This window comes from Carya illinoinensis, chromosome 2 (assembly GCF_018687715.1).
Source record: "Carya illinoinensis cultivar Pawnee chromosome 2, C.illinoinensisPawnee_v1, whole genome shotgun sequence".
Lineage (NCBI taxonomy): Eukaryota > Viridiplantae > Streptophyta > Magnoliopsida > Fagales > Juglandaceae > Carya > Carya illinoinensis.
Window position 1 is genome coordinate 28681259 of NC_056753.1, and position 63809 is coordinate 28745067.

Sequence of the window (63809 nt, forward strand, 5' to 3'; positions counted from 1 at the left end):
CCACCTTCACCTCCCCATCTTCCTCCCTGCTGATCCCCTTGAAACTGCTTTTGAGAGTCTGAACCACCATATTTGTGGTTGTCAAAGATATTTGTGTTCTTGGGATGAGCTCTGAGCCAGGCTTCATATTGCTGCACTGTTTGTTCTTCACCTTGATGCTCAAACCGTGGTCTCGAGCAGCTCTTTCCTCTGTGATATAGCACTCCACAGTGGAAGCAAAAATTCTGGAGTCTTTCATATTTGAAAGAGATCCAGTGTTTCTGCTTATCGAACATTAACCACTTCCCTCTCAACAGTGGTTTATGAAGGTTCAAAGCCACCCTAACACGCATACACCTTCCCCATGCTAGTCCTTCCGAGTCTGATTCCACTCTGATCACATGACCCACTGATGATGCAAATTGGGTCCTGAAGTCTTCAGTCATTGCTGCAAGTGGCAAGTTGTGTAGTTGCACCCAGAATGGTTCGAATTCAAAACGTAGAGCATTGATCGAGACAGATTCGTCAACCTCCAGTAGGGTCAGTAAGCTTCGATCGTAGAACCATGGCCTCCCACTCAAGACCTTTTCTTTATCTTTTATGCATTGAAACTCAATCAAAAAGCATTGGTCACCCAATTCCTTGAACCTTACCCATCCCTGTAGCCTCCAGATTTGGGACATAGTTACTCTGAAGCCTTCACTATTGACTAACTTTTCAGTTAGAGCTCTTCCAATGATGCTATGCTTTCCACGCCTGCCTCCCTCCACATCTTCTTCTGGTTTAACATGAAAGAAAGAACTTTCCTCTTTTGAGAGCTGTAGTCTCTCCCATCTATTAGCAAGTTCATCTACCTCCATTCTGGTTAGCTCCCACGTTGTAACTGACTCACACAAAGTGAGACTCAAGCTTTTGCCCAAGGCAGAAGTACTAGAACCTCACTCTAACTCCCGAGAGTAGAGAAGGCACTCCAAAAACTCGCCGGGTACATATAAATGAGTGCCACATATCCCTCCTATATAATTGAAAAAGAAATGGTATAGTTTCTTAGTCAGATTGAGTTGTCTTTTTCTGATCATTACTTAATATAATTGGATTTAAACTCCAATTTGTGGATTGGTATCCTATTTAATTATGGTTTTTGATTGTAGACCCGTGGACTCATTCACGAAGAATGATGAATTGGAATTCGGAGCGGCCGTAAAGGTTAAAAGCAATCTTAATTCATTTAATCTAATTATTATAATTTTTTAAAAATTTTTAAATAAAATAGAATAAATAATTTAATTTTTTAAATTAAAAAATATTAAAAAATTATATTTAAATAATATTTGATTCATATTTCAACTCATCTTATCATATCTGTAAATTTAATCCTACATGTATTTAAAGAAAATAAAAAGAAAAAAAATCTGTAAGAGCATGATGTCTATAGTACTACTATAAATATAATGGCTTTTATTTATTATTATTTTTTTTTCACTTTTACGTCGTATATTTATTACTAAATATAATGGCTTTTATTTTTATTTTTTTATTTTTGTGTGATACGACTATTACTTATCATAATTTTCTCTACTGCATCTGATTATGCCTTCCCTTATTGGTTCATGCTTCTGTACAATTATTAAGTCTGTGGAACTGTCGCATCTTAGCTCATGCATGTGTTACCTCACTGTCTAATGCTTTGAGTTGTTAATATGTGTGATTGTTGATGACTCATACGTTTCTACTCTCCTTATTCGAGGATCCAAGACTATAAAATTTGTGGAATCCAATGGGCAAGCTGAGAAATCTGCAAAGAGAAAGAGGAAGAATCATCCAGTTAGGAATGATATAATACCTGTGTTTTCCTTCATAATTATGTGAAGTTGGATCACTGCTCATGTCCTTCATAATTGTTTGCTAAACTGCTAATTCATTTTATAAGCTTTTTATTTGATAATCCACTTTCTGCAATTATTTCCTTCACCAATACTTGTTATAGAAATGATAACTTGAGTTTTCCTGAAACTATTCTTTGGTTTTTTCAGGAAGTTGTGCAGATTTTATGGTATGTAGGCTGTATTAATTTTAAAGCAGGGAAATTCTTCTCCCACCGCTCATGTCGCCTACTAATTGAAGAAAAAAATAAAATCTTGGTGGATCTTTTGGGTCTGGAAGGTGCTACATGCAACTAGTTCCCCTTGGATGATAATATCAGTATCTCAAATTATTTGAAAATGATAATAAATATATTATTAAATAAGAATTTGAAAAAATTGAATTGTTTATTATATTTTGTGTAAAAATTTAATAAAATTATAATGATGAAATAAGATAAATTGAGATGAGGTGAAATCATCTCCCAATCCAAACGAGGTGAGATCACCTCACCCACGAAAAATGATGAATTGGAATTTCGAAAGGCCGTAAAGATTAACAGCAATCTTAATTTATTTTATCTAAATCATTATAAATTTTTTAAATTTTAAATAAAATATAGTAAATAATTTTATTTTTTAAAAATTTTAAAAAAATAAAAAATATATTTAATTAATATTTTATTTAATTTTTAACTCATTTCTTCTTAAAATCAAACTAGTACTAAATTTAAACCTACATGTGTGACACCCCCAAATTCCGTTTGAGATCGAACGGATATTTGAAGCGTTGAGACATGCAACACAAGGTTACCTGCCCCCGTTCATGACATATAAGATGCAATGTTCCTAACATGCATCTAACAATATGCAATATTCGCAGCGGATAATTTTTTTTTTCTTTAGTAATACTATGCACCAAATTGAAAATATCTCAAATGCTTAAAACATACTTCATACATAAAAACCTATTGAACAACTAAGATCACAACACTAGTCCAAAATAGTTATGATCCAAAAGTACTGGAGATGCAACTCCATCATACAAGTAGTAATTTAACTACTATATTAACATTAACGACGCACCATCGTTCAGTCGACTGTGTCTAGTTGGTCAGCTTCTGATCTTCCTTCAGGTCCTGTAACAAGATCTACCATTCAGGGGGAATGGTAGTTGGGACTACCACAGTGAGATTTGATTACAAATCTTAGCAAGTTAACAAAAAAACTTTCACACATGCTAATGATGCATGGATGACAGTAAAAGTATAAATGCATAATCAAATTCATAAATAATTAAAGCATAACTTAGCGTACAACATAGCATAATTGACATAACTTAAATTGAAACATGAACTGAACTTAACTTGACATGAACTTGATCTAAAACTTGACTTAACATGAAAAATACATACTCCACAGTTGTTGTGGCCCCATCTATTCTACGTGTAAATACATACTCCACAGTTGTTGTGGCCCCATGTATTCTTCGCAAACTTGACTTAACATGAAAAATACATACTCCACAGTTGTTGTGGCCCCATGTATTCTACACATCACAATGCAGTTAAATACATACTCCACAGTTGTTGTGGCCCCATGTATTGTACACAAACTGAATGTACTCAAGATGAAACGTGACTGGAATATGAAAGGACTGGAGCCCTGACGTAACATAACGTGATTTGAACATAACTTGAAATACATGACCAACTTGAGATAGAAACATTTCGTAACATGACATAACATATAATAGACAACATATTTGACATGACATACTTGTAATGTACAGTAATACATGACAGAATATATTATGTAACAGATAAAAATTGATGACAGAATAAATTCTGTATAATAGACAATTTCGTGATAACTTGGCATGGCATGACATATATGATAACATACATACATACACTGTAGTTCTTTTACTTAGCACACATACACAGTAGACTGCTAGTAAGTTAAAAGCTAATTTACCTCGATCTCTGCGTTTCTTATAAAATTTCAAGTGCGATCACAAGGAACTGTAATTAGTGATTCTAAAAGTTAGAATTAAATCACTAACAATTTGAAATATGGAAAATACTAACTTAAAGAGTAAAATTTTCATTTTACTCTCTACATATAGAAAAATGACCGTTTTACCCATAACTTAAGGATTTTGCATACTAACTCCAAAAGTTTCCAAAATTTACATTCCTCATGTAAATTTTGTCCTAAACTTAAATATCAACTCAGAAAAATTTAAAACAAAACACAACTATGGAAAACACACTATAGCCGAAACATCCATAGGCCATTTCCCTTAATTTTTGTTGCAATTCCTTTCAACTTCAAAACTCATGCTTAAACCAAAATTTTGCAACAAACATCTTCGAATCCTAAGTTCAAAACCATACTTAAAACATCCATTTAGAAAAAGCTAATAATCAACACCAAACTTTTTTGTAAAAAGATCCAAGCACTTGAATCACAAGTTTTGACCTTAAATCAAAACATCTCCAAGAATTTCAAAAATCAAATCTTACTTCTAACATATTCATAATATCATCCTAACATCAACCATGCTTTGAATCATCAAACTAAAGTCACCAAAATCACAAAATAACATTTGGAGTTTTTGGTTTTACACTTAGTCCAAAAACAGAAACTTTTTCCTCAACTAGTTTTGATAAATCTCTTGATCTATGACTTATAAATATATGATCTTCAAACCAAACCATTTCATGGTTTAAAAAGATGTCCTAAAACATATATAAGCTTCTAATTCAAGATCACATGGTTAGAAATTAACCAAAACATAAATTTAGCCAAGAATATCCACACTTTAGCTTATCTGAATATCTCTTTGCATAAAATTTCATATCTTTGAAACTAACATCAAATATCTTCAAAATAATAATATAACATGTATATAAGATGCTTAGGATCATCCAATAAAATTATCAAAGTCATTAGAATAGGTTTAGATCACCAAAGAGTTAAACTTTCTCAAAACAAAAACTGTTTTTCCTCTTCCAGTTTCTAAGTTTCTAAATCTAAGAAAATCTTTCATTAAAACCTTTAATCATGCAAAAATCCTCAACCAATAGTCATATATACATGTTAACAATACTCCATAAAAATTTCGGACCAATATCTATCCATTAGCTTGGTCAAAAACTCCAAACTATAACATACTCTCCAGATTCACGCCCAGAATGACCTTTTCATGGTTAAAAATACTTTTGACTGACCAAATGACTATGGAATGATACGAAAAATACATCTAGGGAAACTAGACTCAAAGAAAAACAACTTATATGAAGGGGACTTTATGATAAGACACTTACAAAAGCTTCGAAATGGGTGTGCAAAAGAACTCCTAAAAGTTATCCGAGAGAGAGTGTTTGGTATTCTTTCAATGGAAAGCGTAAATGAAGATAATTTCGTGGGAAGGGGTGGCTGGAGATACTTGTGGATGAGATATGGAAGAGATGAGGCTGGAGTGAGAGTTAAGTGTAGGACTCTCTTACCCGAAGTGAGAGTTAAGTGTAGGACTCTCTTACCGGAGTGAGAGTGGAGTGTAGGACTCTCTTACCTAATAATATCTACAAAAATCAACTCAAGATATTTTTACCCAATAATATCTACGAAATTAGCTTAAAATATTTTTATCCAATAATATCTACAAAATTAGCTTAAGATATTTTTATCCATTAATATCTACAGTTTTGAACAGACGTTTCGCCTGAAATTATGAAAAAAAGTTATTGCGTCATAAGACCTTAAATAACCCTCCGAGTCTAATGGCACAAACCATAATACATTTTGACACTTCTAATTATCTCCAATAATCAAAACACTTCTGATATCATAATGAGTAATAACACTAACTATGCAGTTAGTCTAAAACCTATATGATTAATGGATTCGTGAAAACTTATAGACTATTCACGAGGTTCCTAAAGTTAATAGAAATTTCACAATTGAATTTCTAGCGGGCTGTTACAACTACTATTGTACTCTGCTGGTCCTTGTCTATTCCTTCTCCATTCACAGATATATAAGAGTAAGATCCATATGCGTTCATACCCCTACAACAAAAACACCTAAAAAAGCTATAAAAACAAGTTATGAAATTCATTAATGTTTCACAACACCTTTGTTAATTGATTCATTAAATTGGGAAAGAGAACCACACCCACAATTTTCTCTAAACAAAACAGAAGACTTGAGAAAAAGATAAAAATAATAAGGGGTGAGTGAGGGAAACTAACTTGCTCAATGTCTCGCTCATTTTTCCCATGGCTAGCAGGATTTGCCATTCCATCTGAAAATACTGTAAGGAATGCGACGAGGACGGAGCTCAAGCAATAACTGGATAATGCGGCAGCGACTCGTGCCCCAGTCTTCATAGATGCATATGCTGTCTTCTCCTGCTTTGGCCTCTCATCAAAATTACCCACTACCCTCAAAATCAAGGTTGTGAAATCAGGAAAAATCAGAAAATAGAAATCACCAGTAGAGATTCAAATATCAAAGATCACTGACAAATTCAAACGGAATATCTGTTGATATGTAAAATATGTATGACACATGCATTATTTTTTTTTAACAATTTAGCAACTATACGAAGAACGCTTTTAATTTTTTTGAAGGATCCAAATTTAATTTATTTTCCAATTTTATTCACAAAAATATATAGAAGGTATATATATATATAAACCATCTTATTCATCAATTAAATAGTTGTATCCTTACATGTCCTAAAATACTTATGTCTCAAACACGGATGACCATGAGGCCGGACCGGTATCAATTGATCATCTAAGCCTAACCAACCCATCCAATCGGTGACTCATGATGATGAAATTCTTCCAACTACTGTACTGTCCTAGACGGCCGGGTACGTATAAATGAGTGCCACATATCCCTCCTATATAATTGAAAAAGAAATGGTATAGTTTCTTAGTCAGATTGGGTTGTCTTTTTCTGATCATTACTTAATATAATTGGATTTAGACTCGAATTTGTGGATTGGTATCCTATTTAATTATGGTTTTTGATTGGAGACCCATGGACTCATTCACGAAGAATGATGAATTGGAATTCGGAGCGGCCGTAAAGATTAAAAGCAATCTTAATTCATTTAATTTAATTATTATAATTTTTTAAAAATTTTTAAATAAAATAGGATAAATAATTTAATTTTTTAAATTAAAAAATATTAAAAAAATTATATTTAAATAATATTTTATTCATATTTCAACTCATCTTATCCTATCTGTAAATTTAATCCTACATGTATTTAAAGAAAATAAAAGTTAAAAAGAAAAAAATCTGTACGAGCATGATGTCTATGGTACTACTATAAATATAATGGCTTTTATTTTATTTTATTTTTTTTCACTTTTAGGTCGTATATTTATTACTAAATATAATGGCTTTTTTTTATTTTTTTATTTTTGTGTGATACGACTATTACTTATCATAATTTTCTCTACTGCATCTGATTATGCCTTCCCTCATTGGTTCATGCTTCTGTACAATCATTAAGTCTGTGGAACTGTCGCATGTTAGCTCATGCATGTGTTACCTCACTGTCTAATGCTTTGAGTAGCTAATATGTGTGATTGTTGATGACTCATACGTTTCTACTCTCCTTATTCGAGGATCCAAGACTATAAAATTTGTGGAATCCAATGGGCAAGCTGAGAAATCTGCAAAGAGAAAGAGGAAGAATCAGTATCGGGGAATTCGGCAGCATCCAGTTAGGAATGTTATAACAGCTTTGCTACGTACAGTCGCCACATGCAGTCGACGTGCAGTCGGCTGTATAGAATGAATAAAAAAAAATTTTATTCAAGGGAACCTACATGAATTATAAAAAGTTATAAAAATAATTTTTTCTTTCATGTAGGTCCCGTATTAATTTTTTTTTTACATCTGACTGCATGCCGACTGCATCTCTCAACTGTAAAAAGTATTTCTCATGTTATAATACCTGTGTTTTCCTTCATAATTATGTGAAGTTGGATCATTACTGATCTCCTTCATAATTGGTTGCTAAACTGCTAATTCATTTCATAAGCTTTTTATTTGATAATCCACTTTCTGCAATTATTCCCTTCACCAATACTTGTTATAGAAATGATAACTTGAGTCTTCCTGAAACTATTCTTTAGTTTTTTCAAGAAGTTGTGCATATTTTAGGGTATGTAGGCTGTATTAATTTTAAACCAGGGAAATTCTTCTCTCACTGCTCATGTCGTCTACTAATTGAAAAAATAAAATAAAATCTTAGTGGATCTTTTGGGTCTGGAAGGTGCTACATGCAACTAATCCTCTTGAATGCTAATATCAGTATCTCAAATTATTTGTAAACGATAATAAATATATTATCAAATAAGGAAAATACTATTATGCTCTCTTTACTTATCACTTCAAAGTGACCGCTAAGTCATAAATTTTTTTTATTTTTAATTTAATAATTAAGAAAGTAATTTTAAGTGTATTAGTATATTTTTTAATTTTTAAAAATATTTAAATATATTAAAAAATGTAAAAAAAAATATAATATGCGGTAACCGGCAGGATCTTATGAATAATAATAAAATATTTTAAAAATAACTAAAAACAGTCCTCAAACATGGATGCCCATAAGGCCGGACCCGTATCAACTTATCATCTGAGCCTAATCGGCCCATCCAATTGATGAATCGTGATTATGAAATCTTCCAACCACTGTACTGTTGTAGACCGTGTACGTATAAATGAGTACCACATATCCTATCTAATTGAAAAAAAATACATTGTGAGATGAAATAAGATAATTTTAAATAAAAGATAAAAATTAAATAAAATATTATTATTATTATTATTTTAGAATTTGAAAAAATTAAATTAAAATTTAAAAAAATTAAATTATTTATTATATTTTATATAAAAATTTAATAAAATTATAATGATAAAATAAGATGAATTGAGATGAGATGAGATCATATTCCAATCCAAACGAGGTGAGATCACCTCACCCACGAAGAATGATGAATTGGAATTTCGAAAGGCCGTAAAGATTAACAGCAATCTTAATTTATTTTATCTAAATCATTATAAATTTTTAAAATTTTAAATAAAATATAGTAAATAATTTTATTTTTCAAAATTTTAAAAAAATAAAAAATATATTTAATTAATATTTTATTTAATTTTAACTCATTTCTTCTTAAAATCAAACTAGTACTAAATTTAAACGTACATGTATCCATAGAAAATAAAAGTTAAAAATAAAAAAATATGTACGAGTATGATGTCTGTAGTTCTACTATAAATATAATGACTTTTATTTTCTTTTATTTTCATCGCTTTTAGGTCGTATATTAATTAAGAAATTGTACTAATTTAGAGGCAAATGATAATTGGTCCAAGACATTACGTGTATGATGCGACGGTTGCCATTACTTTCAAGTTTCAAGACACGGAGACGACTTGACTTTAAAGGGAAATGCCATTCCCACGGAAATTTCTCACCTGAGAAATTTCTTACCGAGGACTTGACTAATTTAAACATGAGAAAAGTTTGTATGCCGCCATGTTGACTGGTTACCGCTGGTCCTTTTTTTTTTTTTTTTTTTTTTAATTTTTTTATTTAGTGATTAAGAAAATAATTTTAAATATATCAATATATTTTTTTTATTTTTTAAAAATATTTAAATATATTAAAAATGTAAAAAAAAATAAAAAATAAAAAGTAACTATCAATCAAATGGAGCGATGCTACTCAAACGGCAGAGTAGCCCACTCCTATAAACATATGGTCCCTGTCAACTCATTGTAGACTAATTTAAATTCAGTACTCGTTAAGTGAATGAAATTATCTAAAATTCCTTTACTCTATTTCAATTTTCGGTTTGACTAATAAGATTTTTTGTCTTAAATATAAAATTCTTATCTCATTATTACAATTTTTTCAAATCTACATATAAAATATAATAAATAATTTAACTTTTTCAAATCTCAAAAAAATAATAATATGCTAAACACTTGATGTGCTAAACCTAATTCCGCTTATCTCCAAACGTTCTAGGATTTATAAGTGCTTAAAACGTCATTTAGGGTCACTGACTCGAGCCATTAAGGCTGCTGTCCATTACTACACTTGATCAGGCTCATGTGCAGGAATGTAATTTCTAGCAAGCATGCACTTGTGTTCTTGGTGACTTCTAGGACTCCTTAATCTGTGGTTTGTGTGTGCTAATCTTTGTTGATGACTCATAAGCTGCCAATTGTTAACTTTTTATTTGATAATCCACTTTATGCAATTATTCCCTTCACCAATACTTATAATAGAAATAATAACTTGAGTTTCCTGAAATTATTCTTGGTTTTTTCAAGAAGTTGTATATATTTTATGGTATGTAGACTGTATTAATTTTAAAAAAGTAGGGAAATTCTTCTCCCACTACTCATGTTGCCTATTGATTGAAGAAAAAAATTAAAATCTATGTAGATCTCTGGGGTCTTCTCTGTTATTTTTGGCTTTACACGGATTAAATAATCTCATACCTATTACCCATCCAAAAGAAAAAAAAAATAAAAAATAAAAAATCTCAAAAAAATCTCATACATATCTTAACTTCTGGTGTAGGTGTGTGGGGGGCGAACAAGCTGGGGTAGGTGTGTGGTCGTACAGTACTTATATTACAAAAAAAGTTAATAAGGTAGTGTGATTGTATGGTTGATTCATTATTGAATATATTTTGTAATGACAACTTTTTTCATCTTGTTCTTAGATGCTATTAGGTATGACTATTTCCTAAGAGATAAATATCTTAAGTTGATATTTAGAGACAAATGATGATTGGCAAAAACATTATATAATTTAAGGGACGCTGACTATTACTTTTACAAGCATTTAATGCCACATAAACGACTTAATATAGGAAAGTAAAGTTTTTTAACTCTTTATAAACATATATCGGAGAAAAGCAAGAATATGTGAACAAGATAGTGAAAAATAATATCAGTATCTCGTATTATTTATAAATGATAATAAGTATATTATGAATAATAATAAAATCTTTTAAAAATAACTAAAAACAGTCCTCAAACATGGATGCCCATAAGGCCGGACCGGTATCAACAAATCATCTAAGCCTAACCGGCCCATCCAATTGATGAATCATGATGATGATCAAATTCTTCCAACCACTGTACCGTTGTAGACTGCTACGCGGTATAAATGAGTGCAACATATCCTAGCTATTGAAAAAGAAATGGTATAGTTTCTTAGTCAGATTGAGTTGTCATTACTTAATATAATTGGATTTAGACTCCAATTTGTGGATTGGTATCCTATTTAATTATGGTTTTTGATTGTAGACCCATGGACTCATACACGAAGAATCATGAATTGGAATTTGGAGTGGCCTTAAAGATTAAGAGCAATCTTAATTTATTTTATTTAATCATTATAATTTTTTAAAATTTTTTAAATAAAATAAAATAAAAAATTTAATTTTTTTAAAATAAAAAAATAAAAAATATAATTAAATAATATTTTATTTAATTTTCAACTCATCTCATCTCTAAAACTAAACTATTACTAAATTTAATCCAACATGTATCCATAGAAAATAAAAGTTAAAAAAAATCTCTACGGGCATGTTGTCTGTAGTACTACTATAAATATAATGGTTTTTTTATTTTATTTTATTTTCTTTGCTTTTAGGTCTTATATTTATTAAGAAATAGTAAGAGGTAAATCATAATTGGTCAAGACATTACGTGTTGGAAAAATCTTGTTTGATGCAACGGTGGCCATTACTTTTCAAGCCTTCAATGACAGACGACTTAACTTGAAAAATGAGATTTTTGAACTGGACAATATAAGGAAGACTCTTAAATGTGCACGTTAAATATATAAATTAGTATAAAAGAGGATTTTATTTTTTTAAAATATTTTTTAAACATTGAAAAAAATAAATTTAATAATAGTCACACCCTTAATTATTAAAATAAATAAATTTAATAATAATCACATCTTTAATTATTAAAAAAAAATTATAAGAGGCACATTTAATAGGTATATTTAATTTTTCCTCTTGGACTATTCTTTTTCTCCAGCGAATTGAGGCGTACGTCGAGAGTCAGTTATTGGTCCCATCAATTTTGTAAGCTTATGAGACGACTTGACTTGAAACAAATGGCCCTTAATTTGCTAACTGGAAGCCGCGGGCTACAGTCACTTTTGTGTGTGGGATAAGCATTTCCCAATTGGAAAACACTAATCCCACCGGTCCCAATAATTTCTACCAATTTTCATATTTTCCCAATCACTAATAGACACCCCTACAACAAAAGAGTGATGCTAATGTGTCGTCCAATTTTGACCATTGGGAGTGCTTATTCACATTTTATTTTTTTGTTCTTTTTTACATTTTTTAAACATTTTTAAATATTTATAAAAATAAAAATATATACCAATACATGCGCATTAGAAGCTGATAACATTAACATATAGCATCTCTTAATTGTCAGCTATTTTTTAAGGGTTTTAAAAACTTATTGCTAAATGTTTGGTACCAATAATGGATTATTTCTTATTTTGGGAGAAAAGAACTTGAAATAATATCATAAAGTTAAGAGTTTAGTAAACCATAGAGATTGCATGATGTTTTGAATATAAGGAGAAATTTTTTAGATTTATAAGGTTTACAAAAAAAAAAAAAAATCTAATTATAATATCAAGTAGCACTTTTCTTTTTGTTGTAATTGTGAATCTATATGTGACTAAGAGCTTTTTTAATTAATTCGTCATATTTCTTAAGAGATAAATATCTTAAGTTGTTAATAAGAGGCAAATGATTATTGGCCAAAACATCATGTGGTTCATGCGATGCCGACCATTACTTTCACAAGCCTTCAATGCCACGGAAACGACTTGACTTTTGAAAGCACGTGAGCAATATAAGATGATAAATTTGAGAGTTGTTACATACATATTATCTATTAATATATATTGTAAGCTAGCTTAGCATGTGCACCAGACAACGACTTGACTAATTTAAACATATGGCCCCCTGCCAACTCATCCAAGACTAATTTAAATACATCATGTACTTGTTGAGCGAATGAAGTCATCTAAAATTTCATAATGACAGTCCCCTACAAGAGGGTCGAGACATTGGCATGCATTAACCAACTGAACAAATTTCTTTTTAAAAGAAATCATGTTAAATATGTGTTATATATTAACGGAGTAGTGTTGATTTAGATGCAACTTCTCGTAATATTACTGTAGTGCTAAATGTAATTATAATTTTATGTATAAAATTTATTTTTATCAATTTCTATTTAAATTTCATAATGTTCAATATATCAACAATCATTACTTTCACAAGCTTTCAATGCCACATAAATGAAGTGAGAATATGTATGACGACGACTTGTCTAATTTAAACAAATGGTCCCTTACCAATTCATCTAAGACTAATTTAAAAACAATATGTACATACTCGTTGAATGACTGAAATCATCTAAAATTCATTCCCTCCATTTCTTTCCTGATCTCTTGTTCTTTCCCCAGCTCCAATATTTTAGATAATAGGTTTATTGTGCACTTTCTTGTTTTATTGTCAATGTTTATCTTAAGAGTTCAAAATTTTGCATGCAATTCATAATTTCAAAAAAGTATTGTTAGTTAGTTAATATCGCATTGTTTGGTTACATACATCATGAGATAAGATGAGATTAGATAAAAGTTAAAAATTGATTTAAATATTATTAGAATATTATTTTTATTTTGAGATTTGAAAATATTGAATTGTTTATTATATTTTGTATGAAAATTTGAAAAAATTATAATGATTATATGAGATAAAATAATATGAGTACCTTTTATGAGTGCACGTGTGACACATGTTAGCAAATCAATTAATAGAGCCGACGACTTGACTAATTTAAACATATGGTCCCCTGCCAACTCATCCAAGACTAATTTAAGTACATCACGTACTCGTTGAGTAAATCATCTAAAATTCATTTACTCCATTTATTTTGATCTGATTCTCTTGATCTCTCCCCAACTCCAATATTTTAGACAATGGGTTTATCCTTTCCTCTCATCTTGATCGTGCGCTTTCTTGTTTCATTGATGATGTTTTATCTTATACTTGCTGCCTCTTCTTCTGGTGTGCAGCCCCTGTGCCATGATGATGAGAGATTTGCCTTGTTGCAATTCAAGGAAAGTTTCATCATCAATCAGTCTGCATCCAGAGATCCCTCTGCTTATCCAAAGGTTTCATCGTGGAAGCCTGATCAAATCAGTGATTGCTGCAAGTGGGACGGTGTAGAGTGCAATAAGGACACCGGTCATGTCATCGCCCTTGATCTCAGTAGCAGCTGTCTTAAAGGTTTTCTCAACTCCAATAGCAGCCTCTTCCGCCTTGCTCACCTCCAAAACCTCAATCTGGACGACAATGACTTTAACTCTTCTCCAATCCCAACTAGTTTTAGACGGCTTTCAAGGCTAACAGAGCTCAGCCTCTCTTACTCTGTATTTTCTGGCCAAATCCCTTCAGAAATCTTAGAGCTCTCCAAGTTAGTTTTGCTAGATCTCTCATATAATCCGTTGTTGAAGCTCCAAAAATCTGGCCTAACAGTTATAGCTCAAAACCTCACAAACTTAGAAGTACTATATCTTGACCAGGTTGTTATATCATCCAACGTACCTAATATCTTGGCAAACTTATCTTTTTTAACGAATCTATCTCTAAGAAAGTGTGACCTGCATGGTGAGTTTCCTGTGGGAATCTTTGGTCTACCTAATCTTCAGCTTCTTCGTATAGGGATCAACGAGTACCTCACGGGATGTCTCCCAGAATTTAACAGAACTAGCCTCCTTGTATCATTGAGACTTGGATCCACGAACTTCTATGGTGAGCTACCGGATTCGATTGGTCACCTCAAGTCCTTGGTTAGATTGACTGCGTGTTATTGCAATTTCTCAGGAGAAATACCATCTTCACTAGGTAACGTTACCAATCTAAATGTTTTAGAACTTCAATCCAATAGGTTGAGCGGTTCAGTTCCACAGTCAATATCAAGGCTTGTAAATCTTGAACTTCTGTATATTCATGACAACAATTTGAGTGGCATGGTGGAGTTTGAGTTGTTTCTGAGACTCAGAAGCCTCAGTCATCTCCAGTTATCTGGAAACAATATTTCATTGCTTACAAAGGCCAGTACCAACTCAACCTTTCCAAAATTTAGGATATTATTACTAGCTGATTGTGACTTGGGTAAGTTCCCAGAGTTTCTGAGGAACCAAGATCAGTTGGAGCTATTAGATCTTGGTGGAAACAAAATTCATGGCCAAGTTCCAAAATGGGTGGGGAACGTAAGTATAAAAACTCTCGGGGCTTTAGATCTGCGATACAACTTTCTCACCGGTTTCGACCAACTTCCTGTTAATCTGAAGGATTTGCTGCTTGATTTTAACATGCTTCAAGGGTCATTGCCAATCCCACCACCTTCCATTGCTTCCTATTCGGTCTCAAACAACAGACTGACCGGAGAAATACCACATCTGATTTGCAATCTAAGTTTAATAACTAATCTCGATTTGTCAAGCAACAACTTGGGTGGCCTTCTTCCTCAATGTTTAGGCAACTTGAGTCATTCTGTCTCATTGGACCTACACGGTAATAACTTTCATGGAACCATTCCTCGGATCTGTGGGGAAGCAAGCAAATTGATGATGATTGATTTCAGCCAAAATCATTTACAGGGGCGCGTACCGAGATCATTGGCCAAATGTACCAAGCTTGAAGCTATTAATCTTGGTAACAATCAGATACATGATATTTTTCCTTCCTGGTTGGGCATTCTTCCAGAGTTGAGGATTCTCATTTTAGGATCTAATAAACTCTATGGTACAATACGAAGTTCGGATAGCAATTTCAAATTCCCAAAATTGCAGATCATTGACCTCTCAAATAATCATATTTCTGGCAAGTTGCCATCTGAACACTTCCAAAATTGGAAAGCCATGCAAATCGTCGATGCCGAGAGCTTAACGTACATGGGGAAAATCCAAACTTTAGGGATCTCTGCAGAATCTACGCTGGACATTACCTCCTTTTACTCAATCACAATGATCAACAAAGGCACGAAGATGGAATATGAGAAAGTCCCAGATTTCTTAATAGCTATTGATCTCTCGAGCAATAAATTTGAAGGAGAAATTCCAGAAATGGTGGGGAATCTGAATGGACTTATTTGGCTCAACATTTCCAACAACTTTCTCACAGGTCCTATACCATATACTTTGACAAACTTGACAAGGCTAGAATCACTAGATCTGTCTCAAAACCAGTTGTCTGGTGTGATCCCTCCGCAACTAACAGAACTCACTTTCCTTTCACACTTCAATGTCTCCCATAATCGCTTGACAGGTCCTATACCACATGGGAAACAATTCGACACATTCAACAACAGTTCGTTCAGTGATCAGAACCCTGAATTATGCGGTAACACTTTGTCAAAGAAATGTTGGAATCCTGAGGACTCACTGCCTCCATCTTCAAGCCATAACTCAGAGTTCGCATTTGACTTTGGTTGGAAAGAAATCGTGATGGGATATGGATGTGGATTCGTGTTTGGAGCTATGTCTGGGCAAATCGTGGTCACAAAGAAGTATGGTTGGTTTATGAAGACGTTTGGAATTGGGTAGCCGACACGAAGTAGGGTGAATTGGAGGGCCGCAGAAATTAAATATAATCCTATGTACATGTTTCCATAATAAATAAATAATTGCACGATGCCTGTAGTACTATTATTGTGGCTTTACTTTTCATTTTTCTATTTTTTTTCCCTCTTTTAGATGTTATAGGAAAGGGCCATGGATAGGATGTTTGTACTGAAAAGAATCCGTTGTATTTCCACCCCAAGCTCTCAATAAAACAAGTGTTTTGAAAGAAAATAAACCACAGAGATTTATCAGGGGCTGCTCGGTACAAACTGAGGCTTAAGGTAAAATTTAAATTAGTCATTCGTAATTATAATATAATAAAATATAAATTATTATATGAAATATTTTTAAAATTTAAAAAAAAAAAGATTTTATTTAAAATCTTTATATGAAGTTCTTTTGAAAATATATCGAATACTACAACTTAAAATAAGGCATTATTACAAATTTAGTACCTCAATTTAGTAAGATCTTAAAAAATTATTTAAAATATAAATAATTTATTGTACTAAATATTAAATTTAGTATTATGGGGCCTTGCACACATTAAAAAATATAAAAGCTATTTAAAATTTTATATAATGAAATGGTTTTTATTTTTTTCAAAAAAAAAATTAAGAAAAAAGTACCTCATTTTTAATTTTGGGGGTCTTATATAGAATGGGGACCTTAAGCAATGTCCTTACCATTGAGCCGACCCTGGGATTTATGGTAGTGAAAGAAGAGATGCCCTGCTCTAGTGTATTTTACTATTTCCGTTCCAATTATAGTAATCGTTACACTTATGTTCCGTACACAAGGAGAGAATTTCAAACACATATATCTAAGATAAGATAAAGAGTAGAAGTATGGTAATCTGGAGAATCGAACTTCATCTTCATCTTGAGTTATTGCTAATGTACTCTGCTGGTCCTTGTTTGTACCTCCTCCATTCACAGATATATAAGAGTAAGACTCTTATGCGCTCATACCCCTACAGCAAAAACACCTAAAAAAGCTATAAAAACAAGTTATGAAATTCATTAATGTTTCACAACACCTTTGTCACTTGATTCATTAAATTGGGGAAGAGAACAACTCCCACAATTTTGAAATTCTAAACCAAACAGAAGACTTGAGAAAAAGACAAAAATAATAAGGGGTGAGTGAAGGGAAACTGACTTGCTCAATGTCTCGCTCATGTTTCCCATGGCTAGCAAGACTTGCCATTCCATCTGAAAATACCGTAAGGAAGGCGACGAGAATGAAGCTCAAGCAATAACTGAATCAGGCGATAATGCGGCGGCCACTCGTGCCCTAGTCTTCATAGATGCATATGCTTTCTTCCCTTGCTTTGGCCCTCATCAAAATTACCCACTACCCTCAAAATCAAGATTTCCAAATAAGGAAAAATTTGAAAATATAAATCACCAGCAGAGATTCAAATATCAAAGATCACCGACATATTCAAACGGAGTGTCCTGTCGATTCGTAAAAAACTGGATGACACATGCATGATTTTATCAGGAGATAAAAGCCTGTTTGATTTCTAGAGCTAAACCAAAGATCAGCCACTAGTAGTGCATACATCTCACACACTATGTGGCTTTTTTTTTTTTTTTTTTTTTTTTTTTTTTTTTTTTTTTTTAAAGCAAAACATGCGTTTTGACTCAAAACAAAGGTCAGTGTTGATTTTTCTTCCCCATTCGAATTTACCTGAGAAACTCCCTCCTCCCTCGACAGCAACCCGTGTCACCTTCCTCTACCCAGCACCACCCTGCGACGCCGTCTCTCTCTTCAACACCACTGAGCAACTCTCCTCCCTCTACGTAGAGTCGCCACTCCCTGCGAGCGCATTAAACGGAGCAAACCAGATTTGAATCCCGCGAAACCCACCCTCCTCCCTCGCCATGAACCTGCATTGCCTTCCTCTCCCCAACACCACCTCGCGACGCTCCTCCATCTGCCCAGCTCCCTGCGAGCTGATTGAACGGACCAAACCAACAAGTTTTGAATAGCTCTATTTTGCCGCCGCCCCTACTCAGCTTCATAGGTAAATGTTGTACCATTTTTTCTTCCATATGATTACGTCCTTCTTGTTTACTAAGAGAGGTGAATTTTGGGTTTTGTGAGATGGGTTTCGAAAGACTTAGGGCATGGAGAAAAAACCTTATTTTTGGTTCTTTACAACCTCTGCTTTCATAACTTGTCCGTTTAGATTTTGAAGTCAAACAGAAGAGGGAACAAAGCAAGGAAAAGAAAGGGTAAAAGGACCAAAGGTTATAATATCTAGACGTGCCCCATTGCTTGCAGAGTTGAGTAAATTTTTCTGGTACTCTGCCTTTTCCTTAAGACACTTTTTCTGAGATCATTGTATCATTTGCTGAAGGTAATAGGGGGTTTTGTTCGTCTTTCAAGGAATCTGAGACCTCTGTTATGATAGTTCTATGTTTTAATTTTTCAAAGGTTATTAGTTTGCTCATTCTCGTGGACAAAAACAGAAAGAAAATTAGCTCAAACCCATTGATTATTTGTTTGTAGTACTTGATTTGGTTTTAAAAGTAAAACAAATGTATATTTGGCTAATATGTAAACTCAATTGCCATACTTTTATTAGCTGAACCCAAGAGTAGAACTCAAAATCCAACCATTTCCCTACACTTGCTGCTTGTCCTTTGGCACTATGCTAGGATCCCTTTGACATGTTTATGTACTTTTTCATTATACTCGATGTTGGTAGCACAGACATGCACATTTATGCTATACGGGATTGAACCCAGGTGCTTCTTTTGTGATTGTTTTTAGATTGGCCTGCACTTGTACACTTTCAATTGCAATTTTAGGACAAGTCAGTGTATACCTACTGCTTGTACCCAAATTTTATCTCCTCTTAGAAGAATTTATAGCTAAATTTATAGCAATGAATTTGAGGTGTTTTGAAATCTTTTTTTATTGGAAATGATATTAATGAGCTGATCTTGGAGATCCTATCAGTAACATGTTGAAGATAACAATGGAGACAGAGCATAGGATCTATCATTGATTGAATAGAGAGGCAAAATATTAGAGCCTATTCATAGAAAGCTCAAAGAGTATTAGTGTCGTCTCCCTCCGACGTGGGATTGCTAAAATTGGTTTCTATGAATTACTCACTGATTATGCACTAAACGCAGCATACGGGTTGTTCCATGTTTACTTCTTTTTATTGCTGGAAGAAGAAATAAAAATCAATAAAGTGTAGAAGAAACTTGTTCAAACATCAATGCATTGATCGATGTGAAAAATGCAGAGTGATAGGCCGAAGCTGTATGGTGGAGTGCTACTTTGTTGGTAGTTGATCTATCCCTACCCAATTCAATTCATTTGCATATTATTTAGTTCCAAGCTAGTACGACCAATCCATGACATTGAGAGGATATCACTTTGCTATTAATTGAAGATATTGGCCACTAGAAAAATTATAGCTTATATACCGTTTTTTAGCTAGAAGTGATGGTCCAGTTCCTCTTTACCTTCTAAGAAAAGATTACATTAACAAAGCTTAGAATCATCACCACTTTTTCATCTTATAGAGTAAATCCATGGGTAGACTAAGATATAGTTGGCTGAACAAGCATAATTTATGAGAGTGAAATCAAACAAAGTTGGCTTCTTTCATTTGTAATCCATCTAATCCTCTACCACACTCTTGTATTGAAGAAAGTTATCGCTTGGACTTTGGATTCTTTGACAGATGACATCCAAGTAGAAAGAATCAACCGAATTAAGATCATCTTCATGCCTAATTTTTTTTTTAAGGTACTGGCGGTGATTTTAGACTACCAAGTTTGATTGATTGTGGTTGGTTTGTTGGCATAGCAACTTCATTCTAAGTTATTTTTTTACCTCATTAGCTACCTCTTACACAAAAACCAATCCAGTTAAATTTTTATTTTCTTCTTTTCTTCTTGCGGACACATCACCAATATATCGTATCACATTATAGTGCAAAAAATAAAACAAAACAATTATCCATGATTGCCGTATCGACTTAAACGCGTGAATAACATATATATCTAATGTTCCGGTTAGCTTCCAGAGGGTATTTACAGTTGAAGCCAAATCTCTCATTCCCTTTATAGAATCATCACCACCTTTTCATCTTATAGAGTAAATAAAAATATTTATCTTATTAGAAAAATCAATCTTATCAGAAGTGTAACAAAAAAAAAAAAAAATACAATCAATAGTCAGTCATACAGATGAAGGGAGGGACTCTGGAAAAAGATTGTGGCTGTACCAATATTTTTCATGCCCTGTTCACTTAACCCATCTTAATCTCCAAGTTGCTCATCCCAACATTCACGTTTCCCAGATTAGCTTCATTTTTCATCTCATCCTCTGTTGAATTCCTGAGACTGAGCCATGGGTGTTGCAGACACTACTGAGCAGTTGGTCGCTTCTCTGGTGAGAAATCAAGAAGGGGGCAAGAAACTCAGCAAACTCCCTAGCATCATTCTCTGAAAAATTGTATTTCTCAACCAGCAACCGATCAAGTGGCCAAAATTTCAGCCTCTGAATCCTCTTTAGATAACCATGTCTGTCAAAGTAATCCTTGGATTGTGCTCCTCCAATGGCTACCTGTCAACCAAAGCACAAGACAGAAATCAAAATCAAAGTTACTGGACAACTATGTGAGGGAGGGTCGACGGCGACGCGGGCGGTGGGGGTGAGGGAGAGGATGGGCGACAGGCTCAAAGAAAAATTTTAAATGGGTGAGAGGAACGGGCAATAGGGAGAAAGGAAAAAAAATGAAAAAAAAAAATTTTTGACATCAACTTTCCACGTATAGAATATAACAAGTAAAATTTTTATTTAAACAAAAATTCACCCACATCTGTGAAGCCACCCACCGCTTGAAAAGATTTAGGCATTGTTTGATTACACGCAAGATGAGATGGATGAGAAATATGTAAATAGTAGTAAGATAGGAAAAATGCTTCTTGCACACGCCGAAGGGGACATGCCGCGTACACGGGTCCAGGTGACATTAATGAAATGGTGCGCAGCACCAGTCCTCCGAAATCAGTCAAGACCTTCGTTGCCTTTCCCCTCTTCAGAATTGGTTCTTCATTCTTTCCCCCTTCAGATGAGATTAGGGCTAGGGCACAGCTGCGGATTGAACACCTCCAGCCGCAACCCTCTGTTATTAGCCAAACCAAACGCACCGCCATCGCACACCTCGTCGAACCAGCCGCTTAAAACCTCTTGTTGGCCAGTTACTACACTGGATGTCACCCCTAAGCCACCACTACCGCCCTACTTTGGAAGTAGAACCGTAAGCCACCACCGTCTTCAGCCAATGACAAGTGCACGTCCAAACCAGTTCATGCGAAACACTTCGAGCCCCTCTGTCCAACCGTCGCCCACGTCCAATAAAAGTCCAGTTGCATCACTGCTCTCCTCCATCAACTACCACGGAACAAGCCTCCACGTCCCCTGTTTTCCCTTGCCAAAAACATAGTTTTTCCCATCGGGGTGCTTAAGCCACCACGCTATCTTCTCTCTCTGTACTCCACCACGAGCTGAAGCAACCTTCACCTACAGCGCCATCGATTCCCACCCATCTCCACTGGACCTTCCTTGTCGCATAACCAGTTTCTTCCACAAGTGGGTTTCTACCGTCACGTTCAGAAGGATTGATTCTGGGTTAGAGAGATTCTGGGAGCTGAAATGGGTGCAGCCAATTCTGGGTTTGAAATGGGTTTCCCACGGCGCGATTTCTGTTTTTTTTTTAATAATATATCGGTTGTGCCACGTCAGCGATTCTGCAACAGGTACCCATCGGCAGGTACCTATAGCAGTTCTCAAAATTAAATAAAAATATTATAAAATTAAAATATTGTTAAAATATAATTTTTTTAATATAATTTTTGTTTTAATAAAAGTAGATTGGACAAGAGTCAACCATTCTTAGTCCTAGAAACAATAGTTGAAGGAGGGGAAAGGGAAAAAAAACACTAGGGATGACTAAGTATAATGACAAAAAAATTAGTGCTGGCCTTGCTAGGATGGTTATAGTTGATGAGTTACCTTTTTCAATTATTGAGGGCCAAGAGTTTTGGGACTACACTAAATTTCTTGATCTTAGGTTTTCTACTCTTTCTCGTTTTACGATAATGAGATTGTATGAGGCTATTATTGAGAGGGAATCATAGTTTGAAAAAAATGTTTTCAACTACTAAGCAAGAGTGTGCATGACCACTGACACTTGGACGTCTATCCTAGACATCAATTACATGTGTATCAGGGCTCATTTTATTTATAGTAGTTGAAAGTTGCATAAGTGGATAATTTGATTTAGTTGTATTAGTGATTACAAAGGGGCAACAATTGGGAGGGCTTTGGATGAGCGTATGCTTGATTGGGGGATTGACAAAATTCTTACAATAATAGTGGACAATGCTTCTTCTAAAGATTCCACTATTGATTGGTTAAGAACAGTTGAAGTTGGAAGATTGGAGTATCTTGCGAATCATAACTTTATTTACATAATATGTACTGCGCACATTTTAAACCTTATTGTCCAAGAAGGTTTAAAAGAAGTTGATGAGTCAATCACAAAAATCTGCAATTTGATTAGGTATGTGAAGTCTTCTCCCCAAAGACTTGCCACTTTCAAGTCATGTGCTGAGAGGTCAAAAATTCCATGTAATAGTTTCCTATATCTTGATGTACATATTAGATGGAATTTGACTTTTCTTATGTTAGATGTGGCTGAGAAATATAAAATAGCCTTACATCTTTTGTTTGATAAGGATCCATACTCACGAGTTTATTTGTCTGAATATGGGCATTGGAGAAAAGGATTGGGAGTTCCCATGCTTGATGATTGGGAGGCTATAAAAAACTTTTCAAAGTTTCTAGGAGTATTTTATATTATCACATTGCATATTTCTGGTACATTATATGTCACTACGAATCTGTATTTTCAAGAGCTCATTAATATTCATGCCAATTTGAATAGTTTTTGTCACAGTAATAATCGACGCTTCAATGCAATGGCCTTTAGAATGAAAACAAAATATGATAAATATTGTGGGGATCTTGGAAAGATGACATGTTGTTGTTTGTTGCTACCATTCTTGATCCATAATACAATTTGGTTAGTCAAGCATATTGGTTCAATAAAACATTGGATGATGAGAAATGTGAAGAATTTGTTGAAATCCTCAAGAGGGATATGGAACTTTTGTATGAACAGTATGTTAACTTTAGTGGTGGGTACACATGTGGGTCTAAGTCAAGTATTTCCGGCACTTGTAATGAGAGTATTATCTCAATGGGGAATAACTCTTCAATTGATCCCTTGGCTTTTCTAAGAAACTTCCATAAAGAGTGGAAATTAGCAAACTTGATGGACTGTAAGTCGAAACTAGAACGGTATTTTTTGGAGGATATTGAGATCCCTATAGAGAGTTTTGATATTTTTATTTGGTTGAGTGTCAAGTCCACTAAATATCCAGTTCTTGCTATAATGGTGAGAGATATCTTAGCTATTCCGATTACCTTCGCAGAATCTGAGTCAGTATTTAACACAAAAGGTCGTGTCCTGAATTTGTTTTGGAGTTTTTTGGCTTCTAGTGCTGTGAAGGCTCTTGTGTGTACACAAAACTGGTTGAAGTCCACTCCCATATGCTTGACTCAAAATTCTTTGGATACAATTGATGATGCGGAGAGTTAAAGTTAGACTCAGATAATATATTTCAAATTTAATTAGTTTTGTTATATATCTTGATTTGTCATTTTTTTTATACTAATTTCTTATATTTTAACATCTTAATATAGAATTGACTACCAGTATAGCGAGTTTACTACATGAAGATGATTGAGGTTTGATGTGCATTAGTGAAATCGTGTAATTTGTTGCTTGTTCAATTTTGTTTTCTTTATTTTTATAAATTTATGTAGTATCTTATTTCCTCACTAATTATGTTCTTTTGTCTTCAGGCACAACTTAGAATTAATGTCACTAACTTTATTGGTTCTTTTGTTGGAATGGAAACAACTTATTTGTTTTTGTTGTTGTTGGAATTAGAACTTCTTGCTGATGGATGATGTGTTGGTTGGATAATTTGGGATGATAGATGATGGATGTTTTTGGCTTTGTTTGGTTTTGTTTGTCGTTGGAATGAGACAGTTACATAGAATTTAAATTGTATTGTTGGTTGTAGTTGGGAACAACTAACAATATTTGATGACTTGTAAGGTTTTAGTTTTGGCTGGTAAGTTTGTAACTTCTTGTTGTAGTAAATTAGTTTTAGATTTGGTTATGTGTTTTTAATTTGTACTGAGTGAATGATTTAGTTTTTTAATTTTGGTTATGTATTTTTAATGGATATTTGTGTCTATCCTCATAGTTGAAAAATTTCTTCTTGTTGGTTTAAATTTAGTTGCATGAAATCTTCATGATACTGTTGGGATATCTAGAATGATGATATGTAATACTTATCTATTTATAGTGTCCAAGATTGTTGTTGTCAACTACCTATTGATACCAAATTATAGTATCCAAGATGACATTCGGACCGATTGTTTTTCATGTGAGACATATACATAGGCTTATACACCTAAGGTGTGCATGCACAAATCAATACGTAAGAACATGCATTTGCATGATCCTTTTTTTTTTTTTTTTTATGCATCATGATCCCTATTTTAGAGTTTAATTTGTATGAATGATTTATTTTTACAATTTTGGTTATGTTTTAATGAAATTGAAAATTGAAATAATATTTAAAAAAAAAATTAAAATATGGAAGCCCAAATCTAATTAGTAAGATATCAAAATTGTCAAATTCAAATTTCAAATAGATTAAAGAAAAAAGTCCAATAAAAAAACTTAAATCCAACTCCACTTTAACAAGTTGGAGTCGAAGTCGAAGTCGAAGTCAGATGGAAGGTTATAAGAATCTAAGTTGGAGTCAAATAGAAAGCTATAAGAATCGGAGTAGGAGTTGAATCTCGACCTCCAAAAACTTTGGAGTAAGATGTAGGGCACTCCGACTCCTAAACTATCATTACCTAGCCCTATTGGAGGGAATCTGGCCCCCTCAAATTGCCAGTATGCTATTTTTATATTTCAATATTATTAACTTTATAACACGAGTTCTAACCTTTGGGTGTATACGTAGCCTTTCATCTTTTCGTTTCACTCTTTACTTTCTTCCTTGGATTTGGAATATACTACTATCTCTATGCTGCTTCAAGATGTTCTCTCTCTCTCTCTCTCTCTCTCTCTCTCTCTCTCTCTCTCTCTCTCTCTCTATATATATATATATATAGAGTCTTTAAAGACAAGTTTGTGTAATTAGGATTGTTCATTCGGATTTCGGACTGGATTAGTCCGGGTTATAATCCGAGTTGGAACCTGGATAAAACTAGGTTTTTGAACCCGAAAATCCAAGTTCCAGGCTGTACCCGGGTTTGTTATTATTATTATTATTTTTTACAAAAGCCTATGGTTAAAATTTTTTCAAAAAAAAAAAGCAATGTTAAAAAGCACTTCACTATATATTATATTATTTGATATTTATACATTACATTACAAACACAAAATTATAATATATGAATTACAAAACACAACTTTGGAAGAAATTATAAAAAAAGATGTGAGCTTATGGATGGAAAATCTTCTGAACCTCCTTCCTCTTTGATGATGCTGAAAATCTTCTCTAATGCATCTTCAAAGACAACAATTTTTTGAATCTCCTAAAATCACAAAACCATATTACTTAGCAAGGGAAATAAAATATATATATATATATATATATATATTTTGCAAGTGCATTCTCGCCATGGAACTTTTCCCTATAAATTATGCTAATATTTTCTCAGATATTTCAAAAAGAAGAAAGATTCTCATCAATCATGATTGCATAATAAAATTCCCCCCCGTTCACAGGCTACAGCAATGAAAAGGAAGGAGATTAAACAAACATATATAAAATCAATAATCTAACCTGAGACTAAAGAATAGAATACGGTCCAACTCCTCCATCTACCAAACTTAATGCCTTACAAATAATTGTGATTTGGACATCTATCCTCCCTGCAACAACAAACAAAAAAGGTAAAAGGGGAAAGAAAGTCACAGTTCAATGCCAACTAAAAAGTTTGAGAAAAAAAAAAAAAGGCTCCAACAAATAGCTAATCATCCTTCATTTTCAATCCTCAAGGAACCCTGCACTGTCACTAAAACCCCCACCAGCATTGATCAATTGAAAGAAAACGTAGAACTGGGGACAAAATAGGCCATCCGCCATAGTGTGTAGGGTCCATTGAGGATTAACATATTATGGAGAGAGGTGAACTTTGGTTGGATGAATATAAATAAATAAATAAATTATTCCCAGAACCTTGGTTCCTTTTCCATAATATTTTCCATATAAAAAAAAAAAGGATGTGGCAAAAATTGTCTGCAAAGTTCATCTCCTACTTTGAAACTCTCAAATTTAATTTTTTTTTTTTTTTAAAACTGTCCAGTGTCCACTTGACACCACCCTTGGTTTGGAAGAAAGATCATAGATATAGTTCAAGAATCAACACCATATAAATAAAGCTCAACGAAAATTCAGAACCGTATATACCTTCTACACTTACGTCTCTACCGACCCTGCATGGATTAGTACCCCCACCAGCTTTCACAATCACAAGCAGCAGCTTAGCCCAATTTCAATCTTGAGCGCATGACACGTCAACATACTTTATATTATTCTATACATACAAAAGAAACAACAAAAGAAGAATGTTAACATGATTTTTTTTATAAATAAAATTCTGTAAAATATCAAACATGGGCATAAACAAGAATGTTAACCAGATTTTGCTTGACAGAAATATATAAAGATGATGAAGATGAATATTACTCAATGCTCAATTGAAGCTGAAGCTGAATGATCATCTAAAAGAAATATATTAAAAATTTGAGTTAAAATTTAAATAGATCGTAACATACAAACAAGATTTCAAGTTTCAAGTAACTTATATATAAATTCACTTTCAAGGTTTATCAACTGTATGTATTCTTCTAACTCCTGAATGTCAACTGGTTTGGCCCTTAACCAATTTTGGGTGCAAATGAGGGCTTCAACAGTCTCTAGACAATGAACTCCTAAAAGGATCCAAAATGAGTCCTCAATTACTAAATACAGACTCCAAGGTGACTGTAGAAATGAGGGTGGCTAATACATCACATGCCACCTCAGGAAGGACAGGATAATTGGCGGCATTAACCCTCCACCAATCTAAGATATCAAAACTGAGCAAGTTTTTTACACACACCTCAGACAAAGACCTCTTTAGTTCCGATCTAAACTCCATAACACCTTGCTCCTCAAGGAATCTAATGAACATCATTTTAAATTTAGTCGGAGGTGGTGCCTACTCATTACTAATGTTTGTATTAGTAGTGCTTGAAATCCCTTGAGCCACATTAGAAATCTCCCCCACCAGTCACACGAAATGTGTTATACTGTTCGACCAAGCAACTCAAAAGGAGTTTAACTTTGGTCTCTATTTTATCCGGCAACTCATCTCCTTTGCACTTTTTCAACCAAAACTTCAATGCCATCATTATGAATTGGGAATCAAGTACAAAAGCAATATATATCATCAAGTTAAACCTATTTGTAATACCCAAATACTTGTCATACTTGCTTTTTATATTTATGCCAATTGTACTAGTGATTATATCATTACCCATACACATATCATTTAATGCATCTTCAATTGTGCAGAGTTGTTAAAAATAAACATTAGCCGTCATATACCAAGCACTAGAAATGTTCAATGTAACTTCATAAAAAAAATTTAGCAACTCTACAAAAATTGGTGCATTTTTCCAATCATCACTAGTGGAGCTCACAAATTGATCATCCACAGACCACAAACACATATTGTTCAAAGGTTTGTTTGTGTTTTTCAACAGTACTCAACATCAAATATGTGGAGTTCCATCTAATAGGAACATCCAAGCAAATCATCATTCCTCTGATCTTTTCATTTGCCACACAAGTCTTGAACTTGAAAAATCTTGACGGCGAAAATTCACATATCTGGAGGCATCCCTAATCTTTGTTACAAATTCATAAACATCCTTCAAGCCATCCTTAATAATCAAATTCAATATATAAGCTAGGGGTGGGCAGCAGGGCCCCGGAACCCGCTGCCCCGGCCCGTTCGTCCCGCCCCCGATAGGGCGGGGCGGGGTGGGGCACCCAGCGGATGCGGGGGACGGAAACGGACTCCCCCCGGTCCGTTTTTCCCCTGCCCCACACCGGTTATTATATTATATATATAATATACGGATGCTTATATGAAACGACGACGTTTTGTAGTTGACAAAACGACGCCGTTTCATCTTAGGGGGTTTATTATTAACCCACTAAATGAAACGTGTAACAGCCCACTAGAAATTCAATTGTGGAATTTCTATTGACTTTAGGAATCTCGTGAAAACTCCGTAAGTTTACACGAATCGACTAATCGCATAGGTTTTAGCCTGTCAACATAGTTAGTGTTATCACTCACTATGGTGCCAGAAATGCGATTTTAATTATTTGAGATAGTTAGAAGTGTCAGAATACATTATAGTCTACACCACTAGGCTTAATTGAATATTTAAGATTTTTTAGTACTAAGTTTGTTACGTTTATTTTTGGAGTGAATAGTAACCTCGGTAAACGTATTAAGCGCAGTGTTTTCAAAATCACAGTGTGTAATGTCCAAATTAGGTTAGAGAAATTTTATTTGGACACATGAAAATATTTTAGCCACCTTACTCTTCCAAGTCTACTCCACATTTGAAAAATATATTGAGCTGATTTTTATAGATATTATTGGATAGAATATTTTGAGATAATCTTTTATAGATATTTTGGGTAGGAGAAAACCACACTCAACTCTCAACTCCAGCCTTATCATCTCCCTTATCTCGTCCATAAGTATTTCCAGCCAGCACCCACGAACTTATCTTCAATTACACCTTCCAATAAAAGATTATCAAACACTCTCTCTCGGACAGCTTTTAGGAGTTCTTTTGCACGGCCATTTCAAAGCTTTTGTAAGTGTCTTATCATAAAGTCTCTTTCATATAAATTGTTCCTTTTTTAGTCTAGTTTACATGGATATCTTATTTGCCCCATTTGAAGATCATTTGGTCAGTCAAATATTATGTAAACTATAGAAAGGTCATTCTGGGAGATAAACTGGAGAATATGTTATGGTTTGGAGTTTTTGACCAAGCTAATTGATAGATATTGGTCCGAAATTTTTATGGAGTATTGTTAACATGTATATATGACTATTGGTTGAGGATTTTTGCATGATTAAAGGTTTTGATGAAAGATTTTCTTAGATTTAGAAACTTAGAAACTGGAAGAGGAAAAACAGTTTCTGTTTTGAGAAAGTTTAACTCTTTGGTGGTCTAAACCTATTCTAATGACTTTGATAATTTTATTGGAGGATCCTAAGCATCTTATATACATGTTATATTATTATTTTGAAGATATTTCATGTTAGCTTCAAAGATATGAAATTTTATGCAAAGAGATATTCAGATAAGCCAAAGTGTGGATATTCTTGGCTAAATTTATATTTTGGTTAATTTCTAACCATGTGATCTTGAATTAGAAGCTTATATATGTTTTAGGACATCTTTTTAAACCATGTGATGGTTTGGTTTAAAGATCATATATTTATAAGTCATAGATCAAGAGATTTATCAAAACTAGTTGAGGAAAAAGTTTCTGTTTTTGGACTAAGTGTAAAACCAAAAACTCCAAATGTTATTTTGTGATTTTGGTGACTTTAGTTTGATGATTTAAAGCATTGTTGATGTTAGGATGATATTATTAATATGTTAGAAGTAAGATTTGATTTTTGAAATTCTTGGAGATGTTTTGATTTAAGGTCAAAACTTGTGATTCAAGTGCTTGGATCTTTTTACAAAAAAGTTTGGTGTTGATTATTAGTTTTTTTTAAATGGATGTTTTAAGTATGGTTTTGAACTTAGGATTGGAAGATGTTTGTTGCAAAATTTTGATTTAAGCATGAATTTTGAAGTTGGAAGGAATTCCAACAAAAATCAAGGGAAATGGCCTATTGATTTTTTGGCCATAGTGTGTTTTCCATAGTTGTGTTTTGTTTTAAATTTTTCTGAGTTGATATTTAAGTTTATGACAAAATTTACATGAAGAATGTAAATTTTGGAAACTTTTGGAGTTAGTATGCAAAATCCTTAAGTTATGGGTAAAACGGTAATTTTCCTACATGCAGAGAGTAAAATAGAAATTTTACTCTTTAAGTTAGTATCTTCCTTATTTCAATTTATTAGTGATTTAGTGCTAACTTTTAGAATCACTAATTACAGTTCCTCGTGATCGCGCTTAAGGTTTTATAAGAAACGCGAAGATCGAGGTAAGTTAGCTTTTAACTTACTAGCAGTCTACTGTGTATGTGTGCTAAGTAAAAGAACTACAGTGTATGTATGTATGTTATCATATATGTCATGCCATGCCAAGTTATCACGTAACTGTCTATTATACAGAATTTATTATGTCATCAATTTTTATCTGTTACATAATATATTCTGTCATGTATTACTGTACATTACAAGTATGTCATGTTAAATATGTTGTCTATTATATGTTATGTCATATTACGAAATGTTTCTATCTCAAGTTGGTCATGTATTTCAAGTTATGTTCAAGTCACGTTATGTTACGTCAGGGTTTCAGTCTTTTTATATTCCAGTCACGTTTCATCTTGAGTACATTCAGTTTGTGTAGAATACATGGGGCCACAACAACTGTGGAGTATGTATTTAACTACATTGTGACGTGTAGAATACATGGGGCCACAACAACTGTGGAGTATGTATTTACACGTAGAATACATGGGGCCACAACAACTGTGGAGTATGTATTTTTCATGTTAAGTCAAGTTTGTGTAGAATTCATTAGGCCACAACAACTGTGGAGTATGTATTTACACGTAGAATACATGGGGCCACAACAACTGTGGAGTATGTATTTTTCATATTAAGTCAAGTTTGTGTAGAATACATGGGGCCACAACAACTGTAGAGTATGTATTTACACGTAAAATATATGGGGCCACAACAACTGTGGAGTATGTATTTTTCATGTTAAGTCAAGTTTGTGTAGAATACATGGGGCCACAACTACTGTGGAGTATGTATTTACACTTAGAATACATGGGGCTACAACTACTGTGGAGTATGTATTTTTCATATTAATTCAAGTTTCAGAGCAAGTTCATGCTAAGTCAAGTTTCAGATCAAGTTCATGTCAAGTCAAGTTCAGTTCATGTTTCAATTTAAGTTATGTCAATTATGCTATGTTGTACGCTAAATTATACTTTAATTACTTATGAATTTGATTATGCATTTATGCTTTTACTATCATCCATGTATCATTAGCCTGTGTGGAAGTTTTTTGTTAACTTGCTGAGATTTGTAATCAAATCTCACTGTGGTAGTCCCAACTACCATTCTCCCCGAATGGTAGATCCTGTTACAGGACCTGAAGGAGGATCAGGAGCTGACCAACTAAACACAGTCGACTGAACGACGGTGCGTCGTTAATGTTAATATAGTAGTTAAATTACTACTTGTACGATGGAGTTGCATATCCAGTACTTTTGGATCATAACTATTTTGGACTAGTACTGTGATCTTAGTTATTCAATGGATCTTTATATATGAAGTATGTTTTAAGCATTTGGGATATTTTTAATTTGGTGCATAGTATTGCTAAAACAAAAAAAATTATCCGCTGCGAATATTGCATAATGTTAGATGCATGTTAGGAATATTGCATCTTATATGTCATGAACGGGGGTAGGTAACCTTGTGTTGCATGTCTCGACGTTTCAAATGTCCGTCCGATCCCAAACGGAATTTGGGGGCGTCACAGGGTGGTATCAGAGCAATACGTCTCTGGGCAGTAAATCCACATGTACTTAGAAAATGCACCAAATATTAGGTTTGAAATTTAGTCGTCATTAGGCTTGGATTTCTTAAAGGTATGAGAGGTATTATGTGGTTGTAATACGTATATTCGTGTGTTACAGGAAGGGACAAATGACTCGTGGTAGAATACCTCAAAACCCTGAAGGTGGTATCAATCAGGAGAATCATAATTCCCTGATGGATGGAGGATTAGCTGAAACTGTGCGTATGTTGATTGACGTGCTTAGACATCAGCAACAGCAACAAGTGAACGTACCTAGACCCGAAGTTAGGGGTTGTTCATATGAGAAGTTTATACTTTACCGTTACCCAAATTTTTTTGGTAATGAAGGGCCACTGAGAGCCGAGAAATGGATTATAGATATCGAGAGAACGTACGAGATTTGTGGATGTCTTGAGGACCAAAAGGTTCTATATGCTGGATACCTATTCCAAGGAGAAGCTGGAATATGGTGGGATACACGTAGGCAACTTCTAGTTAGAGAACTAGGTAGTATGGCTGCATTGTCTTGGGAGAGGTTCAAGGAAGAGTTTGACAACAGATTCTTTCCAGACTCTGTCAAACAACTGAAAGCCCTGGAGTTTGCGTCCTTAACACAAGGTAGTTTGACTGTAGAGCAGTATGCCGCTAAATTCATGGCATTGGGAAGGTTTGCACCACACTTGATTTCAACTCAAAAGATGCAGGCACAAAAGTTTCAAGCAGAACTTCTGCCTAGAATCTGAAGTCAAGTAGCTTGCCTTAGAATAGAGAATTACCAAGAGTTGGTAAATGTAGCGGCGATAGCAGAGGCTGAGCAGAAGGAATTGGCGATCCAGAACATGACCGATCGAAAGAGGGCCATGCCATTTACTACAAGCAGTAGTGCTGAGAAAAAGAGGCCTTTTTCTAGTCCGGAGAAAGGCAAGGGAATAATGATAGGAGGACAGAAGCCGTCCTTGTATTCACCATGCCCTAAGTGTGGTAAGCTTCATCCTGGAGAATGTTACAGGGGATATGGAGTCTGTTACCGATGCGGAAAACCAGGACATATGATTAGAGATTGTCCTAACGCCAAGCAAGGTAGTGGAGCTGGTGATCGCAAGCCAAGGCCCCACATCCCGGCACGCGTGTATGCAGTAACACCAGGTGATTTTGATGTTGACGCACTTGAAACTGATGAAGCTGGCATCATGACTGGTAATTTTTATTTTATTTTATTTTTCCTTTCCTTTTAGTATTTATGATGTTGCAGGTATTATGAACGTGTTAGAATTAGTATTAATATTGGTGTATATATTTTTTTTTAGGAAGGGTTAATTTGTTTAGGTTCTCGGCATGTGCACTATTCGATTCAGGTGCGTCACAGTCCTTTGTGTCTGCAGCGTTTGCACGAATTTGTAGTTTACAGACTGAACTCTTACCACGACGGGTTGTAGTATTAATTCCCGATGGGAATACAGTATCTTGTACCCGTTTAGTTAAGGATTGTCCGTTAGAGCTAGAAGGAAGGACACTGAAGGCTAACTTGTTAGTATTCGGTCAGATGGAATTCGACCTGATTTTGGGGATGGACTGGCTTTTCAAGCACTACGCTAAGATAGACTGTCGAAAACGAGAGGTTGTGTTTGAACCTCCAACTGAAGACAGGATGAGTTACGCAAGAACATCAGTTAAGGCCACCCCACCTTTGATCTCGGCGTTGCAAGTTAGGAAGTGTATCGATAATGGAGCCTCAGCATTTCTATTGATAACTGTAGAGGAGACAACCAAAACTATAGGAATCCAAGGGATACCTGTGGTTGAAGACTTTCCTGAAGTTTTCGTTGATGAGTTACCTGGTTTACCACCGGATAGAGAAGTAGAATTCCAAATAGAGTTGGAGCCGGCAAAAACTCCGACTCACAAGGCGCCGTATCGTATGGCCCCTACCGAATTGAAGGAGCTCAAGCTACAATTGGAGGAACTTTTGGAGAAGGGTTTTATCCGCCCCAGTTCTTCGCCGTGGGGAGCACCTGTGTTATTCGTGAAGAAAAAAGATGGATCTATGAGGATGTGTATAGATTATAGAGAGTTGAATAAGGTGACGATTAAGAATAGATACCCATTACCCAGAATCAATGATTTGTTGGATCAATTGCAAGGAGCAGCAGTGTTTTCAAAGATTGACCTGAGATCTGGATATCATCAGCTAACAGTCAAGGATCAAGATGTGCTGAAAACTGCCTTTAGGACAAGGTATGGCCACTTCAAGTTTTTGGTGATGCCTTTTGGGTTAACCAATGCTCCAGCCGCATTCATGGACATGATGAACAAAATATTCAGACCTTATTTGGATAATTTTGTTGTCGTATTTATTGATGACATCTTAATCTACTCTAAGAACAAGGAGGAACACAGACATCATCTAAGCATGGCTTTAACTATACTTAAGGATCAGAAACTTTATGCCAAACTTAGTAAGTGTGAGTTCTGGCTGGAAGAAGTAAAATTTCTAGGTCATGTGATCTCTAGTAGAGGAGTAGCAGTAGACCCAAGCAAGATTGAAGCCGTAACGAACTGGCAAAGACCGACCAGTGTGCATGAGATCCGAAGTTTCTTAGGACTGGCTGGTTACTATAGGAGATTTGTGGACCACTCACCGCCCTGACTAAGAAAAATGTGAAATTTACTTGGAATGATAAGTGCGAAACAAGTTTTCTTAAGTTGAAGAAAAGACTTACCACCGCACCGGTACTTACACTGCCGGAACCTCTTAAATCTTTTGTGGTATATAGCGATGCATCTAAGGCAGGACTCGGATGTGTGCTAATGCAAGAAGGAAAAGTGGTTGCTTATGCTTCACGACAACTGAAGAATCACGAGCAGAATTATCCTACTCATGATTTGGAATTAGCTGCAGTAGTTTTTGCTCTTAAAATTTGGAGACATTATTTGTATGGCGAGAAGTGTGAAGTCTTCACGGATCACAAAAGCCTAAAGTACCTGTTTGAGCAGAAGAATCTTAATATGAGACAAAGAAGATGGCTGGAATTAATCAGCGACTATCAGTGCGACATCAAGTATCATCCTGGAAAGGCCAACGTGGTAGCTGATGCTTTAAGCCGCAAGAGCAAACAAGAAGCTTAATCAGTTCTTTCATCAGAAGTAAATTCCCTCTTATGTAGTATGAGAAAACTGTTGATTAGAAACCGTAGTCAGGAAACCATGTTGACTACAATCCAAGAATTCATTCCATTGGACTGGGAAGAACTGAAAGACCGTCAAAAAAAGGACAGTAAACTTGCGGAAGTTGTAAAAAAGATCGAAAAGTCAAAAGGACCAGTGGACTTCAGCCTCAGAGAGGATGGGACTCTGTATTACAAGGACCGAAGAGTCATTCCAGCAGACGAAGAGTTAAAGGAAAAAGTACTAAAGGAAGCTCATAACACACCTTACACTGCTCATCCTGGTAGTACAAAAATGTATCAGGATTTGAAACAATCTTTTTGGTGGGAAGGAATGAAGAAGGACGTAGCAGAGTTTGTGAACAAATGTTCTGTCTGTAGATTAGTAAAAGCAGAGCACCAAAAGCCAGCCGGTAAATTGCAGTCATTGCCAATCCCAGAATGGAAATGGGAGGATATTTCCATGGATTTTATAGTAGGCTTTCCAAGGACCTCAGCCGGAAATAATACTATCTGGGTAATAGTTGATCGCCTGACAAAAAGTGCTCACTTCATACCCATCAAGAATACAGATTCTCTAGAAAGATTGACGAGAATTTATATAGCAGAGATTGTCAGATTGCATGGAGTGCCTAAGACGATCGTATTAGATAGAGACCCTCGTTTTACGTCACGCTTCTGGAAAAGTTTACAAGAATCAATGGGCTCTAGTCTGAGGTTTAGTAGTGCATATCACCCACAAACAGATGGACAGACAAAAAGGATGATTCAAACTTTGGAGGATATGCTAAGAGCCTGTGTTTTGGATTACGAAGGGAATTGGGAGAAACAATTACCTTTGGTAGAATTTGCTTATAACAATAGTTTCCAAGCCACTATTCAAATGGCACCATATGAAGCCTTGTATGGTAAAAAGTGTAGATCACCTCTGTATTGGGATGAAGTAGGGGAAAGCAAAGTAGTTGGACCAGAAGTCTTACAAGAGATTAAGGACCAAGTACACTTGATTAAAGAAAGGATGAAAACAGCACAGAGTCGACAGAAGAGCTACGCTGATAATCGATGGAGGAGCATAGATTTTAAAGTTGGAGATTGGGTCTATGTGAAGGTATCTCCTATGAGAGGAGTAAGTCGTTTCGGAGTGAAAAATAAGTTAAGTCCGAGATATGTGGGACCCTATGAGATAGTGGAGAAAGTGGGAGTAGTTGCATATCGTTTAGAATTGCCAACTGAGTTCCATGGAATTCATAATGTTTTCCACGTGTCTTCTTTGAAAAAGAGTTTTGGGAATCAGACACCAATGATAGTGGATCCCGATAGCATACCTTTACAACCCAACTTGACCTATGAAGAGAAGCCAATGCAAATTCTTGACTGAAAAGATAAAGAGTTGCGGAACCGTAAGATCCCATTGGTCAAAGTACTTTGGCAAAATCATAATATTCAAGAGGCGACTTGGGAGAAGGAAGTTGATATGCGAGCCAAGTACCCCCAGTTATTTGAAATCTAAATTCAGTCTTGTAGAGTTGTTTTGGACTTTTGCTTAATTAATACTTTGTGGTTCACTTGTACGGGACTGGCAATATCAGACGTTGTACTTCTTTGTTCGAATATCAATAAAGTATATGTGTTTCCTTAACTTTTGAATTGTTACTTATGTCGATTTCGAGGACGAAATCTTTTTTTAGGAGGGGAGATTGTAACAGCCCACTAGAAATCCAATTGTGGAATTTCTATTGACTTTAGGAACCTCGTGAAAACTCCGTAAGCTTACACGAATCGACTAATCGCATAGGTTTTAGCCTGTCAACATAGTTAGTGTTATCACTCACTATGGTGCCAGAAATGCGATTTTAATTATTTGAGATAGTTAGAAGTGTCAGAATACATTATAGTCTACACCACTAGGCTTAATTGAATATTTAAGATTTTTCAGTAATAAGTTTGTTACGTTTATTTTTGGAGTGAATAGTAACCTCGGTAAACGTACTAAGCACAGTGTTTTCAAAATCACAGTGTGTAATGTCTAAATTAGGTTAGAGAAATTTTATTTGGACACATGAAAATATTTTAGCCACCTTACTCTTCCAAGTCTACTCCACATTTGAAAAATATATTGAGCTGATTTTTATAGATATTATTGGATAGAATATTTTGAGATAATCTTTTATAGATATTTTGGGTAGGAGAAAACCACACTCAACTCTCAACTCCAGCCTTATCATCTCCCTTATTTTGTCCATAAGTATCTCCAGCCAGCACCCACGAACTTATCTTCAATTACACCTTCCAATAAAAGATTATCAAACACTCTCTCTCGGACAGCTTTTAGGAGTTCTTTTGCACGCCCATTTCGAAGCTTTTGTAAGTGTTTTATCATAAAGTCTCTTTCATATAAGTTGTTCCTTTTTTATTCTAGTTTACATGGATATCTTATTTGCCCCATTTGAAGATCATTTTGTCAGTCAAATATTATGTAAACTATAGAAAGGTCATTCTAGGAGATAAACTGGAGAATATATTATGGTTTGGAGTTTTTGACCAAGCTAATTGATAGATATTGGTCTGAAATTTTTATGGAGTATTGTTAACATGTATATATGACTATTGGTTGAGGATTTTTGCATGATTAAAGGTTTTGATGAAAGATTTTCTTAGATTTAGAAACTTAGAAACTGGAAGAGGAAAAACAGTTTCTGTTTTGAAACAGTTTAACTCTTTGATGGTCTAAATCTATTCTAATGACTTTGATAATTTCATTGGAGGATCTTAAGCATCTTATATACATGTTATATTATTATTTTGAAGATATTTCATGTTAGTTTCAAATATATGAAATTTTATGCAAAGAGATATTCAGATAAGCCAAAGTGTGAGTATTCTTGGCTAAATTTATATTTTGGTTAATTTCTAACCATGTGATCTTGAATTAGAAGCTTATATATGTTTTAGGACATCTTTTTAAACCATGTGATGGTTTGGTTTGAAGATCATATATTTATAAGTCATAGATCAAGAGATTTATCAAAACTAGTTGAGGAAAAAGTTTCTGTTTTTGGACTAAGTGTAAAACCAAAAACTCCAAATGTTATTTTGTGATTTTGGTGACTTTAGTTTGATGATTTAAAGCATTGTTGATGTTAGGATGATATTATGAATATGTTAGAAGTAAGATTTGATTTTTGAAATTCTTGGAGATGTTTTGATTTAAAGACAAAACTTGTGATTCAAGTGCTTGGATCTTTTTACAAAAAAGTTTGGTGTTGATTATTAGTTTTTTTTAAATGGATGTTTTAAGTATGGTTTTGAACTTAGGATTGGAAGATGTTTGTTGCAAAATTTTGATTTCAGCATGAGTTTTGAAGTTGGAAGGAATTGCAACAAAAATCAAGGGAAATGGCCTATGGATTTTTTGGCCATAGTGTGTTTTTCATAGTTGTGTTTTGTTTTAAATTTTTCTGAGTTGATATTTAAGTTTATGACAAAATTTACATGAGGAATGTAAATTTTGGAAACTTTTGGAATTAGTATGCAAAATCCTTAAGTTATGGGTAAAACGGTAATTTTCCTACATGCAGAGAGTAAAATAGAAATTTTACTCTTTAAGTTAGTATCTTCCATATTTCAATTTATTAGTGATTTAGTGCTAACTTTTAGAATCATTAATTACAGTTCCTCGTGATCGCGCTTAAGGTTTTATAAGAAACGCGAAGATCGAGGTAAGTTAGCTTTTAACTTACTAGCAGTCTACTGTGTATGTGTGCTAAGTAAAAGAACTACAGTGTATGTATGTATGTTATCATATATGTCATGCCATACCAAGTTATCATGTAATTGTCTATTATACAGAATTTATTATGTCATCAATTTTTATCTGTTACATAATATATTCTGTCATGTATTACTATACATTACAAGTATGTCATGTTAAATATGTTGTCTATTATATGTTATGCCATATTACGAAATGTTTCTATCTCAAGTTGGTCATGTATTTCAAGTTATGTTCAAGTCACGTTATGTTACGTCAGGGTTTCAGTCCTTTCATATTCCAGTCACGTTTCATCTTGAGTACATTCAGTTTGTGTAGAATACATGGGGCCACAACAACTGTGGAGTATGTATTTAACTACATTGTGACGTGTAGAATACATGGGGCCACAATAACTGTGGAGTATGTATTTACACGTAGAATACATGGGGCCACAACAACTGTGGAGTATGTATTTTTCATGTTAAGTCAAGTTTGTGTAGAATTCATGGGGCCACAACAACTGTGGAGTATGTATTTACACGTAGAATACATGGGGCCACAACAACTGTGGAGTATGTATTTTTCATGTTAAGTCAAGTTTGTGTAGAATACATGGGGCCACAACAACTGTGGAGTATGTATTTACACGTAGAATACATGGGGCCACAACGACTGTGGAGTATGTATTTTTCATGTTAATTCAAGTTTCAAAGCAAGTTCATGCTAAGTCAAGTTTCAGATCAAGTTCATGTCAAGTCAAGTTCAGTTCATGTTTCAATTTAAGTTATGTCAATTATGCTATGATGTACGCTAAGTTATACTTTAATTACTTATGAATTTGATTATGCATTTATGCTTTTACTATCATCCATGTATCATTAGCCTGTGTGGAAGTTTTTTGTTAACTTGCTGAGATTTGTAATCAAATTTCACTGTGGTAGTCCCAACTACCATTCCCCCCGAATGGTAGATCCTGTTACAGGACCTGAAGGAGGATCAGGAGCTGACCAACTAGACATAGTCGACTGAACGACGGTGCGTCGTTAATGTTAATATAGTAGTTAAATTACTACTTGTACGATGGAGTTGCATATCCAGTACTTTTGGATCATAACTATTTTGGACTAGTACTGTGATCTTAGTTATTCAATGAATCTTTATATATGAAGTATGTTTTAAGCATTTGGGATATTTTTAATTTGGTGCATAGTATTGCTAAAAAAAAAAAAATTATCCGCTGCGAATATTGCATAATGTTAGATGCATGTTAGGAATATTGCATCTTATATGTCATGAACGGGGGTAGGTAACCTTGTGTTGCATGTCTCGACGCTTCAAATGTCCGTCCGATCCCAAACGGAATTTGGGGGTGTCACAAAACGGCACTGTTTTGTCCACCACAAAACAGCGTCGTTTCATTAATGGGTTAACCCTATGCATTCCCCCCCGCCCCCCGCGTCCCCTGACTCCCTTCCCCTCCCCTCCCGAGTCCCGGCCTTCGTAGATAGCACGAAACCCACTCCCGTCGCCTTAGGGTTTCCCTCCTCCCTCTCGCAACCAGTCCGTCCGCCGCACACCGTGTTCCCTCCTCCCTCTCTCTCGCACGACGCATGACGCCGGACGCACGCCGCACGCCGTACGGTACATAGTAAGTTAAATTTTATCCTCCTCTTTTGATTTTCTCCGTTGATTTTTTTTTTTTTAGTTTTGATCGGAGATTGGAGGAATGATGGGGTTGAATCGGAGATGGAGGATGGGATTTGTGAATTGTGTGCTGTGGATTCGTGTGATTGTGTGATTGTTTCGGATTGGTATTTTTTTGGATTCATTGGATTGTTTTTTTTTTTTTGTAAATTTCATTGAAACCCCCTAAATTGATTTAGGGGTTTCATCAATTTATTTTTAGGGGTTTCATTGATTGAAACCCCTAAGACATAGCTTTGAATCTTAATTCCTTTGATTCCAAAATAGGAATGATCAATTTTTAATTTGTTGCTTGTAAATATGTAAACTACTTATGCTTTTCATATTGTAATTTAGACAAAAGATTCATACAGTCTTAGATTGTATAAATTTCATGTACTTTCTTTAAAAAATTTAAGAAAAATCAAGGACTCATATGAAAAGAAAAAAAAATTATGGTGGGCACCTCTTTTTCTCAATAATTTTATACGGGAGTTGCACCTTTTAAGTTTATATCTAGCACTACTCATGATTAAATATGAGTTAAACATTGTTTATTTGTTCTTTTATTTTTTTTTATCTTAAAAAGACAGTTTTCTCAAGTGATTGAAGATATAGAAGCTCAACATTTTGTACAAGTAAAATACAAATTAGCTTGTCTATAAAAATTATAATTAACCTTCAAAACTAAAATTACTGTTGCAATGTGATGATATATTCAGATCATTCGCTAGTTTTGAAGGGCAAAATTTAATTGAAAAGTTTGGTCACATGCTGCATGCATTTCAGGCTTTGAAATAATGATGAGAATGCAAACATTGTATATTATGGTATTAATGTAATTACTTTGCCCAATATTTCTAAGGTCATGATATAAATAATCTTATGGGGCCTAAATTAGGTTTAATAGGCCAATTTTAAATAAACTGACGGGTTATTTTGATGGAAATTGCGTGACACTCCTAACCTATGGGAATTGGGTGTTACAATTAATAACAATTTCAAGAATATGGGACGCAATAATAGGCTATGCTAGGTTTTTAATTTTTTAAAGAAAGTTTTCAAAAAAAAAAAAAATTCCAACTTCAATCTAAACATCTTTTACACATACAAAAAATTTTATATTTCTCAAGTGAAATTCTCACATAATTATTTGCCAAGATTTTTGTGGGAAAAAGAAAAAAAACAAAAACCATATCCACTTTCACTAAAAACATGAAAAAAACACATCTCACACAATATGAATATTTATCCAACTATTTTGTCAAATCTATTACCCACAATGCAAACAACTTCTTATTTTTCTATTTTTTTGACAAAAATGATCAAAGATTTCATTAGCCATAAATGCTCAAATGTTGTAATTAATTTATGGCAGCCATTCTAACTCTACAAAACTGGCTATCCAAGGAAGAAGGTAAATTTTCAAAATAGGAAAAATATCAAATCAGACTCTTGCTCATTAATTTATGAGAAATGCTATATGTCTCATTGGGTTCTCTCGATGGTGGGTGTCGATTTTTTTTTTTTTAAACTTAATGATTAAAGAAGTATTTTTTTAATGATATTGTAATTTTTTAAAAAAATGTTAAAAAATATATATGAAAAAAGTAAAAAATTGATGATATTGTAATCATTTTATATGTTTATTTTTACATAATCTTTTTATGATTAAAGTATTTTAAAAAAATAAACAGATCAAATATACTAGCAAGAAACCCCTAAATCGATTTAGGGTTTCGGATTGGAACCCCAAATCCAAAACCCTAATTTGGTGGTTGGGGTTTCATTGATTGAAACCCCTAAATTGAATTAGGGGTTTCAATCAATGAGGGGCCTAATTTGATTTAGGGTTTCGGATTGGAACCCCAAACCCAATTATTTTTTTGATGTATGCAGTTTTGTATGCAATTTTTGCTGATTGTGTTGGATTGCACTTTGAATTTTATTATTATTTTTTTGTTGGAGAATCAGGAATGTCTTCGGATTTCAGTGATAGCTCGCCTTCCCCAGCCAACACCTCTACCCCAAAAACTAACCATACTCCTACCCCTATAACAAGTACACCTTGCCCTGCTCCGAAACCCACACAAGGCAAGAAACCTGTATCCATAGTTTGGCAACACTTTACCAAACTAGAGGGTGGTGACCCCAACAACTCACAAGCTAAATGTAATCACTGTGGAATATGGATGTCACTATAGGAAACATGGTACATCCCAACTGAAGGTCCATCTAGAGGAACAATGCAAGAAGAGTCCAATTTTAAAATCCTTAATAGAGAAGGGTCAATTTAGACTAGATTTTAAAATGACGGATGGGAGTAGTGGGGCTGGGGGGCCAACATTGAAGGGGTATATGAAGTATAACCCCGATGAGTGTAGAAGGAAGTTAGCTCGTATGATTGTCATGGACGAGCTGCCTTTTCAGTTTGTGGAGGGTAAAGGGTTCCAAGAATTTGTCCAAGAGTTGGAACCGAGATTTGTACTTCCTTCTCGTCACACTGTGGCAAAGGATATTAAGAAGATGTACCTCTGTGATAAAGATGTTTTGAGGGGCCAATTGGCAGGTTTGGTAGTTTGCCTCACTACCGATACTTGGACTTCTATCCAAAATATGAATTACATGTCGTTGACTGTGCATTTTGTTGATGCTGATTGGGTTCTGCACAAAAAGATTATTAAATTTTGTCAAATAACTGATCATAAGGGTGAGACGATTGGGAAGGCCTTGGAGGACGCAATAAAGGAGTGGGGATTGGAAAAAGTTTTGTCTGTGTCAGTTGATAATGCGCCGTCTAATGATGTCGCATTGGGATATCTAAAGAATTATCTTAAAGATGCAAATAAGACATTCTTGGGTGGTGAATAATTGCATGTTAGATGTGCTGCACATATTTTGAATTTAATTGTGACTGAGGGGTTAAAAGATGTTGATGACTCGGTTGCACGAGTTAGAATGGCTGTGAAATGGGTGAGGTCTTCTCCTTCTAAATTGGAGAAATTCAAAGTTGCTGCAAAGGATGCGGGCATAACATCGAAGAAGGGTCTTTGTACTGATGTTCCTACCAGATGGAACTCAACCTTCTTGATGTTGAAGGCGGTTCAAGAATATAAGACAGCCTTTCAATTATTGGGTGATGAAGACATCCAATATGTCAAATACTTTGATGAGCACGGGAGATCACGAAAGCCTAATGATGATGATTGGGTGGTAGTTTCTACTTTCGTTGATTTTCTTGGATTATTTTATGATGTCACATTGAATATATCTAGTTCTTTGTACCCTACATCCTATGGATTTTGTCAACAAATATGTAGGGTAAAAGAAGAATTAGAAGATATGCGTAGGGGTTCCAATGAAAGGATGAGGGGGATGGCAGTGACTATGATGCTAAAATATGACAAGTATTGGGGAGATTTGACTAGAATGAATATTTTCTTATATGTGGTTGTTATTCTTGATCCTCATCTGAAAGTTTCAGGCTTGTTATATGGGTTGAGACTTATTCACGATCAGGTATAGACTGAACTTATTGGTAAATTGGCCCGAGATACCCTGAAAAAATTGTATGATGAGTTTAATGCAATTAAGGGTGGTACTACATCGAAAACACATACACCGACCCCAACGTCTTCTATAGACACCGTGACCGGGCCTCCTACAAAGAAGCGCAGAATGCCGTGGACTAAGACCCTCGCACAGAATCTCACACTAGTCCATCAATCTACGGAGGTCGTTTCTGAGTTAGACAACTATTTGTCAGCGGATATGGTCCAAGATGATGATGATCATTTCGATATATTAGGATGGTGGAAGAATGCCTCAAAGAAATATCCCATCATTTCTGATATTGCCTGCTGTATGTTGGCCATCCCTATTAGCACCGTTGCCTCAGAGTCAGCCTTTAGTACCGGAGGTCGTATATTGAATCCTTTCTGTAGTTCATTGTCTCCTACAACTGTAGAGGCATTGATATGCACACAGAGTTGGACGATAGGAAAGGATATTCATGTTTCGGATATTTTAGATTTTAAGGAGACCGATGAGGGTAGTGATCAGTCTGGATTTGGACCACCTGGTAATTGTTTTTTATTTTATTATTTTAATTTATTTATATTCATTTCCATTTCATCGTTATTAATTTTAATATTAATTTTTGTAGTAACATATGAGACGTCTAGCACCTCTGCAACATAAAAATGTGCTCAAGCCTGGGCCGCCCCAACTGTCACACCCCTTAACTCAAAGACAAGCCACAGCTGACAAGCCTCTTTAGAATATTCAATTTTTAATTATTTGATCAAATTTTGTATTCAATAATTTGTAATGTTGATACAATGTCCCTTGGACACTTTTATGTTTGTAATTTTGTAATTGTTTAGCTTTTCAATTTTGTAATAACTTAGTTATTATTATTAGTTTATTACATATTAGACTCTTAGACTAGTAACTTTTATTAGCCATAAAATCAATTACTATTCATAACACTTTTTTTTTTTAATCTGGTTTTTAAATTTTTTTTTCCTTTTTACTTATAATTTTATGGGCTGAAAAATGAAAATGGCCTACAAGCTTGTTTTGAGCTAAAAATACAACATTGTGGGTCATTTTTGGTCTATTGCTGAGGTTTCTGGGCCGAAAATGGCCTAGAAATTGCTTCTGGGCCATTTTCGGCCTAGAAAATGCTTCTGGTCCCAAGGGGGTGCGGGGGGGCGGACGGATTGCCCCCCCACACCGTAACCCGTCATGCGGGACGGGGTACCCCGCCCCCGCACACCAGGGGAAGGGGACGGGGAAGTTTTTTCCCATCCACCCCATGTGGGGGCGGGGGGCGGGGGGAGGGAGAGGGGTCTACCCCGCACCGTATGGTGTGGGTAGCACCCCTAATATAAGCAGCGCACTACATGTGAAGAAATTTACTATTCAATATAGTACAATCATTATCTTTTATTATCCTCCTCATGTAATCAATAACAACATCATTTAAGGAGGCATTATCAATTGTGATGGTCAAAATCTTATCAACACCTCATTTATGCAATCTCAAATCTAACACCCTCCCAATAGTTTTGCCCATATAGTTAGTAATTTGGCAAAACTTGATTATTTTCTTATGTAATCTCAAATTGTAATCAATAAAACATGCAATACTACACATACAGTTCATATTTTGCACCGATGTCCACGTATCAGTTGTCAGACAACTTCTTTGACCATCCAACAATTTCTTTAGATGTATCTTCTCTTTGTTATACAGTTTAATACAATCCATTTTTAAAGTAGTTCGGAATGGTAAAATAAATCGAGACTCTAAATCAGTCACAAATTTAATAAACCATTCATTCTCCACTAGCGTAAAACACAATTCACATCTAATAAAAAACTTAGCTGTTGATACCTTAAGTTTTTCTACATCATATTTTACTAGACTTAATTTGTGTGCTACACACTCTATCCTCTGCATCCGTTTTAACACTAGAAGTTTGACTTTTTTCAACTCCTTTAACTTTAAGAATGGAAGTTTCATATACATTTTGGATGTGGTATATCATGGATGAAGTGTCATTTTTGTATTGACAACTGTATAGCTTAGCACAATAATTGCACTGAGCTTTTAAGTTATCAAGGTCAATAGATTCCACCTTAGTAAAGTGTTCACATACAAAATATTAGTTGCTAGGTCTTTTTTTGTATTTATTGGGTAAAGATAGAATGGAACGGGTAGGATGTTGTGTATATGTGGATGAAAGGATTGGAAGACTTCCAAACTTCTCTACATCCACTGGAATAGAAGAGGATTCGCCTACCCCTTAGGCTGTACCAACATTTCAAATCATAGTATCTTCTTTCACCTATTAAAGGTACAACAAAACCAAAGAAAAACAGGAAATTAAAAACAAGTATGACAAATTGACCACCACCATATATTATGGAAAATAATAAATACCAAAAAAATAACATATATTATGGCAAATAATATACAAATAATCACAAAGAGTTGCTGCCTACGAAGTTTTGGCGTAAGAATGTATTATGCAAATTGATAAGTAAAATGGCCAAAAAATAGAGAAAAATGACTCTCTCATGTGTACTGTTTATTAATAAAAAATTCTATAGATTAAAATATTTAAATTTCTATTTTTTAGTGAGCAATGTACCGGGACGTGCACAGGCTTTGATTGGATTAGGTTTGCGATTCTGATCACAGCTTGACTGCATGTAATGGTGATCATGCTGGGATTTAACTGATGTATGCCTAGCTAATATCTCAGTATACTAAATACCAAGGATTCTAAAACTATTGAAGAAAAAAAAAATGCAAAAATAATATCATATATATATATGGGTTATTAAAAGAGGATTTTATGACATTTATTTGAGCTTTGAATGTTGGTCTACGGTCTATTTCTTTGATACTGATGATATAAGGAAACTCCACCAAGCTGCTGCAAATCAAAAGGCCACAAAGAGGATTGATGTTTCCAATTTCAAGTCATGAAACCAAATAAGGTAAGAAATACTGATTAGCTTATAATTTCTCATTCTGTCTTTAATGTAGTTTTATATTCAAATCCAAACACATCTTATACACTATAAGTATATAAAATCAAGACTATGAGCCAGTTGGTTTAAAAGTTGCTATTGAAGTTTCATATTATGTTCATATTACATTTGTATATATGTATTAGCCTATTGTACCTACCTACATGGTATCTTGGGAACATGACAATTGAAATTTCTCTTGAAAATGGAGTGTCACTTTTCATGCAAAATAGGGTATTAATTTTGTAAAGGAAAAATGCAAAATTAATTCTTGAATTTTGCACGGTTATCTTTTCATGCAAAGCTAGCCTAAGTTTCTAGCTATTGAAAAGTGCAAAAACCAAAACAAAAAACAAAAAAACAAAAAAAAAAATCAGTTTTAATAGTTTAAAATACCAAATGCAAAATGTAATTGAGGCATATAGATGAAATTAATACATCAAAAGCTTTAAGAAAACTTATAGCAAACAGATCCAGGTAATTGAATACACAACAAGCAATACCATGAAATACTAGCCATCCAAGACTCAATCCAACTAAGCAGAGGATATAAACAACAACAACAAGACTCAATCCATCGAGTCACTAAGTCACTGTAGCAGTAACATTTTGTCTATTAAACAACCTAGAAGCTGCTTTAGATCACAAATTACACAAACCATCAAATGAATATATGGTATATAGCAATCAAACTACACTTAATTAAAACTAACTCCCATATAAACCAGCAGCAATAATAATAAAGATTAATCATAGAAACCCATCTGAAATTTGGGAATCATTTGTGACATTCACTCAATGAAAAAATGTCAAAATAATAAGTATGCTCAGATCATGACGAGGTGAATAAACTCAACCATAAAGACCCATAAATAAAATCAAACGATAAATGGTAAAAGCTCAACATTTGCATGAGCTGTAAAAGCTCGATAGTGTTAACACAGAGAGAGAGAGAGACAGAGACAAAGAAAAACCAACTTTGATCCGCGCACAAGGATGAAGACGATGGAGCTTGATGAAGACGGCGAAGCAACCAGATGAAGACAACGGCGTGACAAAGCTGATTTTGATCTACAGAGGAGGCTAGGGTTTCGACGTGAGTGAGAGTGAGAGAGATTAATTGGTCTGAGAGTAATATGGAGGGTAATCTAACAAGAGCGTTGTTTTGATACAGGTGGTCTGTTTTTAGAAAAACCCATATGCCGGGTTTTAAACCTGGGTTCTAGGTTTAAAACCGGTACCCGGCCTGGGTTTTATTATGCGGTACCCAGCCTTAGATTCTTTCTGGTCGAAACCCGTAACCAGAACTCGATTAACCAAATTCCGAACTGAGCCAACACGGGCTGGATGAATAGTCCTATGTGTAGTCTGCTACACTTCTAGCACAATGAAAGAAGTTAGAACGAGGAAAGCATAGAAATAGAAAATAAAGAGAAGAGTGTTTGGGCAAACCCATTTGAAAAGTCGTGAAATTTTTGTTTCTAGGCCATGGATGGTTTTTGGGAAGGTGTCAAGGGAGCATGAAATGATGGACAGGTGTCGAGTTTTTCTCCATAGAGAGTGGGGGAGTGGGCTGCTTGTGTTGAAGAGTTGGGAGCTTTTTGGACAAGTTTATTTATTTATTGTTTTTTTGGTTGGTGTCTTATTGCCTTTATACGTCGGGGAGGGGAATGGCGACGACGTCTGCTATTTGCTGGATTTCACTCCGACCAATAACACGGGTTGTTTGTTGGGGATGGGAAATGCTCTGACGGGAAAAATATCGAACACATAAGATATGAAAGAAAGATTTAAATTTATTGGCGTGATACAATGTAATGTAAGTTTATGAAATCTCTTTTGTGTATCTATCTCTAATGGGAAATGATAGGGATCCCTTTATTTGTCCTGCTCAAATTTTTTTTTTTCTTTTGAATTTTTTTTTACAGAAAAATTAAGAAAATGTTGTTTAATTATATTGTGAATTTTATTCATTTTTTCAAAATATTTAAAAGTATTAAAAAAATTATTTAAAAAAATATTTAAAAGTGTTTTTGTAAAAAATATTTTTACCCAATAAATACTTTGAAAAAATATTTAAAATGAATAAAATTCATAATATAATTAAATATAATTTTCTTAATCTTTCTGTAAAAAAAAATTCAAAATATTCAAAAAAAAAAAGTTCAACGAGACAAGTGAACGGGATCCCTAGCATTGTCTATCTCTAATTAACAACCTTCTGCATTTTTTGATGAACTGGTCAAGGGAATCTAAAATTTATAGTTAAGGTAATTAACTTCTTAATTAACTTTGCTTCAATAAATTGAAATATTCCAATCGATCTTTACTTATATCTAAATAATGATTAGTGCTACATGTGGGAATAATCATACATTTTTACTTATTACCCCTTACAAAATTGTTTCTTAAATATTTTCTTTGCAAGTACATACACCTGATTTATTAAAGTGTTTTAAATAGTGAGTTGAAATAAAAATTAAAAATTAAATAAAATATTATTATAATATTATTTTTTAATATTATTATTATTATTATAAAAATTTTAAAAATTTAAATTATTTATTATATTTTATATAAAAATTTAAAAAAATTATAATTACGAGATGAATTGTGTCAGACTATTAGAATATAAAAAAATTTAATTATAAGCAATTTTACGTATCAATACGTATACTCATTTAATATAATTGATTAAAAAATAAACTTTATTAAAAATAGTATTAATTTAAATTTTAAATATAAAATTATCAATATTAATAATAAATTATTACATAAGTTGGTTTCTACGTAATAAAATTCTTAGAATATACAGATAAAGGGCCCCTCGGGAATCGCATGAGGAAGCCCGGAACGGTTAGATAGACCAATCATAAGACGCATCTAAACGGAATATTCATCCAAAGCTGCACACTCCATGCTTTTCTTACCACTGCTTTTTAAAAAGGAAATAAATAAACGACGATGTCGTCATTGTTTCTCCTACCAGAAATAAAACGCCGTCGTCTAACCTCATGCACTTGCGGTTATCAACACTCCCTTGACAAGTGATGACAACGCTGCCACACACATAAATAAGATCTGAGCCTCATTTCCAACCCTCACTCTCGCCACTGCGCTGCGTTTACCGTTCCCGATTCGCTTCGTCCCTTGAAACCGATTCCTACCCCAGTCCCCTCGGTCTCGATCAAATGGCGAAAGAACCAGTTCGCGTTCTGGTTACTGGAGCCGCAGGTACTGCATCAAATCCATAATCACTATTCTATTGTATCAGATCCATAAGACCCTAATTCTCATCCTCTTCGTCGATTCGATCGGAAATTATCCGATTTTTTGTTTTGTTTTGTTATTTATCCAATTTAGGCTGTTGGGAAAGAGGTTTAGATCTGTTACATGATGATCTAAGATAGGTCCAGTGTGTGCGAAGATAGTTACTGATTATTTTGGTTATGATAAATAAAAAATAAAAATACTTATCAAAAAAAATAAATAAATAATAAAAAGAAATTAAGTAAATATGGTGCCCGTGATTGAATTTCTATGACACTGCTTTGATATTTGCTGATTATGCTGGACAGAGTTGGTAGGGGTCTGAGTTTTGGTGTAAGTATTGTTGGTTCAGTTGCATTCTTTGCGATCCGAATTCTAATAATTAAGTTTTGGTTTATTTTGTGAAAACAAAATTGAGAGAGAGAGAGAGAGAGAGAGAGAGAGAGAGAGAGAGAGAGTGAGATGATTAAAATGATGATGTGGACCTAAGCTTTTGGTACCATGTTTGGTTTATGTGACGATGGTAGTTTTTATCAGTGCACCTTTTGAATTTCCAAAATGTTGTAGTTATGGTATTGGTTGTCCCATAATCAAATCCATTAATTATCCGTAGTTGAATAAAAGTGTTGCTCTCATATTGATTCTCACACAAAGTGTTCATTCCACAATAACATAGTGAGCGAGCTAGATATTTATTGTTTAAGTCAATAAAATGTCAGAATTGGCATATGAATGGTTAGTCCACATTGTAGCCGTGTTTTTAAAGCATGTTCTTTTGCTGCAGCTACATCTTCATAACAATTCATTGACGATGCATATCATGTTGTTAATACTATGCTCATAATATTGGGATTTTTTTTGTGACTTATATCATCCTCTTCATAGAAAATGTAGCTCAGCACATTCTTAATTTTATAGTTATCCACTATACAGCATTTCTTTACAATTTATATTTTGATGATTTGTTGCTGGATCTTCAGGACAAATCGGCTATGCTCTCGTCCCTATGATTGCTAGGGGAGTGATGTTGGGTCCCAACCAGCCTGTGATCCTGCACATGCTTGATATCCCACCTGCTGCAGAGGCATTGAATGGGGTGAAAATGGAGTTGGTGGATGCTGCATTCCCTCTACTTAAAGGTATGTTTATGGCCTCTTAAATCTGTCAAATGTGGATGACATCACTTAAGCATGGAGCCATACTACCTATCAATAAAAAAAGCATGGAGCCATACACTCTGCTTTTTAATTTGCTAAGGATTTTTTAGAGTACGAGGAATGATGTGGTATATATTGCAGGTGTTGTTGCTACAACAGATGTTGTTGAGGCATGCACTGGGGTTAACCTTGCAATCATGGTTGGTGGGTTCCCAAGGAAAGAAGGCATGGAAAGGAAAGACGTGATGTCAAAAAATGTGTCAATTTACAAGTCTCAGGCTTCTGCCCTTGAAAAGCATGCAGCTGCAAACTGCAAGGTGAGTGAAATTTGTAAGAGCAGGAAATAAAATTTGGGTAGTTTTGTTTTTCAATCAGATTGGCTTCACCTTATCATATAGTCTGCGCCATTTTAGATCCCAAATCCTCTTGCTGCATGGATGACGATTAATAAAAGTTAGAATCAAATCATGCCTTAATTCTGTTCCCCTTTTTCTTGAATGGCACCCTGAAATTAATTCCATACATGTAACATATTAGTCATCTACAATGCTCTGAAAAACTTCAGGTGTGAATGTATGCACCATGAGAACTAGATGGCTTTATTGCTGTTTAGATTTCATCTACTGATCTATCACTTAGACCAATGACCTCTAGTTTGAATGGCACCTCCTTCCTTTGTAATCACAGGGTGGAGAGTCAACTTTTAGGTTGAAGATCCACTTGTTGTAAGTTACAGTAAGAATCATCACTTAGAGTCGGGCCATTTCAAATTTTTACTTTTATAAATCATGATGCTTGGCATAGACTATAGTTGCCCCCATTGGGAACATGGAACGTTTCATTATGTACTAAACCAATTAGTTTGAAGTTCTAAGTAAAACTTTCCAGATGATTCCATGTCCCCACCATGACTGTATATGAAAATGAGCAAGCTCATTCTTGTCTATGAATATTAACTGATTTTTTTTTTCAACATATGTTTAGATTCCTTCTACTTCCTATGCAGGTTTTGGTTGTTGCCAACCCTGCAAACACCAATGCACTGATATTGAAGGAATTCGCACCATCGATCCCTGAGAGAAATATTACTTGTTTGACTAGACTCGACCATAACAGAGCCTTGGGCCAGATTTCTGAAAGGCTAAATGTTCAAGTTTCTGATGTTAAAAATGTTATTATCTGGGGCAATCACTCATCAACCCAGTATCCTGATGTCAGCCATGCAACAGTGAAAACACATTCTGGAGAGAAGCCAGTCCCCGAGCTTGTTGCTGATGATGGATGGTATGAAATGGATTAATACTTAATTTAGTATGTTTGTTTTGAGTTCATTGAAGTGTTGATATGAATCTCTTTACCTAAGGTTGAAGGGAGAATTCATAACCATCGTTCAACAACGTGGTGCTGCAATTATCAAAGCTAGGAAACTATCAAGTGCATTGTCTGCTGCTAGTTCTGCTTGTGACCACATACGTGATTGGGTGCTTGGAACCCCCGAGGTTGGTATCATTCATTCTGTCTATTCTTTGATTGTATAATGTGCAAAAGTCCGTTTCCTACACAATGACCCTTTTTCCTGCAATTTCAGGGCACTTGGGTTTCCATGGGAGTATACTCTGATGGTTCATACAATGTACCAGCTGGACTCATTTATTCATTCCCTGTCACTTGTCGCAATGGAGAGTGGACGATAGTTCAGGGTAATTTACATCATGCACTACTAATTGTGTTTTCTTTTTTTTCTTTGTTTGGGGGGGGGGGGGGGGGGGGGGAGGGTGGGGTTTCATACATATGAATTCTCTGTACTCGCTTCGTCGTCACCTGCAAATGGCAGAAAAATCTGTTTGATAGAGTTGTGCTTGTAGGGAAAAATTCACGGCTTTGATATCAACGCTAAACTATTTTTTTTATATCAACACCAAACTATTAAAGAGTAGATTCTTTACATTATTTGTTAATCATCAGTTTAGGATTCTATTGGTGAGTTGAATCTGTTTCTTGACTCTTGTTATCTTCTATCTGCCCAGGACTTTCAATCGATGAATACTCAAGGAAGAAGCTGGACTTGACAGCAGAGGAGCTCACTGAGGAGAAGGCTTTGGCCTACTCATGCCTCTCTTGAATGCTCTTGTTCCTTCTCTGATGTGGTAGTACTTCCAGCTCTTTCTTGTGTGTCAATTGAAGTAGCTGGAGTTTTGAATAATGCCATTGTTAAAGATTCAGAGGAACTGTTAATGATGGAGAAGCTGCTTCTTTGTATTTTTATTTTATACCCTTTGCGGCTTGCATTTCTACTTGGATGCTTGAATTTATATCTATCATCCTAATTAATGGATATTATCAACTTAATATTTGAATGTATGCAAGAGGCTGTGCGGATCCATAAGATATAAGTTTTTTTTGGTTCTCCCCCGCATGCATAATTGTCAAACCTGATTATTATTATTATTATGATTATTATTGCTATTTCTTTGTTGGTTTGAAGTCTTGAAGTTTCTTATTATGTAAACATAACGAAATAACCTAAAAATCTAATGCTATTAGCTCTAGCATGGTTCGTCGGCTCTGCAGTGGCCTACTCGGCTGTCACCGGAAACTAACCTTGTAGGGTAAACCAAGACCTCTTAACTCAACGACCCTCATTAGAATTTGTGGTCACCCACCGTAATAGACATTCTGCGTGCACTTCGGCTGTTTGCATTGCTCATCATCAATTCCAATATGTCATATGGCGATCTTTCTGGGGGCTTTTGACGAAAAGCATCGACTCGGCCCTTTGCAGATGGTTAAAGGGAAGAGTTCGTGGGTTCGGAAGATTAGCATGACCAGGACATGGTCATGATTTTGAACCACTGGTTGAAATATAATTCGATATAGAAGTTCTCTAGATTCCTATCTGAAGCAACATAGGGTGCCGATGTCCAAGTTGTTAAAGAATAATTGAATCACTTAGGCCTAAAACGATGTGTGCGTTCGAATAAATAAGCAAAAGCACCTTTAGAAGAGATGAAAATGCGGGACTTGTGAAAATACCCTCCACGGGGACTTACCAAAACTTTTCATAATTTCTTTTTCAAAATCATTTAAATACAAGACATTACCTAATCATTATAATTTTATCAAACTTTTAAATAAAATACAAAAAATAATACAACTCTTTCAAATTTCAAAACAAAAATTATATTATAACAATATTTTAATTTTATAATATTTTTATATAAATGTTTATCTTTCTTTTTTTCAAAACTTAATAAAATATTTTAACTCAAAATATTTCATTACTATTCACATAACTATCATCTCATTACCTAATATGCCCTTAAGAGATTATGGTGAAAGAGGATAGAGTAGAGATAATTATGAAAGACAGCATAATGATCTTCCATCAATAACTATTTATAATTGATTTCAACCGATTTGGCATACTATGGGGAAGATCATCACATTTGAGTAATTAATATAATTAGTGTGGCATGTAGCATTAGTTTTCTTAACATGTGACTCGGACGCAGCAGTACTACCTGTCGATTCTTTATTTTACACACTCATAATTTATTATGGAATCAAAATGATTATAATAACATTTAAAATATAACTTTTTTATATTAGTTAACGTGACAGGCTTCTACATTGATGAGAGCCCTACACCCACCAAGCGTGCAGTACGAGAATGGCTCTCGATAAGATTAATTGATTTATTTATTTTGTTATTTGTTTATATTTTCAAATATTTAAAAAAAATTACAACATTATTAAAAATATATATATAATTACCAAATAAAAAAAAAATCATGGGATCCATTTTCTAGATGGCTGCTCGGTGGGGCTAGCTTTATTGTATTGATAATGGATTGAGTATGTTAAAAAAAAAAAGAAAAAAGAAAGACTTGCTATTAAAATTTACCTTTCGGAGAGTAAATGAATTGAGGCTGAACTACATGGTTACCTGGGGGTAGCCCAAAAGTTTCGAAAAGTTTCGAAAAGTGTGTACAAATATTTTTTTCAAGGAATTTTTGTAAAGCAATTTTTTAGGAAATGAGTAATCTGTAATGTTAAAAAATAAAAAATAAAGAAGTGTAAATTTTAAGGGTTGCAAATTGTATTTTCAGATCATGTCAAGTCATGAATATAGGACTATATAAGTTAATTTAACCTTATTTATTAAGTTAAATGTGTCTAACTTTTAAAACTTAATACAATCCATTAGATAATAGGTGTTGCGATGTCACTTATTTTGACTCGTGTAATAATTAATTAAAAATAGATTAATAAGACACAACTTATTTAAACTCATTTCATGTAAATGTGTTGAACTAATACATATAACCCATTTAATCTGATTAATATAATTTTACATAAAAGTTAAAATCTATATATATTATTAGCCATAATATCTTAAAAAAATAAGACTTCCTATTAATAAAAAATATCAATATATTAACATATAATAAAACCAATATTATAAATTCTAAAATAACAAATATGAACAAAGGTCTAGAATTATAATATCAGCAATAAAAATAAAAAAAGACTAAAAAATATCAATATTAAAATTTAACAATAATAAAATTGTAATATTGAGATAAAATATAAACAGATCAAAACAAGTTAATTCGAATTAAATGAATTGACCTATTATTAACGCATTTATGACTGATCGTATTTTAATGGTCAAACTCTTTTCGACTCAAACCCTTTAATATCTAATCCAAATACATTAATTTCCAGTTTATTCCACCCTATTGAATTCACGAGACATATAATGTATTCCATCCGATGTAAACTGGACTTTGAAATGGTGAGGAGTAAACGTAAAGGAAAGAACGAGGAAGGAGCAGTGTAGCACACGGACAAGTAGCAACGACTGGAAAATTTCGGTAAACGATGTGAAAGCTGGGTACGTGAAAGCAGCGGCCGGATGAACATATCTGAAGATTAAGCTTCCGTTTGGTAGGTAAAAATTTTCATCTCAAATTTAAAATTTTCATCTCATCATTATAATTTTTTTAAATTTTTATATAAAATATAATAAATAATTTAACTTTTTTTTAATTTTTTCAAATTTCAAAACAATAATAATATTAAAATATAATATTTTAATATTTTATCTTAAATTCAAAATTTTCATCTCACTTACCAAGCAGAACCTTAAAATTATTTTATTCTCTTTCTAACTATTTTTCTATCTATCTTGGCTGAGAACGAGTATTTTTGGCTTGTGCTTAATAAAATATTAGTGGATAATAAAATATCTCATTTTATATATAAATATACGGCGGTTTGACTTGGTTTTCAAAAGTTCTTGCTACGGCTTGTTTGTCCACACTAGTACACGTACTACTACTACTACAGACTGACTTTTCACCCCCTGATTTTTATCTTTTCTTTTTCCGACTGATCTTCGCAACCTTCAACTTAAATAATGCATTCATATTGAAAGCTCGAAATTTGAAATTGTTTTAGAAAAAATAGAAAGCGATTTATTTTTCTAATTAGTAATTAATTAGAAGGTGGAGTACAGCAGCTTACATGCAATAACCAAATGCATGGTGCTTTCTTTGAAATGACTCCATATTTAATTCAGCATATTTCTTCTATATGATCACGTATACTAACACCCTTTTACATAACGATCAGATGAGTTTGGCAAGCCATTAAAACTTGTTTGGATTGAGAGAATATCTCAACTCTTTTTATCTCATTTAATCATTATAATTTTATCAAATTTCTACACAAAATATAATAAGCAATTCAACTTTTTTAAATTTAAAAACAAATATAATAATAAAAAATAATATTTTATTCAATTTTCGTCTTATCTCATCTTATTATCCAAACCTCCCTAATTATCATAGTATATGATGAGAGTATATTAATTATAATATTGGCATTTTCCTTATTTTTAAATCTCTTTTCTTCTTCTAATTCTTTTTCTTTTTTAATCCATTTCTTGGCTTCACATTTTTTAATCCATACCTCTTCATCTGTACATTATGCGTGCTTTTAATTTATTCTAATTTTTTTTTTAACAAGTATGGCCGTCATAATTGGCATATATTCGAACGTTATTCCTTCGTTCGTGTCCCATTTTTAAGATTATAATGATTCTCAATTATGGCGCTATATATTGATATATATATATATATATATATATGTATGTATGTATTAATTATCAAGTTGTGAGTCATGCCAGTACGCCTTGAAATTATTTATTTATAATTGATTTCAACCGATCATTTGGCATAGTACTATGGGGGAGATCATCACATTTGAGTCATTAAATTGCTAAGCAGGTTGCAGTTGCACGAATTCATCCATTAATTTTTATGACCAAATCAAAGATATTTTACCCAAAACCAGAGAAGATTTCTCATTGATGGAAATTAATTAAGAAGGGATGCCTAATAACAGCCGGCTTGATTTCCTTATGGAAATTAATGGAAGAATATAAATAATGCTGTCATCTTCATTATATTAATCTTAAAAGAATTGACATGACTAAGGTGAAGAAACATAATTTCTAATTAGTTCAATGAAAGATCTTATAAGAATTCAAGAAAATACACTCCATTGTACTGAAGTCCTCCCATCACTTTACAACGATATTGGTTCTATGTCGATCTTTCTTTTACGTAGCTTAGATACTTTTCAACTTTAACCTCATTGCCAGATCCATCTGCTTTTTTGTTCGTCAATGGATGATTAATTCTGGCTTTTGGACTTGGAGACACATTTGCCCCGACACTTTGCTGTCCTTTTGTTGTTGCAATTAACGGTCAAAGACATGACACAAAGGCATTCCAATACTCCAAGCCGCCAAAACAGATCAAAGCAAAGACTTTTCAAAACTCCGATGATTCCGGTGAACCCCCTGCTCTGATGAAAAGGTTGTACCAAAACTCCATGCCATCATCAATAATCGAACCAAAATGATCATACCCTGGTTCCACTACTTCAATTGAATTGAAAAGATATTGAGAAGTTTGTGATTTATCATGATCACTAATTGCAAATACATCAGATGGCACGCTAATGTTCTCGGGCAAAGGTGATTCAGACCACAGACTGTCATCGATCACTGGAAAACTTTCCGACATATCCTCAACCTCAATATGGTCCATCATGTACTGATTGGTTGGATCCATGGTTGCAAGAGAGGCATCTGTGACCGATGAAAAATCACTTGAAGATGTCTGTGGTGACAATGATGTGTATGATGGATCAGTCTCAAACTCTAGATCATGTGAGGGAAGATTCAAGCAGCTGGAGGATGGTGATTTACTTAGGGCATTGAAATGGTTTGTTGGTGTAGGTAGGATTATTTCCGGGTTGGCCTGATTACGGTTCAATCTTTTCTTCAAGTGGGTGTGCCACACATTTTTTATTTCATTGTCGGTTCGTCCTGGTAATTTTGCTGCAATTGCTGACCACCTGAAAACGAAGGAACATAGTTTTCGTTAATGAATCAATGATGTAATCAGTTTGATTTTTATTCTCTTAATTATCATGCACAGACTATATATACAGACATGCATGTATATATATATTAATGCATGGCTGTGACCACGCACAGATGCGCCTCAAAAATATTGTCGTGGCTAGAGCTGAGGTCAACCCAGAGAATCTTTCAGCCAGTACTCTTGATTTTCTTATAGCACAAGTTGAGGGTAGAGAGAGAGAGAACACCCCCCCCCCCCCCCCCCCCCCCCTTTTTGTAACAATGGCTTCTAGTCCCCACTGCATACCCTCCAAACGATTAATTAAAAAGACCAGCACTTGAAACGTTTTAAGTTGTAGAATCTCCAGTAAGATTAAGCGACCAAACACGTTTAATAATTAGATTTATTGATTTTTTTCTTGGCGAAAATAATTAGATTTATTGATTTTTTTTCTTGGCAAAATTCGAAACGATGTTGAAAGTGAAATATAGTCAATTGTCATGACTTCTTTAATGGTTCATGTAAGCATGCAGCAACTAAATAATATATGAAACCACAAGAAATAGAGCTTCTTAAAGTTGGCCGGTAATTCTCCATCGATCGATACATACTTATTTCCAAGCATTTCATGCAACTTCAGGATAGTTTCCTCTTCTTCTGTGCTGAAGTTTCCTCTCTTTATATCTGGACGCAAGTAGTTTATCCACCGGAGTCTGCAACTCTTCCCACATCTCAATAGACCTAAACCAAACAAAGAAAACGGGAAAAATTAAACAAATAAAGATCATTACGACAGCATTAAGTCTATAGACATTTACAGAGAAAAAACGGGTAGGATTTTGTAGTTACCGGCTTGCTTTGGAAGCGCACGCCAATTTTCATGGCCATATTTTTGGATGAAGGACATTAAAATCTGATCTTCTTCAGTAGTCCAAGGCCCCTTCTTTAATCCCACCTTGTCACAGCAAGGAGCTCTCACCATCTTTGTTCTCCAAATCTTTTAACCGATCTGTACTCAAATGCTGATCCCTAGCTCACTTTCTTTTTTAAACGGGATCCTTGTGCTCAAAATGTCCCAAGGTCTTTGTTGGGTATTTATAGAGATATTCCACAGAGCAGAAAAGTTGCTTGAATAGTCAACTAGAAGAAGTGCATGCATATGTCTTTTTCACTGGGCAGTTTCCAGGCAGGAAGAAGTCTCTCTCCTTAAACCATTAAAGAAAATGAGAAATTACTAAAAATATATGATTAGCTAGTAAGCAGTTGAGTATGGATAAGATTGGGGAGTCGTCCGATAATTTTTTAATTAATGCAATATTGTAATGACCGGTAAAATCGCACAATCAAAGATTTTGTTTAGAGAAATGATATTTGCAGTCGTGGTTGTGCAAGCGGTATACAGTCGTTTTGAAAGAAATGAATTAATATGGGACCCACATGAAAAAAAAAACTAATTTTTTAATCATGGACCCCACTCTTTTTCAAACCAATTGCGTGGCATTTGCAATTCCACGACTATATGTAACATTGCTCTTTTGTTTATATTTTTCTTTTATAGAATATATATAATTGGGTACCAAAGAACATAAAACAAAAGGAAAATACTAATTTAACCTATAAAATCTATCCATAAAATTCACTTATTAAATTTTTTATTATTTTATTTTTACTTAATGATTAAAAAATTATTTTTTAATACATTTGTAATTTTTTATTTTTTTATTTTTTAAAATATTTAAAGAGTTAAAAAATATTAAAAAAAAAATGGCTGTTTGGTGGCTTCCTTAGGTAGCTCCCCTAAGTAAGAGTAGCACCACAAAAAAATATAATATGCCTGGCTTGACATATATTTTTGAAATTCTTTTATCTTTTTGTTCTATTAATGCTGATATATTTTGCAAAGACAAAATATAGGAATCTTTGTAAATATTTTTTATTTATTATATTAGAGACCATTGACAACGATTGATTACAAATTTTTTTTTTTTCTATATATTCGAAGGTATAGCATTTTTCCTTACAATTCATTCCAATTATTCACTATAAGAAAAATTGCCTTTTGCATCCAAAACATTTTCATCATTTCGAAAATTGATGCAAAAAAAGAAGAAGAAGCATTTACATACGTTGTTTGGATAGTGATCGCTACTTTTCGCCGCAACAAGTGCCGAACGGTTATAATTTTTGCGACATAATTTAAAGTTCTTGCATCTGAATTAGAGTGACGCAAAAAAATAAAATAAAATAAAATTATTGCACTGCAATTTTATTATATATCATCCAAATTCGAGCGACACAATAAAATAAAACTTACTGCAGTGCAACTTATGGATTTTGCATCAAAATTTGACAAATGCAAAAACATAAAACTTAGTTCTGGCTTAGTGCATCCAAACTATTTCCATCCTTTTAAAAATCGATGCAAAATAAATATTTGTGTCATTTTTTGAATCGCTAATTATTGACGCATGGTAATTATATTAGAAAAGAAGTTTAATTTACAAAGGGAGCATTACACAAAACTAAAGCTCAACATCTAATGCATATAGCTTTTAATTTGTAACACTAGATTCTAAAATTCTTTTACTATAAGGCAAAACTAATGTAACGTATCATATATATGATTATCATAAATATAATTATTTAGGAATGTTTATTGTTGTTAATAAGAAGAAATCGATAATAAAAAATATATACCAAAACAATCAAACAACTTGGTGATCTTTTTAAGATAGAATGCAGTGCATAGCATTTGCTTGGGCAAATTCCAACCATGTATCAATGAAGAAATTACTCAAATTTTATAGTTTGCCACATATGTGATGCATGGCACATATTAAAGTTGCCTGTATATATAATATATAGTAAAAAGCTTGTGTGCAAGAATACTAAGAAGTTGCCTGATATGGAGTATGTTAAGTTCCAAACTATGTATATATGTTGATACTTTAGTTGACTGATGTAAGTGAAAAAAGGCACTTCATAACATCTTTTAGTGCATATGTAGCTTTCTCTATCTAAATGAAACTTTTATATTTTTAATTAGTTGATCTATGTACAATCGTAGATTTTTTTACTGTGCTAATATGCATAATGATTGATACTTGGCAATTATGTTTACATGTAAATCAAAAAAGTTAGATTCTTAATCATGAGCTTCTCTTGGGAATCTTGCTCATTTGATCATCAAATATTCTTATTGAATACTAATGTTTGATTGAAGTTTTTGATGATCAAGTGATTGATTTGAGGTTCATGAATTTTTATATTGGTAGATTAATTTGATGGTGTGTATAAATTAAATTGAAGCACTAATGTTTATTTAAACTATTTTTTTTGGAATGTAAAATCTTCCTAAAATGCAATATTATTGCTTTTTAAAATTGTGTACATCTAAAAAATTTGGCAACTAACAACCAGCACTAATGTTTTATTGCGGCGGATTTTATGTCTTTGCGTCATTTTTTCTTGTCAAGAACACTTATTTTCGACAATATAGAGTAACACGAAGAATTCCACTTACGACAATATAGATTGAGTGACATGAAGAATTTCACTTACGGCATTCAAGTGTTTTTGCAACATGATATGTGTGACGCAAATGAGAACATATTAGTATCGCTATTTAGTTTTGTGACAATATATAGCGATGAAAAAAAAATCCATTTATGACCCCGCACATATGGATGTAAATGGCTAGCTAATCGCGCCTCTATTGTGTTTTTGCAACAATATATAGCAACACAAAAAAACCATAAATGACAAGCGATAGGTTTTGTGACTAAACCCAAGGGACTGAAATGGTTAGCTATTCACGCCTCTATTGTGTTTTTGCGACAATATTAAGCGACACTAAAAACTTCATTCACGACACGCAACTGCTTTCACGACTAAACATATGGACGAAAATGGTTGTCTATTCAAGCCTACAGTGTGTTTATGCGACATTATAGATTGACTCAAAAAATAATCTATTTGCGATAAATGAATTCATGACACTATATAGGACGCAAATGATTTGATTTGCAGCAATATATTTTATTTGTGATATTGGATTAATATGGTTGCTAATAGGGCATTTTTCTTACCGTTGGAGTATTTTTGTATCAAAGTTTTCATGCCTTAACGTTGATAAATATTGTCACAAAAGTTTAGTTTATGAGTTGTTATTCCCTTTTGATGCAGAAAAAATTTTGGGACTATCATGTGTTACCAACTCCGGCCTT

The 63809-nt window shown here is 34.0% G+C and overlaps 4 protein-coding genes across 4 annotated transcripts; 3 read left to right on the forward strand and 1 right to left on the reverse strand.

The window, feature by feature from the left end:
• The first annotated feature begins 13926 nt into the window (after nucleotides 1–13926).
• On the forward strand, nucleotides 13927–16557 carry LOC122301870 (receptor-like protein 7). Its single transcript, XM_043113234.1, has one exon. It carries the CDS (start codon nucleotides 13927–13929, stop codon nucleotides 16555–16557), a length of 2631 nt encoding a protein of 876 aa, XP_042969168.1.
• A 16141-nt stretch (nucleotides 16558–32698) lies between these two features.
• LOC122301871 lies at nucleotides 32699–34799 on the forward strand. The gene is made up of 5 exons (XM_043113235.1): nucleotides 32699–32788; nucleotides 33113–33237; nucleotides 33334–33767; nucleotides 33878–34561; nucleotides 34759–34799. The coding sequence occupies exons 1-5, from the start codon at nucleotides 32699–32701 to the stop codon at nucleotides 34797–34799; spliced, it is 1374 nt and encodes a 457-aa protein (XP_042969169.1).
• Nucleotides 34800–50775: 15976 nt separating this feature from the next.
• On the forward strand, nucleotides 50776–54610 carry LOC122300681 (malate dehydrogenase, cytoplasmic-like). The gene is made up of 7 exons (XM_043111497.1): nucleotides 50776–50951; nucleotides 51968–52126; nucleotides 52286–52461; nucleotides 53151–53428; nucleotides 53508–53643; nucleotides 53733–53844; nucleotides 54172–54610. Exons 1-7 carry the CDS (start codon nucleotides 50909–50911, stop codon nucleotides 54264–54266), a joined length of 999 nt encoding a protein of 332 aa, XP_042967431.1. The 5' UTR covers nucleotides 50776–50908; the 3' UTR covers nucleotides 54267–54610.
• Nucleotides 54611–58578: 3968 nt separating this feature from the next.
• LOC122300683 (transcription factor MYB4-like) lies at nucleotides 58579–60638 on the reverse strand. Its single transcript, XM_043111498.1, has 3 exons — nucleotides 60433–60638; nucleotides 60195–60324; nucleotides 58579–59575 (listed from the first exon to the last, which is right to left on the reverse strand). Exons 1-3 carry the CDS (start codon nucleotides 60563–60565, stop codon nucleotides 58987–58989), a joined length of 852 nt encoding a protein of 283 aa, XP_042967432.1. The 5' UTR covers nucleotides 60566–60638; the 3' UTR covers nucleotides 58579–58986.
• Between the last annotated feature and the right edge of the window lie 3171 nt (nucleotides 60639–63809).

Bases quoted from the DNA above. Each gene is read 5' to 3' on its own strand.
- LOC122301871 (XM_043113235.1), top strand. From the start codon at position 32,699: ATGACTCGTGGTAGAATACCTCAAAACCCTGAAGGTGGTATCAATCAG. The intron at 33,238-33,333 runs GTTTGCACCACA...AGCTTGCCTTAG, and splicing joins AAATTCATGGCATTGGGAAG to AATAGAGAATTACCAAGAGT. The intron at 34,562-34,758 runs GTTCTTCGCCGT...GGATATCATCAG, and splicing joins GAAGGGTTTTATCCGCCCCA to CTAACAGTCAAGGATCAAGA.
- LOC122300681 (XM_043111497.1), top strand. From the start codon at position 50,909: ATGGCGAAAGAACCAGTTCGCGTTCTGGTTACTGGAGCCGCAG. The intron at 50,952-51,967 runs GTACTGCATCAA...CTGGATCTTCAG, and splicing joins TCTGGTTACTGGAGCCGCAG to GACAAATCGGCTATGCTCTC. The intron at 53,845-54,171 runs GTAATTTACATC...CTATCTGCCCAG, and splicing joins AGAGTGGACGATAGTTCAGG to GACTTTCAATCGATGAATAC.
- LOC122301870 (XM_043113234.1), top strand. From the start codon at position 13,927: ATGGGTTTATCCTTTCCTCTCATCTTGATCGTGCGCTTTCTTGTTTCA.
- LOC122300683 (XM_043111498.1), bottom strand. From the start codon at position 60,565: ATGGTGAGAGCTCCTTGCTGTGACAAGGTGGGATTAAAGAAGGGGCCT. The intron at 60,325-60,432 runs GTAACTACAAAA...TGTTTGGTTTAG, and splicing joins TGCGCTTCCAAAGCAAGCCG to GTCTATTGAGATGTGGGAAG. The intron at 59,576-60,194 runs GTATGTATCGAT...CTTCGTTTTCAG, and splicing joins CATGAAATGCTTGGAAATAA to GTGGTCAGCAATTGCAGCAA.